The sequence below is a fragment of the Gopherus flavomarginatus genome, assembly GCF_025201925.1.
Source record: "Gopherus flavomarginatus isolate rGopFla2 chromosome 13 unlocalized genomic scaffold, rGopFla2.mat.asm SUPER_13_unloc_1, whole genome shotgun sequence".
NCBI lineage: Eukaryota > Metazoa > Chordata > Testudines > Testudinidae > Gopherus > Gopherus flavomarginatus.
Genome location: NW_026114609.1, coordinates 5377389 through 5447989, shown reverse-complemented (window position 1 = coordinate 5447989; position 70601 = coordinate 5377389). Strand labels below are relative to the sequence as shown.

At 51.2% G+C, this 70601-nt stretch overlaps 5 non-coding genes across 5 annotated transcripts; 4 read left to right on the top strand and 1 right to left on the bottom strand.

The window, feature by feature from the left end:
- Positions 1-23957: 23957 nt before the first annotated feature.
- On the bottom strand, positions 23958-24051 carry TRNAI-UAU (transfer RNA isoleucine (anticodon UAU)). The gene is made up of 2 exons: positions 24014-24051; positions 23958-23993 (listed from the first exon to the last, which is right to left on the bottom strand). It is a non-coding gene; the product is annotated as a tRNA-Ile (tRNA).
- Positions 24052-37362: 13311 nt separating this feature from the next.
- On the top strand, positions 37363-37550 carry LOC127041025 (U2 spliceosomal RNA). Its single transcript, XR_007771608.1, has one exon. It is a non-coding gene; the product is annotated as a U2 spliceosomal RNA (small nuclear RNA).
- Positions 37551-46006: 8456 nt separating this feature from the next.
- TRNAF-GAA (transfer RNA phenylalanine (anticodon GAA)) lies at positions 46007-46079 on the top strand. Its single transcript has one exon. It is a non-coding gene; the product is annotated as a tRNA-Phe (tRNA).
- Positions 46080-51864: 5785 nt separating this feature from the next.
- On the top strand, positions 51865-51949 carry TRNAS-AGA (transfer RNA serine (anticodon AGA)). Its single transcript has one exon. It is a non-coding gene; the product is annotated as a tRNA-Ser (tRNA).
- Positions 51950-55793: 3844 nt separating this feature from the next.
- TRNAE-UUC (transfer RNA glutamic acid (anticodon UUC)) lies at positions 55794-55865 on the top strand. The gene has a single exon. It is a non-coding gene; the product is annotated as a tRNA-Glu (tRNA).
- The last annotated feature ends 14736 nt before the right edge of the window (positions 55866-70601 follow it).

Sequence of the window (70601 nt, the reverse complement as noted above, 5' to 3'; positions counted from 1 at the left end):
GGGGGGAACACAGATTGGTAATATTCGAGGTCACATGTATATCAATAACTGCATGAGTTACATAGACTTCTCCCCACCCAGCCTACGTTCCATGTATCTTGACTGAGCCTGCTGCCCACCATCCCAGAGCAGAAGCCTGAAGCCCAAGCCCCACTGCACGTGGGAAGGTGGGGAACTCCCACTGATTGCCTGCTTCTACAGTGTTTGTGACTCGGGAAGCAGGTAGGGACCAGCCCCTGCAGGCAGCCTGGGCGGCTGCTTTGCTGCTCCGAACTCCCCGTCAATTATAGTCCAGGAGGCTGTAGCCACAATAAAAGCCCCTGGTGGCAACATTTGAGAAATGCTGGAGCCTCACAGTAAACAAATCCCAGCAGGTTTGTCACACCCTGTCCCCCACCCTTTCCCCACCCTGGGGATTTCCTGCCCTCTCCCACACAGACCAACTTTCCTGGAAGTTCCCACCCCCTATGTACTTACTGCCCTTTCTCCTCGCAAAGGGAAACTGCCAGCAACTCCCTGATAATTCCTACCTCAACCGGCTCCACTGCAGCCATTTCCCTTCCCTGAACCCTGGAAGGGCGGAATGATGTGGAGCAAAACATTGATGTTGCGCTGCAGCGTGTTAGGGCAAAAAGGGCAATTGGGGACATGTCAGAACAGGAAATAATTTCACAGCACAACTCCCCCCAGGATCTTTCCCTGCACACGGATGTTCTAGATGGTCCTGCATGTGACACTAAAATTCAAATCTAGGGCTGTCAGTTGATCGCAGTTAATTTACGCAGTTAACTTAAAACAAATCATGATTAATCTCAGTTTTAATCGCACTGTTAAACAATAGTCCAACTGAAATTTATTTTTGATGTTTTTCTACATTTTCAAATATATTGATTTCAATTACAACATAGATACGAAGTGTACAGTGCTCACTATAAATAGTTTTATTACAAATATTTACACTATAAAATATAAAGTACTGTAGTGCAATCTCTTTATCATTAAAGTGCAAGTTGCATATGTAGATTTTTTTTTGTTGCGTAAGTGCACTCAAAAAGAAAACAATGTAAAACTTTAGAGTCCAGTCAGTCCTACTTCTTGTTCAGCCAATTGCTAAGACAAACAAGTTTGTTTACATTTACTGGAGATAATGCTGCTCATGTCTTAGATACGTCACCTAAAAGTGAGAACAGGCTTTCTCACGGCACTTTTGTAGCCAGCGTTGCAAGGTATTAACGTGCCAGATATGCTAATATCCATATGCCTTCATACTTCAACCACCATTCCAGAGGACATGCTTCCATGCTGATAACGCTCGTGAAAAAAATAATGCGTTAATTTGTGACTGAAGACCTTGATGAAGAACTGTATGTCTCCTGCTCTATGGTTTTATCCGCATTCTGTCATATATTTTGTTTTATAGCAGTCTTAGATGATGACCCAGCACATGTTGTTCACTTTAAGAACACTTTCACTGCAAATTTGACAAAACGCAAAGAAGGTATAACATGAGATTTCTAGAGACAGCTACAGCACTCGACCCAAGGTTTAAGAATCTGAAGAGCCTTCCAAAATCAAAGAGGGACGAGGTGTAAAACATGTTGCCAGAAATCCTCAAAGAGCAACACTCTGATGCAGACACTACAGAACCTGAACCACTAGACAGGAAAATCAATCTTCGGTTGGTGGCATCTGACTCAGATAAGGACTATGAATGTACTTTGGATCGTTGTCGAGCAGTACCTGTCATCAGCATGGAAGCATGTCCCTGGCCTCTGATTGCTAGAAGCTGGGAGGTGAGAACAGGGGCTGGATCTCTCCATGGCCGCCTGGTCTGGTCACTCCCTCTGAAGCCCATAGCCAGGGCCAGCCTTAGGGGTGGGTGCCACCAGGGAATTACCTAGGAGTACCATGGTCAAGGGCGGTGCTGTACGGTAGCAGTGAGGTGTGTGTTGCTGGTGTAAAGTCAGAAACTGCTCCCGGCTGGCAGGGGAGTGCTGCTTGGGGTGGTGTCCAGATTTCTCCCTGCTCCCTGCCAGAATAGGGACATGGAGGGAGGGAGGGGAAGAGAAGGGGGAGAGAGCGGTGATGAGCGGATACTGCTCCCCCCAGTGTTCTTCCGTGCCCCCCTAGTGGGTTTTGAGTGGGGAGCAAGGAGCGACATCGGGGCTTCCTGCATCCAGGTCACCTTCCCCACCTGGGCTGCATAACAGGAGGACAGAGAGCAGAAGCCCAGATGGGGAAGGTGACCTGGAAGCAGGGAGCCCCGATGTCGCTCCTTGGTCCCCTCTCACAGCCCCCTCGTGGTGGGCGGAGGAGCAGTGTTCAGGGGCGGCGAGGAGAGCAAGCAGCAATGCCAGCTACTCCGTGCATCCAGGTCAGTTTCCCCAAGTGGGCACAAGAGGGGGTGCAGGGGTTAGGGAAAAAGGGGGCACAGTGCAGAGATTATGGGTGTAAGAGGATGCAGAGGTTAGGGGTGAAGGGGTTAGGGGCACCGGAGGGGGGCACAGGGCTGGCGGTGCAGAGGTTGGGGCACCAGAGGGGGGGCACAGGGTTAGGGGTTCAGGGGTTGGGTGCCGGGTGGGGCAGGAGTTGGGGGGCAGGAGGGGGCGCAGGGGTTAGGGGTTCAGAGGTTAGGGGGGCAGGGTAAGGGGTGCAGGAGGGGTGTGCAGAGTTGGGGTATAGGGGTGCCAGAGGTCACAGGTTTAGGGTGCAGGAAGGGACACAGGGTTAGGGGTGAGGGACGTAGGGGTGCTGGAGGGGGTGCAGGGTTAGGGATGCCAGAGGTTGGGTATGTAGGGGTTAGGGGTGCTAGAGGGAGTGCAGGGAGGAGCACAGGGTTAGGGGTGCCAGAGGGGGGCACAAGGTTAGGGACATGGGGGAGGACGCAGGGTGAACAGTGCAGGGTTAGAAGCACAGGAAGGGTCACGGGGCTCTCCTGTGACCCAACCCCACAGGAGATTGACCCCATGTTTAAAGAACAAACCTCTATACTAAGGGCTGCAATATCCACTGGGGTGAACACAACGGCATCAGCTCCTTGCTGCCCAGCCTGTGAGAGTTCTGACTGTGCTTCTATAAAGGGAACAGGTAGCGGAAGTTAAGTTGCCTCCTGTTCTATAACTGATGGGGGGGGGGGCAGCAGGGATTAGGGGCATGGAGAACGGGGGTGCCTGACAGGTGTTGGGCTGCAGGGTTCCCTGCTGCAGCTCCGCAGACTGGAGCCTGCTCCTCTTCTGCAGGGCCAGCTCCAGCTTTTCTGCCGCCTCAAGCAGGAGGAGGAAAAAAAAAAAAGCTGTGGCTCTTCGCCGGCAGCTCAACCAACTGCTTCTTCTGCGGCAGTTCGGCGGTGAGTCCTCCCTCCCTCCCTTCCTCTTTGGTAGACATTTGGCGGCAGCTCAAAGACTAACACAGGGAATGGGGGACCCACCGCCGAATTTCCGCTAAAGACCCAGACGTGCTGCCCCAATACCGGATGGGCCGTCCCTTTGAATTGGCTGCTCCAAGCACCTGCTTGCTACGCTGGTGCCTGGAGCCAGCCCTGCTCCCGTGACAAGCAGGGGCTGGTGCAGAGTGTGGCAGGGCAGGGAGATGACATCTCCTCTAATAGCGGGGCCCTTTCACAGCAAGGGCAGCACCTCCCCGCAGTAGCACAGACCCACCTACTCCTCCTGCTTTCTCTTGACACCAGCACCACCCTTCCCGGCAGCGCCTCACGGCAGCATCTGCTTCCAGACTCGCACCAGAAATGGGAAGTCTGGGTCAGGCCTGGCAGCAGCTGTCAGGAAATGGAAGCAGGAGACACGACCACTCCCATGGTGCTGTGGGGCCCATCCTGGCTGGTGGAAGATGGAGGCAGTGGACACTACCACCCCCATGGTGCCGTAGGGTTTTCAGGTGGGGTGCCCCCCCCCGGTTGGGCTCCAGGGGAAGTTTGGCATCTTAACGGATTGGTGGGGGGTTGCTTGGAGGAGGTTTGAAGACCAACAGTGAAGGGGAAGTTGGGCAGTTTCCAGAATACCAGGGAGACAAGGCAGGTGAGGTGATACCTGTTATTGGACCAGCTTTGGAGTCACACAGGGTTTTCTTCAGGCAGGGGAAAGGCGCTCAGAGCATCACAGTTCAATAGAAGGTGGAACGCTCTGCCCCGAACACCAGATTTTCCCCTACTTCCTGGAATGGGGGGGCTGTCCTCACTGTCCTGTAAACAGCCCCACCATGTAACCCAGAGGTGGCTGCATCTTAGCACCAAGACACCAGTGGTCACCGCTCCAGAGGAGATGGTACATACAGGCCACTGCCCTACGTGGCCACCAGACGTCACAGACTGTGCACTGTCTTAGCTGGCCCCACACGTTACTGCCCCAAGAGGTGAGGTACACACAGGCTACTCCTCAAACTGGGCACCTGGGGTCACTGCAGCAATGGTTGGGGGGGATACAGGCAGGGCACTGCCGCACATGGCCACCAGGGGGCACTGCTGCAATGGTGCTGGTGGCAGGGAGATAATAAGCAGGCCACTGCCTGAAGTGGCCACTACCACAATGGCGTGGGGAGAGGGGGAGGGAGATACCAACAGGGCACTGCCACACTAGGGCACCACGGGGAGGTCACTGCTCCAATTAGTAGAGATACACATTGGGTAGTGCCCCAGCTGGGGGCCCTACCCCAGAGAGAGCGGGGGCTGGGGAGAGAAGAGGAAATCAAAGGCCACTGCCTCACTTAGCCATCGGGGTCACTACCTAAATAGGGGACACACACACACAGGGCACTGCCCCACCTGACCAGCAGTGGTCACTGCCCCAATTGGGGGATACACAGAGGGTACTACCCCATGGGAATGCCAGGGATCAGTGCCTGCCATACCTGGCACAGGGGTAGAGGGGATAGGGTGACCAGATGTCCCGATTTTATAGGGACAGTCCCGATATTCGGGGCTTTTTCTTATGTAGGTGCCTATTATCCTCCACCCCCTCCCAATTCTTCACACTTTCTATCTGGTCACCCTGGGGCAGGGGGGGAGGGAAGGGGCTACACACAGGGCACTGCCATACTTGGCCACCAGTGCACATCCCTAGTAGGGGAGTGATACACACCAGAAGCAGGACTCACTGCCACAAAGGGGTTGGAAGATACCCAGGGCACTGCCTGACACAGCCACCCAGGCACCCTGCCACCTTGGGGGAGGTGAGGAATACACCTTGGGCACTGACTCCTCTGGCTATTAGTGGTCACAGGCCCAATGCAGGGGTTGGGGGGAGTAAATACACACAGGGGACTGCCCCACCTGGGCAACACGAGTCACTGAGATGAGAGTGGGATACGCAGAGGGCCCTGCCCCAATGGCTGATATACATACAGAGCCCTGCCTCACCTACCCACCAGCGCTAACAGGCACAATGGCAGTAGTGGGGTCACATAAACAACTGACCTCAGTTGCCACCAGGGGTCGCTGCAGCAATGCTAGGGGGGATACATGCCAGACATTGCTGCCCCTCGCCACCAGGAGTCACTGCTCCTACAAGAAGGCACCTACAGGACACTCCCGTGCCTGGCCAGCAGAGGTCACTATCACTGGGGAGGGGCTATGGGGAAGCTGAGAAAGAGCAACTAACTGCAGTGGGGAAAATCATAATCTACCGGGGAGAAAGAACGGACTCCACTAGGACATCACACCGACTCCAGCCAGGCTGGATACCAGCAATTCGGGGCTGGAGCAGCTCCAGCTAGAGGCTGGGCGGAGACAGGTGACCTCGGTTTCTGCGCTGAGCAGGCTGCTTTGGCAGCGAGGAGGGACAGGGAACCCCCTGCCCAGGGTCTTGCTGCCCAAGGAGGGGGAGATCTGCTGCACTCTTTGGAGTAGCTGGTTCAGCAGCCATGAGCCACACGCTTCTCCCTGCCTGAGCTCTCCAGGAGCACATTACACACAGGTGTGCGCTGGATGTAGGCACCAGTATAACAACAGGGCCAGACTCTGTTGAGTGCTGCCTGTGAGAGACAGGGGCAGAGTCAGACAGGCAGACGGGGGCAGGAGATGACAGAGCCAGCGGCCATGAGCTGAACCCATCACAAGTCCAGCCTATGACATCACCATCCGTCCCTGCAGCTCTCCATCTGTCCCGCTGTCCATCCAACCCTCAACCCCTCATCCGTCCCCAATGTATGCCACACACACCCCTTCACCCATCTGCCTCACACTCATCTATTTCCTCATGCATCCTGCTGTCCCTTTGATTGTCCCTGCAGTGCCCAGCACAAGGAGGCATAATGGACCCTGAGCAAGACTTTTGGGTGATGCAGTAATGGAGCTAGCTGGTGATAAGGGGCATCTCTAATCCCAGCCCCACTTCTCCTCTGCCCAAAGCCATGACCACGAGCCCACCCCTCTCACTCTCAGACCTCACAGCCCGAAAGACTTGAATGGCCACTCACGCTGTGACCCAGTTACAGCAATGAGGTCTTCCTGAAGATAGGGGGTGGGAGGAGCAACCCCCTTATCCTGGCAGGCAGGACACATCCTTCCCAGTATGGCAGAGACCCTGCCCGTGGGCAGATAGACCAGCTGAGTTCATAGGAGACTGAGGGAGGGGGAGCAGAGAAAGAGAATGCAGGCAACTGAACATGACAGGTGTCCATGAAAGGAGAGACAGAGAGAGTTTGAGTGAAAGTTGGCCAACACAGAGAGAGAAACCTAGGAGGATGAAAGAAATTCACAACAGGGAGTCACCCTCATGGATCCAACTTTCTGCTAGGGAGCACACACCACTCCTCGCCAGAGAGATGATCAGCTCTCGCAAATGGAAACATCATCTCCCCTGAAGCCACAGCTAGTCCGGAAACCCACACCCAGGTAACGGGAAGTCCCTGCCTGGAGCCAGGACGGCTGTGACCAGAGCTCTTCCCAAACCAGATACACATCTCACCGACAGAGACAGTTACTCTTGTCCTAGTTGGGCAGCTCTTACCTGGCATCAACAGGATTCACGCTGTCACTGCTCTCGATCACTTTCCATCTCACCTCAGGGCTGGACTCCGTCCCTGCGACTTCTCTTCCCTTACTATGAAACACAACACAAAAGAAAAAGAAAAAGCAATGATGGTGAGGCTCCTCTTCTCGCTACTCCTGCACCCCAGGGCTTCGGCTTCAACCCTCCTCCCATTCTGCCATCAGAGCTACAATTAGAAATCTGAGCCCGGGGCTCACACCTGATTGTCTCCCCAATCCTAGGCCCTGTCCAGCATATCTCCCTCCACAGAAGTTATCTGGCCTCATCTTACACTCCATCTTCATATTGCTCTTCTCCTTCCCAGAGCTCCTGCTCTGCTCCTCAGACCTGTCTGTCCTCAGCTCTGCAGGCAGAGGGGAAGGGGCATGATGGGAACACACACGCCCCATTCCAGACACCACACAGCATCCACAGGGCTACCAAAACACCTCATCTTCGGCCAAAACCACACCCCACCCCGAGGGAGCAAAAAGCCTTTGTGAGCACAGCACACACAAGACAGGAAAAGATTAACACCCACACCCAGCCCAGCCAAAGTGGGAGCTTCCTCACCTTCCCGGCCACAGGTCCATGGGGCTCATGGATGGAGAAGTTTGCTGGGCTGTGGGGGTCCCTGAAGAACTAGCTCAGCATGTGAATGACTGGGATGTATGTGGAGGCCTGACTGTGGGTTGGGGTGTCCAGGAGGACCTAAGGGAAGGGAATAGGGGGATTAGGGACAGAGGAGGGTGGGGTTACCAATGTGCACTGTGGGAATGTGGGATTTAGAGAGCCCAGAGTGGATGGGTGTCGGCGGTTTGGACGACCCCACAGTGGTTGAAAAGGGGAACCTGGCAGGTTTGGGTGTAGCAGAGATTGAAGATGAGGAACCTCACACCCTGGGGATGGACTGGGGGAGTGGGAGGATGGGAAAGAGACAGCTCAGCCCCCCCCGTTCACCCCCCAGGCCCAGCGGGGGGGTGTGTGTGAAGCTCTTTCACTCCACGCTGCCTCTGCCCTGTGTCCTCCCCGCCCGCCTTGCATCAGCCTCAAATCAGCTTCACTGGGTCACCAGTTCCACCATGGCCAGACATCAGAGAGAGGAAGTTTCCTCTCAGCTGTAAAAGCAGCAAGGGCTCCATGAGGGGTCGGTGCTGGTGGAGCAATTATTGACACTTTCTCTAGTCTCCTTTTCAGATTTTGCCCCATTTTCTCCAGTGTTAATTTAACAATCTCAGATTTGGGATATTTTCACACCCGTTTGACCTGCAGCAAATTTTCTTCCCTTCTTTGGGAAATTGTCCTGAATCATTCCCCAAATGAGAAAGGGCTTAATGGATGCACTTTGCAGAGCCCTGAGACACAGCTGCGGCTGGGGTGGGCTGGGGTGGCCATTATCTGCTGGCGAGGAAGGGGACAGAAGGAAAAAGTCTGCAGTGGAGACTGTCCAGCACAAGGTTACGCAGTCCTGGCTACTGCTACCCTTGTTGGGTCTAAACTTTTGGTGAACTTTGGGGAGCCAAAACACACCCAGACTGGCTGTCTCTGCATAATCCTTCCTGAACCCTTTTGAACAAAGCACTGACCTGCAAACTACTCATGACACCCCTTTTCTCAAATAGCCATTAGCCTTTATCTCTATGCATTTACTTGTTAACTTGCTTTTCCTGTAAAATCTTGATTGATTATGCATGACCATTATCTTTTGTTAATCACTTTGTTTACTTCTGTGTATAAATATTGATGCTCACCCCTAATAAAGGGGCCACACTTAATCTAAAGCTTTTAGAGCTAAGGATAGTGTGAGCCCGTTGATCAACGCATTGGTGTCTGGTCTCTGACAGAACTGTGTGCCCCATACCAACTCCGCACGAACTCGGGTGCTGGAGAGGTGAGTGAGGACTTGCTTTATTTACCTAACACCCTCAACTGCCAGTCACCTGCCTGCCCCTGCTTCTGCCTCCTTCCCACTGCCAGGAAGTTTTCCTGCTCCACACTCCCCTCACATACCCTCTTAAAGCACCTCCTCAAAGGGCTCCCTGCTGCCATGTGAATGGTGTGGGGGTGTGCGTGTGGGGGGGGGAATTATTGCTGTCTGTTAATTGAACTTCCACTGTCCAATTACTCTCACTTAATATAAAATATCTTCATATTCAGGTGGTTTTCTCTCATTAGCAAATGTTTCTTTTTAGACCCATTTCTTCCCCAGTTCTCAAAGATACATATAAAATATCCTGTGTGCAGCGCTGTAGTAGGCAGGGTGGTCCCAGGGTATTGGAGGCTTCCCCCTTGGTTTGTATATGTAACCCTTCTGCCCCTCTGAGTTGGCAGCAACAAGGGCTGGGTTCAGTATCCAGGGGTTCTGTTTCAATAACCCAATGCTAAACCAGCTTGAGCCCCCACCCAGTGACCTGGGAAAATCTTACACACACCCCTAGGCGCCCCAAAGAGGTAATGCTTCCCCTCTCGCAAGCACAGAGTCTCGGTGTAGCAGAAAAGGTTTAATACATGAGATAAACAACAAACACTAAATTGGGAAAAAACCTCAACTAGAGTTCATAGACCAAACCGTGAGCAAAGACCCACCCCAGGAAATTGGGCTGTGTCCTCTTTCCTGGGCCCTTGAGTCCAGCAACCCCGAAATCACCCACAGTCCGAAAAGTCCCACAATCCAAAAGTCACTGTCCTGGGTCAGTGCAGCCCCAAAGTTCGAGAGTCTATCTGCAGAGGTCCCTCCCCCCAGCCTGGGTAGAAAGGGGCACCTTACGTGGTCCAGGGACAACTGCCCTGCCTCTCCATGGGTTCTGCTCCCGCCTTCTCCACAAACTGCTCCGCTCCACCAGCTGCTCTGCTCCATGAGCTGCTCCAGTTCTCCCTGCAAACTGCTCGGCTCCGCTCACTCTGTGGGCCACTCCACCCGTCCCACAGCTATGCCACCCTGCTCCACCAGCTGTCCTGTGATCTGCTCCAGCCATCCCCACAAACTACTCCACTCCACCAGCTGCTCTGTTCCACAGTATAGCTTCAGGCTCCCCCCTCTAATTAGCACAGTATTCAGCACTCTCTGCTCAGTAATTTCAGCTCTTTAGTGATTCCAGCTCATAGTAGGGGAGCCCCAGTGCTAATGCACTATTAGCCAAAATTGAGTTCAGCACAGTAACTTGTATCCAGATTCTTAAGGGAATAAAACATCAACTCTGACATTCCACAGTGGAAAAAGGAAAATGTGCAAATTGGTGTTCCAGACCCTCACAAGAGACCAGCACCATCAAGTACACACACCAGTCCCCACCCTTTATCTTTTATGGGGACTTGGAACCCATGTCCCATGTTTAGCAAGTACCACCCAACTGAGGTTGAGTCATCTCTGTCACAAAGCAGTCCCACAGCTCCCCATTCACACAATCAGGGTGACAAACTTTTTTTTTCCTGCCCCAATAACAAAGAAATTGGGGATCCCAGAGCTGTTAAAATAACCATCCCAGTCTGCTGTGGGCTTATGCTAAGTGGAGGGTGGATGCCAATGCAAATCTTTCCCCATTCTTTGAAATTCTTGGAATTCTTTCCACATTCCCTACAATTCACCACCACTCATCCTGACTCTGCTTACATCAATGCTTGGTGTTATTCTCCAGCCCATTCCTTATGAATACTAACTGGATGTTAACTTTTTTGCTGGCAGCTGTGAATTGAGTGGAGCTTTTCACTGATCTGTCTACAGCAACATGCAGATCCCGTTCTTGGGTTCTGTAGCCGATAATCTGTTCTGCTGCCGTCGCTAGGTGTAATGCATGTTCAGTAGGGGTTTCTCCCCTCTTCCCTTTTTGTATTTCCTCTCCCTACTAGTGTTGGAGTGTCCTTCTCCTCAGGTTAGTGTATTAATGATCTCATCTTGAGGTCATATGTGTCAATTCGTTGCTGCGTCTTCAGAGAACTATCCATGATGACTCCAAGGTCTCTTTCCTGATTAGTTGTAGCTAAATTAGCCCCCATCATATTGTATGTATAGTTGGGGTTATGTTTTCCCAACGTGACATTTATCCACATTAAATTTCATTTGCCATTTTGTTGCCCAATCACTTAGTTTTGTGAGATCTTTTTGAAGTTCTTCTCAGTCTGCTTTGGTCTTAACTATCTTGAGCAGTTTAGTATCGTCTGTGAACTTTGCCACCTCACTCTTTACCCCTTTCTCCAAATCATTTATTAATAAGTTGAATAGGATTGGTCCTAGGGCTGACCTAGGAAAATGACAGCAGCAAGATGGAGTCTGGAGTCGCATGGGCAGGTCACATGTCCATGCATGATTCAATTTGCAGGCCTACGCCATTGTTTACATGTTAGTTTGAATGTTCCCAGGAAAGCTCAGATGTGGATTGGCATTTTCCAAAGTCCATTGTCAGTGAAGCGTTTCTTGATTAGGCACTTACTGAGAATAGTCCTTTCTCAAGAAGCTGACCAAATGCATCACTGAGGCTACTTGAAATCAAATACATTTGAGATACAAGTACATAGCCCATATTCATAATTTCAAATACAAAAATGGTACACACATACAGCTAGTATAATTATAACCAGCAAATCATAACCTTGTCACAGACACCTCACATGACAACTTTTGCAAAATATTTGTTGAAAATATATAATAGTGGTGGCAGCAATGATCTATATGGTCCCAGTTGATATTAATACTGTCACAGCCTACAGAGAAGTGGGAGAGAGGCGTCTTCTAGCAGGCGTTTCTCCTACATTTCTCCATTGCCGCTTGGGTGGAGGCAAGAATGGAGCAAAACACGCCTGGCTGAAGGTTTTGCATTCAACTTTGAGGATTAAGCCTGAGCCTCCGGCATGGGTGCTGGGAGATGGATTTCTGAGTTGCATCCAGCACAGTCTTCGGGCCTGAGCTGAAACCACTGAGGCCAAGAGAGATGGGTTTAAGGTGGCCTTTGAGGATCCCAGCAGGTCTTGAGGAGCAAGGGGTTACCGCCATCCCTGGGGGAGCTCAAACCACCATCCTTTCGATTAACAGCAAAACACAAAGACCCATTGCGCCACAGAGACACATGTCTGCTGTTACCAAGGCTGCTGCCTAGCAGCGTGCGCATCTGCCTGCCAGCGCTAGAGCTCGCAAGGCAAGTGTGGGTGCTGGAGGTAAAGAGCCAGTAGAGTGACACAGCAGCTCTAAAGGGGGGTGAAGGCCAGGAGTGAGGGGTTCAGGGCATGGGAAGGGGCTCTGGGCTGGGGCAGGGGGGGTAAGGATGCAGGACGGGCTGAGGGCTGTAACAGGGGATGAAGGGCAGAAATGAGGGGTTCAGGGTACAGGAAGGGGCTCCAGGCTGGGCAGGGGGTTGGGGTGCAGGAAGGTGAGGGCTCCGGCTGGGGATGTGTGTAACCTTCCCCTTTCCATAGCCATGTGTCTGAGCCACCAGGGCCAGCACGTACAAGGCCTCGCTGCTGAAGCACTGACAGTGTCCAGTGACGCTACACCTGGCCCTCTACTGACAGCTCAGGGGTTTGGCTTCCTCTGGCACTGAGACGCCACAATAATTACAGGGTTATTTCTAATGGGTTAAAGCAGAACTTGTGCTGAGATTAACACGTCTCTCGCGGGTCTAGGGGTTTTACAGCATGAACTGGCTCTGCGTGTGGGTACTGTGCATGTGTTTGAGTGATACTAACACGGCTGAAACACACAACTCCCCATCCTGGGGGTTTCCATCCCCCCGATTCCTTCCACGGGGGGCACTGACCCGGCTTCTCTACGGCCAGATGCCCTGATGGGCAGCAGTCGGGATGTTGGGAGAGGTTTTCTTTTCTGTGGCTAGTGACAGCCCCAAAGTGACTCCCACCAGCCCCCATTGCCTTGCCCTGCAGCTGCCAGTCTCTGAATCCTGGCCTGGAATTCGATTGGAATGAGGCCCCTGGGAGCTGGAGAGACCACGGGTCAGACACTGCAACATTGTAGCCAGAACATCCATGTCTAGATTTTAAGGCCAGTCAAGACAACTAAATAATCCTGTCTAACCCCCATGCATGTGACAGGCCACAAAGTCACCCCTGCACTGAGCCCAACCACCGGGATTAAACCAAAATATTCCAGCCCTTAGGAGAATATCCCGTTGTGTGCCATAGACGGAGCATAGGAGAGGCAGAGGGGTACCAATACTGGAGGCCCCTGCACTGGAATGGATTTGGTGAGATGTACCCAGCTGATCTGGGCAAGTGACTTGTGCCCCATGCCACAGAGGATGACAAAAACTCCAACATCCCTGCCAGTGTGAGCTGGGGGAAATTTCTTCCTGACCCCAGCAATGGAGATCAGGGAGACCCTGAGCATGAGAGCAAGGCCACCAGCCAAGCACCGGAGACAAATGGTGTTCTATCTCACCCGAGAGCACTTTCTTCAGCCCCCCCGGTCCCCTCTTGCCACCCCCATGTGGGGTGAAGAATCCATCATTGCCCTGGGTACTTTGTTCCAATGTTTAATCACCAGATTGCAAATGTGTCCCTTATTTCTCATTTTAGTTTCTCTGCCATTAACTTCCAGCCACTGGTTCTTGTTCTGCCTTTTGCTGCTAGGTTAAAGAGCCCTTCCGTACCCAGGATTTTCTCTTTGGGAGGGGATTTACACACTGTCATCAAGTGACCTCTTGGTCTTCTCTGTGATAAACTGAGCAGACTGAGCTCTTATCTTGCACTGGAAGGCAACTTTTCAGCACTTTTTTTTCTCTTCTCTGCCCCCCATCCAATTTTTCATTCTTCATCTTAAAATGTGGCCAAGATGACTGTGTGCAAGAGTCCAGTGTTGGTCTGAACAATGTTGTACACAGAGATAACACTAGTGCCTGATATCTAGTCACTGTTCTCCTGTCTGTACATCCAAGGACGACCACAGCATCGCACGGGGATTTCATGCTGAGTTGTTTGTCCATTATGACACCTAAACCCTTCTCCAAGTCACAGCAGTCTGGCATTGCTCATTAGTAAAGCTCAGTGTGTTTGAATGGCCACAGCTTCCCAAGTGCTCCGTAACATGCACAAGGGATTCCCCTCCTCAGTCACCTTCACCTGCTGCTGGTCTCTTGTCTCTTTCTTCTTCTCCAGGATCTGCATGTGTCATTGTGGGGGGAGTTCTCCTCCTCTCTTTGCCTGGGAGCGATGTGACCCCCCCGGGTGGACTGACCAAACCCAGGATTCCTTCAGCCTGAAAGCAGAGGGGAGCCTTCACCCGCTCCCTCTTTAAGGCTCCAGTCCCAGGTCCTAAATTCCCTGCCAAAGCACAAAAATCCACCCTGAGCCCAACTCCTCTCTCGGTGGTGATTTCCTTTCTCCCACAAATCTGTCTTGAGGACACAGCCCTGGGAACAGGTGAACACAACCCCTGAGATTTCCCTTCGCAGCCTGCAAGGGGCAAACGCCCTATTAAACAGCTCGGGAATGTCGTCTTTTTCTTTTCTCCTTTCAAAAGTAACTTCTTGTATTTCTAGTCTCTTTATATGACCCCCCTGATTTGCCGCTTCCAATTCTCTGCTGTACACGCCAGCACTGGAGCGGGTGAGGTGCCTGGACCCATCCTGTACTAGGTACATGGGGGACTTGCAGGATCAGATCCTGAGATCACTTTGGAGGGAAATTCTAACCCCATTCAACCCCGACCTGTTCCTGGGAGGTGTCAGTACGGACCCAGGCCGCCGAGCACCGTGGAGTGAAGAGACCAATTTTATCAGTAAGTCAGACCCCCCGGCTGCCCACTGCTTGGATCACCTCCCCCCAGGTGACGCGAGTCGCCCTCCAGAGCCATTGCTGGGCCCTGGGGGGCAGCCACACAAGCCATGGGGATGGGCAGCTCCCAGGAGTCTCGGCAACGAATCTCCAGGCCGGAGGGTTTCCCCTAGTGCCGGATACACCCTCAGAGTCCAGCCAGCCAGCAGCTTCCACCCAAGGCTAGAGAGCTAACAGCAGCAGCGTGGCTGGGGGGCTCGGCCGGTGACTGGGGCCAGTCGCCTGAGCATGAACCCAGCCAACCCCAGGAGATGGACCCGGGTCACCAGCCCAACCCACCACGCAGCTGCTGCCGCTACCCCATTAGTGCGTGAGCTCCCATGGCCACGCTGGGGAGATCCCCCAGCTGCAGGGTAGATGCCCCTGAGCGCCTGGCAGGGCACAGCTCCTGGCTGACCTGCCCTGCTGAGTTCTCTACTAGGCTGGGTGGATCTGGGGCCAAGGGTGCTGGGTGACAGGGAGGCGCTGGCTCTGGGCTGGGACTGTCACTTCCCCCCCACCCATCCAACAGGATCACAGCAAATGAAACCAGCTCAGCCTGCAGGGGAAGAGTTCAGTCCAGGGCCTGGTGCATTCTGGGAGCAGGGACGGTGCAGAGAAAGGGCAGATACAGGGCACCTCTGAACACTCTGCGCAGAACTGCCTGTCCTGACCCACAGCCTCTGTTATCCCAGCCCTGGGCTCCCCTCTCACTGCTCTGCCAGTGCCCCTCACTCCCGATCCACAGACCTCCCTGCTCTGTATCTGTGACTTCTGCTACTGAACCACTAGTGTGCTGACTCCTATTGTGAGACATTTCTCTGCACAATACTGCTGCTATTCCAGTTATTGACTCCAGGAAACATTTTCCTTAGCCTGGTTCCACATGTCACTGGTTTCTATAGCAAAGGCCAGTCCCTGGCCCCTTGGTCCAGACATCCTCATTCACATTAAGCTTCAAGTTGAGAATCATTTCCCATTCCCGCTCTGTGGGGGGGGAGACTTTTAAACATGTTCTTTGTGCGACTGCACATGGCTAAGCAAAGAGAACAAAACCAAAATCCCCCCTGTGCTTTGGGAGCCAGGTTTGCGGTGGGAATTCTGTAGTTCAGATGACTTCACGCCTGAGCATTGTGATTCTTGACCAGTTTCTCTGGCAGTGGGGCAGTTTTGCATTCACAGCTATGATGGCTGAGTGGTTAAGGTGGTGGAGTTGAAATCTAATAAAGTTAACCTGTGCCGGTTCAAATCCTGCTCACAGCAAGGCCAGTATTTTAGCCAGTCTCTAACCCGGGCAATACTTCTCTACAACCTCCTGAGACACTCTCTATTCTCTCCCCAACCAAGTGAGTCCTGTTCTGCTCCTTTCATAGAGATCCCTGGGATACCACCTTGCACTGTGTACCTGAGGTGTCAGGCAAACTCTCAGCACCTGAAGCCTCTGCTGCTCACCTGGTGCCCCATAGATCAGCCATAGCCCTGGTTTTGCTCCTCTTTCTAACGTGCGAAAGGAGCCAAGTCAGCGACTCCATGGGTGCTACAGGGCTGCAGAACCAACAGAGGAAAAAAAAAAAGGTGCCCAGCAAACACCGCTGCCCCTGCACCTCCCACCTGTTACCAGGCCTGGCTGACAAGCTCCTCCTCTTCTCCTTCAGCGCCTCCCGCCGGCCATTGATGGGGTGTGCTGGAGGAGTGAGGAGAGAAAGAAGTGGGGCAGGGTGGGTGGGAAGAGATTTGATGGTTTGCGGGCAGGGCCTGAGGTGGAGCAGGCATTGAGCTCTGCCCGGGAACTCTCAAAGTCAGCGGCTCTGAGTGCAGAAGCCTTCCCTGAGTCTGAGCTGCCAGGATCCCTGCCACAGGGCAGGTGCCACAAGTCTCAGCCTCTCTGGCCCACTCATGGCTCTGGGAACCATCAGGAATCATTTGGCTCCTGGCACACAAGGGAACTTAAAAGCTGATTCCCTGGACAGCAGCTCAAACCCTGGCCTTTCCCATTAAGAGCCAGGCGCTCTACTGACTGAACTAGCCAGGCTTGCTAAAAGCCTCCACCCCTCCTCTTCTTCTACACAGCCACTGCCAATTCCTCCTCCTCTTCCTACCTCCTGCACCTGAGGATCACTAAATCTCCTCACCTAGACAGCCAGCCTGTTCACTGCACCCCACTCCCCCATGCCTGAGCCTCCCTGCCAAACTCCTGCACCTGGCTCCATAGAATTAATTCTCACGTGTCATTGGGAACTCTACATCTTGTGCCCAGAGAGTCTCGGCCTCGCTCAGTAGAAGACCCGAGAAACACAGTGTCTGCCTTTTCTAAAGAAGTACTTGGAGGAGGCTTTTCTCCCCTGACCATGTGGCCTAATTCTTAAGGTGTCTGACTTAAGATCAGGAGATTGAGGGGTCAAGTCTCTTCATGGTTGTGTTGCTACAGTTTTACCTTTGTGCTGAAAGTCCTGCTTCCTTCAGAGCTGGAACCTCTTCTTGGCTGCTCAGGCCAATGCTCTGGCTTCAGCTAGAGCCCCGGGAAGGAGTTGGGGTTGGATGTCACAAAGGCTGGGGCAGGAGCCCCAAGTCCTTCCAGTCTAGCCTTTGCCATTCCTGACTTGCCAAAGAAAATGGGCGGCTGCCTGGGCTAGTGTGTAGAGCAGTTTCCCTCTTCAAAGTGTGTGCCTGTCTCTGTGCTTGAGGGGGCTTGGTAAATAGCACCTTGGGAGCCTGGGTGTTTCTCTGCATCTCGCCAGCTGGGGAAAAGCCTCTTGGGGTAAAATCTCCTGCCCCACTGCAAAAGTGAGCACTGTGAGTAGGAACAGACAGAGGCCACACCAGGGGATTGGCCCTGCTTTCCTACCTTCTTCTTATGTTGGCCACAGAGCATCAGCAGCTGCCCTGCATGCTGGTCTGTGGGTCGCTTTCAGTGGGTGTTTAGCATGGCAGGAAGCAGCCTGGCTGGGGGTCTTTGTGGCTGTCTGCTGGCCATGCATAGGCATGGTCCTCCCCTCCTCTTGCCCCGCCTTCAGTTGCTCTGTGGCTTATAAACCATTCCTTGGAGTTGTCAGCACCAGCCGCCTCTGCTCTAGGTGTGCGGAGGAGGGAAGGTGTGAGGGGCTTCAGGCTGGGCTCCACCTCCCTCCTGCCAAGCCCTGACTATTAATCTCGGCCCTGGCACTCCTTACTTCAAGCGCCATGTGGGTCAGAGGAAAGGTGTGGCAGTAAGTATAAGGGCCAAACTTGTGGGAATCAGGTGAAGCAGTAAGAATCCCAACCAGGTCAAACCACAGGACTACAGGCAGCCATAGCCACCTCTACACCCCAATCCATTGCAGCCATCCCAACCAAAGACCTGGCTCCAGTGAGTGTGAGTCACTCAGCAGGAGGGAAAAGACTCACTCTTAAACAACTGGAGACAGGGAAATTGAGCACTTTGAGCTCCAGGGCTTTACCACAAACCAGCACAAGGTCCCACTGACATTTGAACTCAGACTGCAGGATTTAGAGTGCTGAGTGCTGCCTATTACACCATGGGACCAGCTTGTGCTGCCTTCTCTGGCCATCGGTGACCCTCACGGGGCTGGCTCGTGTAAGGGACTGTGGGCTCTTTATTAAAACTTAGTGGGGTTTTTGGTTGGCTCGTTCCCAGTCCCAATAGAAGGGGGAAGGGTCAATGGGAAATCAGGCCCCTGAGACTGACGTGCCCCTGGGGCAATGGTCACCAACTGGTAGAGAACACGTTAGAATTTGTTAATGGAGAAAAATTCCTGGTGAAAGTTGGCAAAGCTGTGGAGATTTTGAAAAGTTCCAGTGAATTTACACATGAAGATACAAACAGAGAGACAAACACACAGAGAAAATGAGAAAATCACACACTGCACAGACCAACACAGACATGACAAAAACCAAACCCACACAGCACACAGAGGCATATACACAAAAGGGAAAGCCACACAAAATATAGAAAGAACAAATCCACACCAAAAAACACAGCAAAAGCCCACAACAAGAAAGCACAAAACCCACATACCAAAAGAATACTAAGCAAAAAAACAATCTGTATGCAAAAATCATACACACACACACACCCAAAACTATGCCAGGCATCCACCAAAATCACACAGGACCCACATGCACATCAACACGACAGACGAAAACCACATCAACATACAGAAAGCCAGGCAGGGTTTGAGTCTCACAGCGAAGAGGGTGAGCACACAGCTGGTTTGGGGAGCAAAGATTGAGGGTGAGTCAGCGGCAGTGCTCTGGGCTCTGTTTGACCCCTGCTGACACAGGCGGCTGGTAGAGAGCAGAGTCTGGTAGATCTGTGGAATCTGCCCTGCTCTCTGTAAAGCAAGGGGACTTCGGTGTCTTCTGAGCTGCAACTGTATTTTCTGCAGGGCAAACTGATTGGCAGAACCCATTTGCTTAAAGAAAACTAGTGCTCCAGGGGAGGTTTGAACTCACAGCTTCAGCATCACTCCACTCAGCACTGCTACTATTAGTTCTGGCGCACTAACCCATTGCACCTCTGCTGTCTGACTGAGAGTCTTGTCTCCTTGATTCATGGCTGGATTAGGGGTTGAGGGGGTTGCATTAACTAAAACAAATCCATATTAATGGCTGCAGAATGGCAGCAGCAGAGGTGGGGAGTCTCCTTCTGTGTGATAGAGCTGGTTCCCCCTTCCATTGCTGAGAGGAAGGTTGGTGCTTTGAACCCACCTGGTGCTGGAATGTCCCATGGATGAGATTAACAAGACGCTTGAGAAGAGAAGAGAAGGGAAGGGAAGTCTTTTCTAGTCCTACCTAGCTCCATTGTTCTCCTGGGGCCCTTTTGGCTCTCTGCTCCCCTGTTGGGGAGATGCAGAGACAAGCCCCCATCTGGGTGAGTCACCGAGAGGCTGTGTCCCATGGAGTGTGTGTGGGAGAAGGGGAGGGTTGGATTGGGCTCAAGGGGAGAAGGTTGTGTGTGACAGTGTGTGGGGGAGGGGGAGGGTGTGTTCCTTAGGATATAAATGATGGAAAACACAGGGGCAGTGACAGCGAAGCCCCGTGTCTCAGTGTTATGACCCTGTGTGTTGCTGCCGTTCACCTTCCCCTCCTATGGTCTCATCATTCATTAAATCCAGCATTTTTTCACCTGTCATCACCACAGAGGTGTCCCACATGCCTCAGATACAGAGTGTCCCTCTTAGAGACGCCGAGGACTGGAACTGATTTGAGCTGCTGGACAGCTCTGCTAGGTCTTCATTCATTTGCATAGGAAAATGCTGAGTGTTTAAATTCATTTCAAGTCCCGCCCCCCACATTCAGCGAACTCCTGAACATACTGGAGATGGGTCTGGAAATCCATTTTCATTCGAAAAAGTTTTTCAAGGGAATCACTTGGATTGTGACTAGGAACCTATTATCCTGCAGGGAAACATTCACCCACTGATCTATACTCGCAACAAAAAGTGTCATGTATAGCTCAGAGCAGGAACAGTTTTTAACCTAGGGGTTACTAAACTTTCTCTCTATACAAACACCACAACTTACAAACTCCCCACCCCCGCTCTGTGTCACCAGAGCACAACAACAACTCTCCTTGGAGCACACACAGCTCCCCAGCTCCGTGCCCGTCAGTCTCTCCAGCATTGCTCCAATCCCTTAGGGCCAGTGCTAGTCCTCCAATCCTCCCAGTGGGCCAATAATGTCACTCATACCACTCAGAACCTGCCCCCCAAAACTCTGCCTCTCATCTGCCTAAGGCTCTGGGAGGGAGTTTGGGTGGGGGGAGGAGGTCTAGGATTCAGACCCTGGGTTGGGGCTGGGGATTGGGGTGCAGGAGGGGTGCAGGCTCTGGGGGGAGTTTGGGTGCAGAAGGGGTAAGAGGCTGGTCTCTGGGAGGGAGTTTGGGTGGGGGAAGGGTTCTAGGGTGCAGGCTCGGGGATGGAGTTTGAGTGCTGGGTGCAGGCTCTGGGCTGGGACAGGGGTAGGGGGAATAGGAGGAGGGATGGGGGTGCAGGCTCTGGGAGGGAGATTGGAGCGAGTGGGAGGGGGTGTGTGGAGGGGGGGTGCAGGCTCTGGGAGGGAGTCAGTGGCGCAGCGCTTACCTGGGGGTCCAAGGTAGGGCAGGCTGGGGGGCCTCCGCATGCTGCTGCCCCCAAGAATCACCCCCACAGCGTCCCATTGGCTGCAGAGGCTTGGAGTGGGGGCAGAACGTAGAGGCACAGCTCTGCCCCGCCTTGCCATGAGGAGGGGCCAGCAGCCACTGGAGCGAGCAGGCAGATACTGCACTGCCAGGGCCCCTGGAGGGGAGTGCCTGGGGGCGGCAGGTGGGGCCAAGGGAGTGAACTGGTCCCAAAACTGCTGAAGCCCCATGGGCAAGACCTGGGAGCCAGGACTGTCAGCCAGACAAACACCTTTAAGAGGAGGCGTCCCTCTCCCTGTCAAAAAATGATCTTCCTCCTTCAGTTCAGTGACAGCCTGAATTGTTCCTTATCCCGGCAGAGCCAGAGGACTGAAAGCAGCAACATCAAACCCCTGTGTAGCTCGCAGGGATGGACATAAACACTCCCTGGTATCTGAAAAGATGTTCAGCTTTGCCCTTGGTCAACTACAAGGCGAAAGGGAAAGGAGGTGGCACCAGATATAAAAAGTGAAACATGACACATCATAGTTACGCCCATGGTGGCTGCAAAATCTTTTTATGTACTTCTTCTTATCATCAGTGTATTGTTTTCTCTGTGTTCTAGGCCATCACAAGAAATTTGTACCTTGATAAAAAATCAACTGCTCTTGGTGAAGGCAATGGACTTAACACCCTCTGGGGTGTCCCTACACAGGTACAAGTACTAACAACAGTAGCTGCCTTTTAGCCATGGTTTTTAATCAGGGCAACTAATTGAAACAAACCCTGTTAAATCATTTCTCAGACCGAATCCTGCACCCACATTCCCTAGAGCATTGGGCCACCATGTGGACATTTCATTTCCCACCTCAATTTCATACAGAGACACAATTTCCTTTGCACAAATCCATGAACAGCAAAACCTCCCTGTGTCTCTGGTCTGAGCCAGGGTATTCGATTCCAGTGAACCCTTCTCTCCTGCGATGGCGATGGGCAGACAGAGGGGACATGGCACCTGCATCCCTGCCAGTGAGATATTGGCTCGGCTCTTTCTTTCTGCTGCTGTTGTTCATCCATGAAACATCGAGGGTGAAATGCAAGGCTGAGTTCATGCACCAGCCCCCGGAAATATTTCAGTGCCCCAGAGAAATCCTGCCCCCTGCTATTGAAACGATGTGCTGGAGATTTGACTAGGAAAGAGACTGTCTGAATTGTCAGAGTGGGGAATGAACAACACTCTACAGCAATGTCGTTAACATAAACACACTCTCATCCTGCTCCAGCCGGAAGGGAAATGGGCAGGAATTCTCACTGTTCAGCCAAGGACACACGTACACTGATGCGCAGCCATGAGTGTGCTGGGGAAGCTGGTCTGAGCAAACAATGGGAATGACAATTCAGTGAGAACAGAATCATCATGTAGTGAAACAAATGTATGTTAAGTAGTTGTGGCTGAGTGGTTAAGGTGATAGACCACAAATCCATTGTGGTTTCCTGTCACAGGTTCAAATCCTGACAACTGCAGTGTTGTTATTATTATTGCGCCCTTAGTGCCTGAGCATCCACGGTGTGAACTGGCACCAGATCTAGTTTCATTCTATCTACACTTCAAACACTGCTGTGGCACTGCTATAGCTCTCTGGAGCAGACAGTGACTGGAGGGGTTTTCCCATCCCTGTAATAGCTACGTTGACAGAACAGTTCTTTCTTTTCTTTAGCACTATCTAACCAGGGCTTAGGTCACCTTAACTCTATGGGTTGTGGGGGAGATCACACCCTGAGAGACGTCGCTCTGCCAGTGAAGTGCCCAGTGTACACCAGCCCTTAGATTCCTCTTGGTATTTCAATGCAGGCACTGACCTCTGAGAGGAAAACATCAGATCACAAACACAGAGACTGAATTCCCCACATTTAATCTTGCTGCACTTTCCAGAAAGTCACAAAATTCAATTCATTCTTGCTAGGACAGAGAAAAAATAAGTGACACTAAGTTTTTGGCTTGGTTACATAAAATTAAGTGTTTAATTAATATAGTAAAACTCTGTACTGATTCCTCTAACACCACAGCGTGAAATAGGAACAGAGACAAATCTTGTCAATGATGACTAATTTTGCAAATGATCTTCCCATTATTAATTGCCATGCTGCCCCCATTGGAGGTCTGGGCATCTCCAGTGTCATAGCTCTGCATTCACCTTCCCCTTAGAATTGTTCTCAGACATTCGCCTTCCTCTGTAGCATGGGGCACGGGGTCACTTGCTGGAGGATGAATCTATGAATCTATTCCCAAATTTGGAAAATTGTGCAGTTCAGAATGTGAATAGTGACCCCGTCTCCTTCCTGCACCTGCTCTACATTGCTCCCCAGCAGCTTCTCCCCCTGCAGAGTAACCCCAGCACGGCAGTGCAGCTGCCCAGGGTTCAGCAAGGGCCCCTGGCAAGGACAGTGGGTGCAGCTAACAGCCCGGTGTGCCTGGCAGTGAGGCAGTTTAAAAAAGCAACACTCCCCCAGAAGTACAGAGACTGAATTCCCCAACTTTAACTTCATGACCCCCTGTAGAAAGCCACACGTGCCAGTTGTATTTTCACAGGGAGATGCAAAAATCAAGTGACACCCATTTTTAAGTTGAGTAAATAAAGTTGAGGAGATAGTTATTTACCTCACAAAAGAAAAAGGCTCATTTCCCAAACAATCCTCAAAATGTTACCAATTCCCACCCTTCCTCCATAGCAGCTCTGTGCAGTGTAACTGTTCTGCAGGCAGCTTCCCATTAAATGCTGTTGTGGGATATTCCCTGGCCTGGAAATGTACGAACAACAGAATTTGAAGCGCAAACCTGGCTCCCTGCACTAGTTGGGATTTGAGTGTTTTGTCCCTGTCACTTAGTGTTTGTCAATAGTACAGACGCCATGGGCAGGACTCCAGGCTCCGCTGGAGGGATCCTGGCACAGGGGCTGGTAGGGGAGAAAGGATTGTAGATTCTGACCTGTGCTCTGGAGAGGTAGTAATAAGTGAAGGGGGCATTTTTGTCTCCTCCCCTGCCTCAATGTCCCAGGGCTGGAATTCTACATTCCCCAGGGCCAAATGAGGGGGTGATGCCATGTGGTTAATGAAAAGAGTGCTCCAGGAGAGGTTTGAACTCACAACCTCAGCATAGCTCCTCTCAGCACTGCTCTATAAGTACTGCGCGCTAACCAATTGTGCCACTGGAGCACCTGTTAGTTGCTATTCTCCGTAGGTTGACAAAGGCAAGGAGTGACCCCAAAACATTCTCAGTGGAGTTGAGAGCAGGTAGCGACAAGCGTTGTACTTGGTGGGGTGGATTCCTCTTAAGGCTTCCATGTACCATTTGACCCTTTTGTTCGTCCCTGTGTAATAACAGAGCTGACTGAGACTCACTGTAGAGTCTTGCTGCAGACCAACAGATCTGAAATCACTGATCACCAGGTCTAAGCATTAGTCCTGCTTTGGGACAGTGTCTCTCATCCAACAAACTACTCAGTCTGCGCTAGCAGTGAGGCTCCCTCACTAACAGCTGAAATCAGGGAGAGCTGTGTGAAGTGCAGGGCCCCACGTGTGCTTGAACAGGGGGGAACAATACCCCAGGACTTTTAAAAACGGGAAGGCTCTGCCATGCCACTTTGTAATGACCGTAAGGGGGAGAGAGGCAGAAGGGGGCGGATAGCAGTAAGCGGGAGGTAGGGTCTTGGGGGGAAGAGGCAGCATGGGAGCAGGGCCTTGGGGAGAAGGGCTCGGTGCAGGGGCGTGGCCTCGAGTGGACGGGATGGGGCTATTGTTCGGGCTCTGGTGGTCACTACTTTTAGGGAGTCTGTTCCACTCCTGGTGGGACCACAAGATGTCCCAGAGCAGAGAGGGGCCAGCAGAACGGTGACAGAGGGGAAGGGCAAGTGACCGACAATGTGGCCAGACAGCGGATGGTGGAGGAAGAAAGGGGCTTTCCCCCCGGGACGTGAGAGGTGAACTGTGGGTTTTCACTGACCCAGGACAGCAGCTGTGGGTGAGGTGCAGTGAAGGGAGGGGCACATCCACAGAGCTTTTGGTGTCTGGATTTAAGAGCCCGAGGCAAAGGCCACTGCCCAGCGCACTGTGGGTGGGTGTTTTGCTCATAGTGTTGTGTTATGAATCCTGATTGTGGTGTTATTACAAGGTGAGTTTCCTCCTTTTTCTTAAAGTTTCTTTTCTACACTCAGTGGTTGTGAGTGGGGAAAATATCGCCTTTTAGAGGCACCCAGTGGCCAGGGCTAGTTTAGCCAGGTTACTGGGTGGGGGCTTAGGCAGATTGTGTGTTGTATTGTTGAAGAGGAGCCCCAAGCACCCAGACAGGAAATTGTAACTTCAGCCTTCAGAGTAAGAGCCAGAGGTGCTGCCAGCTGAGCTAGCCAGGCCGCATAAATGTATTAACCCCTTTCACCGCAAGAGCAAACACCGGGTACTTCTGCGCTTCTCAGCAGCTGGGAAAGAGCCTCTTGGGGGAAATCTTCCCCTCCTTTTGCCCCACCCTCAATCGCTCTGTGGCTTTTAAGCCTTCCCTTGGAGCTGTCAGCACCAGCTGCCTCTGCTCCAGATGCCCAGAGGAGGAGAGGTGTGCTGGGGTCCAGCCTGGGACTCTTCCTCCTTCCTGCCTATCCATGACTATTAAACCTGGGCAAGAGGAAGAGGGTGGCAACTGGGCTGTCGACGTGCTCTCTTTCATGTAAATCAGTGTGACTCCTGGCGTATCCCTGCAGAAAGGTGTACCGCATCTGTGTCTGGTGTGAGCTCAGATCAGAGGAATTGGAGGCTACCTCCTGCCCTCCACTGGTTCCACTATGGAGAGACATGTCCTCTAAACCGACCTCACTAGAAACCTGCACCAGGGAGTGGTCATCATAGAAGAGTTTCCTCTGACTGTTGGGAAACTGGGACCAGCGGTTCTCAGGCCATCTGACACAATTAAAATCCACCCCCTACACCAAACACTGTGTAGTCCAGAGGAAGGGAGCCAGTTCCTTTCACACCTTAACTGGGGACCATAAACACTAATCTAGCAGTAACAAGTGCCATGGAGCACTGCAAATGTGAAGAACAAGACTCCAACCTCATCATTCTTCCCTGGCCAGGAGGGCCAGAAAGACAGGCCCTTCCTCCAACCACCCTCTACCCATCAAGCCACCCTAAAGCTGTTAATGTGCATTTCCTGAATGCACACCATGTCCAAGTCCAGCTTCTCCAAGTCACTGAACATCCTACACTCTCCTGGGCCCTCCAATCCCTGCCACGTTCCACGTGGACACTTTTACAGACGCCCCTTCCCCAGTACTGCCCTCGCTCAGCTGTGGAGAGGAGCTTTTGTCCCCGGTCCCTGCCCCCTCTGGCACCCTCTCCGAGGGCCACCCTGCCTCACTCTCTTCCCACCATATTGGGTCAACCAATAAGTCGCATGGGAAATACAGCTCCCATCTCTGATTTTAAAAGGTCAGGTGGGCCAACTGGGGCAGAAGTCCATGCTCCATTGTCTTTGCTGGGGATCTCAAAATCAGGGATTCACCTCAGGTAAAGGTGCTGCTGCGCTCCCAGAAAACAAGCCACCTCCACACAAAGAAAGATAAAAGGGCTGTTAAAGCCAGGGACCTTTAGATTTTCACACCAATGCTTGCCCAACTGAACTACTTTGGTACCTGCATACTGCTATTTTGGCCTGCTGCGTCTGTGTCTGGGATGTTTTTATCGGCCATGGCCATGGCACACAAAAAGGACGTCATTGTGAATGGCCCACGAAGACAAGACTTGCTTTTGCCTGCCATGCTCACCTTGACTTGCTTCCTCACACCATTCCTGCCTTAGTTCCCGGGTTGACCTGGTGGCAGAAGGGGACTGGGGGCCAGTGATGCGGGGAGGAAGTTGAGCTGGACCATGAGCTAGACTAGACCCTGACAGTAAGAGTCTGGCCACCACTTGCTGCCCCACCTTGTTATCCTGGCTTCCCCCACCGGGCGTCATTTAGGAAGGGAAGTGGGGCTTCTAACTCCCCTCCCCGATTTTCACATCACAGAGGAGCACAAACAGGAAAACAAATGGCTGCTCCATACTTCTCCCATGAGAGGAACCAGACGCCCTTAGCTGTGGTGAGTAAGAAGTATCTGTTGGCTGACAGGGCCTGTCCTGGAGGAGCTGGAACAGCAGCTGACACCTCCCCCTTGGCTCCACGCTGTGGTAAATGCCCATTGCCTGGCTGTGTGGGTGAATGCTGCTCTGGGCTCTGGAGAAAGTCTGTATTGGTCTGTCGACCCCCCATCTTCACTGAGCCAGTCTGGTAAGGTCCCAAGTGCCCCCTCCGGCCTGGCAGCTGAGAGTCTGTGCAGACATCAACCCCCCTGCCAGCCCCACAGGCAGCAGCAGCACCAGCCCCCCCAGCACCACAGGGGCACTCAATGCACTTCCTGTGGGGAAATGGCTCCTTGGCGTCCAGCTGCTAGAGTGAGAGCCAGGAGAGAGCAGTGTCTGGCTCACCGTGGGGGAGAGAAGAGACCTGATGAGAGCTGATCTTCAGTCTCCCCCGCAATGCTGGTCAGTTTTATTGCCACTGTAATAGTCAGTGCTTCCCTTCAGGGCTGGCCCTAGAGGGGTGCAGGACCTGGGACAAATCCCCCCTTTCTGCCCTTCCCCACTCCACCCCTTCCCCCAAGGCCCACCCCTTCCTGCCCTGCATCTTCCTGCTCCATTCCTCTCCCTCCTCTTCCTGCACCCCACTGAACAGCTGATCACTGGCAGGGGGAGGTGTTGAAAGGGAAGAGCAGGAGCTTGTCCACAAGGCCCGAAGCAGGGGCAGAGCTGGCTGCCAGTGGGTGCTGAGCACCATTTTTCCCCCCCTGTTGGTTCTGCAGCCCCATAGCACCCCTGCATTCACTGACTCGGCTCCTTTCATGCTCTAAAGAGAGGAGCAGAACCAGGTGAGTGGCAGAGACTTCAGGTGCTGAGAGTTTGCCTGACACCTCAGGGACACAGTGTGTGGTGGTGTCCCAGGCATCTCTATGAAAGGAGCAGAACAGGATTTACTTGGGGTGGGGAGAGAATTGAGAGCATCAGTTTGTATAAAGGTATTGCGTGGGTGAAAGGCTGTGAGCAGGATTCAATCCTACGGAGAGGAATACTATTGGATTTATCAATTCTAACACCTTAACCACTCAGCCATCGGTATAATAAGGTTTCAGTACCACAGAATAAATAATCACAATGAACTGGTCAATAATGACAATGCCCAGGCCTGAAGATTTCCCACAGCAAACCTGGCTCCCAAAGCACAGGGGGGATTTGTGGTTTGTTCTCTTTGCTTAGCCATGTGCAGTCGCACAGAGAGCGCATTTAAAAGTCTCCCCTCCCACAGAGCGGGAATGGGAAATGATTCTCAACTTGAAGCCTGATGTGAATGCGAATGTCTGGACCAAGGGGACAGGGACTGGCCTTTGCTAGAGAAACCACTGTCAAGTTTTAGCCAATTAGGACAAGTCAGCAAATAAAAACAACCTCAGGTATCAGTAACTGCTACAGGTTGCAAATTCCTACATGTAGCAGTTTCTGGCACTACACCTGCACAGCTCTGCTCCCTGATCTTCTTGGGCTCCTGCTCTCTCCTTAGCTCCGCCCCACTCTGGCCCAGACAGTTGCAGCTCACACAGAGGATGGGACTCCCTCATTTGATTGCTTGGCCTGTCAGTCCGGCTAACTTCGAGCTTTGGCCTCTCCCCATTGCCCCTGGGGTCTGTCAGTCTCAGGGTCCTGATTTCCCATTGGCCCTTCCCCCTTCTATGGGGACTGGGAACTAGCCAACCAACCCGCCCCCCACCAAGTTTTAATAAAGGGCCAAGAGCAGGCCCATTACACAAACCAGCCCTGTGAGGGTCACTGATGGGCAGAGAAGGCCACACAAGCTGGTCCCATGATGTAACACTCAGCAACCAGGATTCTGAATCCGGCAATCTGAGTTCAAATCTCAGTCAGACCTTGTGTTGGTTTGCAGTAAAGCCCTGGAGCTCAAAGTGCTCCTCTTTCCTGTCTCCAGTTGTACAAGAGTGAGTCTTTTCCCTGCTGCTGGGTGACTCACACCCGCTGGAGCCAGGTCTCTGGTCAGGATGGCTGCAGTGGGTTGGGGCTCCAGAACTTGCTACCCTGGCTACTGCTGTCTGCAGTCCTGCAGTTTGACTTAATGGTTGTGATTCTTGCTGCTTCACCTAATGCCCACAAGTTTGGCCATTGTGCTTCCCATCACACTTTTCCTCTGGCCCACATGGCGCTTGAAGAAAGGAGTGCCAGGGCTGGGATTAATAGTCAGGCCTTGGCAGGAGGGAGGAAGAGTCCCAGGCTGGAGCCCCACACACCTTCCCTCCTCCAGGCACCTAGAGCAGAGGCAGCACAGCTCTGTTCGCTGCATACCTCAGCAGAATAGGTGAGTTCATGTAAATACAGTCTGGTCCCAAAGCCTCGCCCTAACCCTGGCTCATCACTAGCTGTCAGGGGAGAGCTCATTCATACCTTGCTTGCAAATCATAATGCACCAACATTGTTAGCAAACAGAACAGCTGGGTGATGAAACCAGTCTTTGTCCAGACTTTTAAAAAAACCTGTTATACTTTCTCAGGTACAAGTATTTTTCATACGTTGTATCTGCTTTTAAAGTGTGTGTTAACGTTTCAATTTCCATTCAAATTTGCAACCAATGACAACATTGGCAGCGCTGTATGTAACTACCTTAACACCTGGGAGTGGGGAAGTGTTAGGGATATTCGGGGAAGGGGGTGCACAGCCCCCTGGCTGGGGGGCGTATAGGGAATGCCCAGTTTCACTGAATTGAGTTTCCTACCGCAGCACCTCAGTAGGTTATTCAGAGAGGAGCGCAGTGTCTAGGCAGTGGGATGCCTGTGCCTTTAAGAGCCCAGCCCTGGGAAGCCCATGCTGAGACGTGCTGCCTGTGGGAGGGGAAATAAAAAAGCCCCTCTGCTCCCCCATCCTATTTTTGCAAACACTGTAGTTGCAGCCCCCCAGGGTTACTGTTACCCTCTTCCCCTGCCTGTGCTGGGGTTTAACCCTCAGGCAGCGCCTCATCCCTGGGCTTAACTCTGGCTCCTTTCCCCCCTTTCTGATTTTGCTCTTCAGTCCCTCTCCTAACTCTGCCTCCAACTGCTTGACACTCCTGACCAGTCAATTCCCCCCTGCCCCGTTCAGAGCCTGGCCACCCCTTCTCCTCTGATTTGCCATCCTTTGCCCCTTTTTAATCCCTGTAAAAAGTAGGGGGTGCTGGGTCCCATTCTGGGGGGGGGGAGGGCTTGGTGCCTGGCCCCTGCCTGCCCAATGCTCAAAGTGCCCCACAATCTTGCGGATGTTTGCTGAGTGCTGCAGGGTCACCTGCAGGACGGAGAGGGACATGGTTAGGAAGTGATGCAGCCAAGGATGCCTCACCCAACACTGAGATGCAGCCACCTCTGAGGTGGGTTGCATAAGTCAGCAAATTAATTTGGAACAGGAAACGCACTGAAAGGACTGAGGCAACTGCAGGAGAAAAGCAGAAAACGCAGGAGCCCTGGATCCCAGCCCTGCCCTTTCCCCATATTTCCATATGACTCCATCCAACAGCTGCCTCCCCCACAATTGCAGGGCAGTGCCATGGAGCACACCGAGGCCTGCCTGTTTGCACAGGACAGCTGATATCAGTGCCCCGGGTGGAGAGAGATGATGCTAAGGGAGAAGCAGGCAGCAGACAGTCCCCGCAACAGAGGAAGAAATGCTAGGTGGTGCTATGCTGCAAGGAGTGAGGGGGGTTGGCAGGGAATGGGTGGTGTGTCTGTCTCTTCCCCCCACAATTCCTCCCCAGCCCTACCCTGGCCCAGGCTAATCCCAGCCTAGCTACCAGGGTTACATTTGGCCTGTATTTCCCAGTTGCTGGTGGCATGGGAGCTGAGGAGCATGAACCTCTACTCCTCCTTCCCCAGACACAGTTGCATGGGAACTGACCAAAGGAGCCTGCAGCACTGCTGCCTAGAGGAAACTGAGTCACCAGCCAGTGACAGACACATCATGGCTCTCCTCATCCTCATCCTCTTTTCCATATACAACCTGGCCAGGGGAAGGGGGGTAAACTCAGGGCAGTTGCATAGTCAACCAGAGCATGTTGTGAAGGCCAAGACTATAACAGGGTTCAAAAAAGAACTAGATAAGTTTATGGTGGATAGATCCATCAAGGGCTATTAGCCAGGGTGGGCAGGGATGGTGCCTGTAGCCTGTTTGCCAGAAGCTGGGAATGAGCAATAGGGGACGGATCACTTGATGAGTCCCTGCTCTGTTCATTCCCTCTGGGGCACCTGGCACTGGCCACTGTCAGCAGACAGGAGGATACTGGGCTAGATGGACTTTGCGTCTTAACCAGTCTGGCCGTTCTTATGTCTCCCTTGGAGCAGCAGTGACACCTCGTGGTCATTCAGAGTAATGCACAGAAGGTGTTTTCCTTGGCGCAGCAGTGACACCCTGTGGCCAGGTGGTGTAATGCACAGCGTGTGTCTGCGCTCTACGAGCAGTGACACCCACGGACCAGTCACGGTAATGCACAGAATGTGTTTCCCACAAATCTGGGTAATGCACAGAGCATGTTTCCCATGGAGCAGCAGTGACACCCAGTGACCAGCAGGGGTGGCATCAGCCTCTTCCCATTTGATGGGGGACTGAGGTGGGCTACACAAAAAAATTGGGGGGCTGGGCCCCTCATCACCTGGCCCCACTCTTCATGGGGGCTATACCTCTGCTCCTTCTCAGTTAAAGACCAGGCTCATCTCCTCGCCAGGGTTGACAGCAATACAACCTTTATTAAAATCAAATAGCAAACAGAGCTTACTCTAAAAAAAAAATCTAAATCTGTCCAAGTTTTAGTATTAAATTCAAAATCCTCTTAAAGATCCCATCAGAAACCAAAACCTAAATGAAAAATTGAAACCAAAAACAATGCTTAATTTAAAACCCAAACATTAAGAAAAACTTTGTTTGTAAAAATAAAAACTAACAAATGCCATAAATTAATTATTTCAAAAATTTTATCAAAAAAGTGTGCTACAGCAGGATGATAAAATAATATAAAATAAAAAGCCCGACCACTAAAACCTCCTATAAAGGAATTGAATCCTTGAATACTAGCCAAATCTGTAAAATATGTAGAACTATGTCAAAACTGGTATTGCAGGTCAGCCATTCCATCCAGCAAATGGCAATGAAAAGCTCCACTCCAACTAAAAAAAAAAATTCCTAAACCAATAAATCAAAACAGTCACAGCCTAAAAAAAACCTACACAGAAGCAAAATTAAACCTGTACCAACATTGGAACAAACGATGTAAATTTCTAATTCTAACTTCTTGTTTCTCCCAGGAGGAAAGTGTTTTGCACCCCAGTAACCAGGCTGTTACTACAGATTTTTTCCAATGCCACCTACTGGTGCGCAGAGGGAATTGACCGAGTGATCTCCCTGCTAATTTAACTACCACCTTGTTCTCTGGCAGCAGCTCCATTGATGAGCTGGGGAGTGACCTGACCATGGCAGCACCCTATTTGCATATTAAAAGCCGGTGAGTACGTTTGGGGTGGGGACCCACATGCGAAGGGATGTGAACAAATTGGGGAGTCCAGCGGCAGGCAACAAAAATGGTTAGGGGGCTGGGGCACATGATTTATGAGGAGAGGCTGAGGGAACTGGGGTTATTTAGTCTGCAGAAGAGAAGAGCGAGGGGGGATTTGAGAGCAGCCTTCCTGAAGGGGGGTTCTGAAGAGGATGGAGCTCGGCTGTTCTCAGTGGTGGCAGATGACAGAACAAGGAGCAATGGTCTCAAGTTGCAATGGGGGACATCTAGGTTGGTTGGATATTAGGAAACACTATTTCACTAGGAGAGTGATGAAGCACTGGAATGGGTTACCTAGGGAGGTGATGGAATAGCCATCCTTAGAGGTTTTTTAAGGTCAGGCTTGAGAAAGCTTTGGCTGGGATGATTTAGTTGGTGTTGGTCCTGCTTTGAGCAGGGAGTTGGACTAGATGACCTCCTGAGATCTCTTCCAACCCTGATATTCTATGATTTACAAATGGGCCCTGAGCAGTGTTCTCTTTAATTTGTTACGTCCATGTGTGGAATTAAATGTTTTAGGTGTGCCAATATGGAGGTGATGTGTGGTGGGATGTGGCTCAGGGGTTTGGACTGTGGGAGGGGGCTCAGGACTGGGGCAGAGGGTTGGTTTGTGGGAGGGTGAGGGCTCTGGCTGGGGGTGTGGGCACAGGGGGCTTGGGATGAGGGGTTCAGGATACAGGAGGGGACTAAGGGCTGGGTGTAGCCTATAGGACTAACCTGCTTGCTTGCATATATATATCTTTTCTTAGAGTTTAAGTATTTGGCTTATTGTAAGAGGTTTATAGATTTATATGAAAGTAAGTTTGGCTGTAATGCACGGGATCTACTACAGGCCATATCCTGTATGTTAAGCTAAGGCAAAGTTAGCATATCTATATTATGACCTTTTACTCAGAAAGCAAAGTTGACCTTTATCTTGTTACTTAAATAGATAAGTACCCACGCCTGCCTAAGACCTTTACCTAGACCAATCGACAATGGAGAATGGCATGGGGGGGGGTTCAGTCTTGTACCCACAGACTTAATAGGTACACCACAAGGGAACTTCTGTGTGTATGCACATATCATCAATATGCACAAACATACTAGCCTGTGAAGTAAGCGTACCCTAATGTTTTGCGGGTGAGGAATGAAATGTGGGCATAGGAGGAAGGATTTCTGGCACTTGTGCCCTATAAAAGAGGTGACCCACCTCACTAGAGCACTTCACTCTATCATTCTGACTTCCCTCCTCCACTTTCTTTCTCTGTAATATCTATCTACTATCAGTAGGCTCTACTTGGTCTTCTTAACCTTTAAGTTTCAAGGGAACTAGGCTAAGTTCGGTTTCCCAAAGTTTTTAGTCTTTGTTTATTAGGTTTTGATTTTAAGTTTAACTTAGTCAAGTAAACCCTACGTAACATTCGCTTTTTCTAAGCACTACATCTTTCACTCAAGAATTGAGAAACCTGAACTGCAAGGCTGGTCCTGTGTCTCTTACCGCCAGATTATCAGGGAAGGGTGTGAGTATATTAACCAAAACTTTGTTGCATAGAATGCCATATGTATCTTCTGAATAGCAGTAATGCAACTGTAACTTTGTACCTCTGGTTATTTTACCATTTACTTACTATTTCACTGATTTTAATAAAAAGGTCTGTAAGGCTATAATCTGTCTCAGTGTGAGTTTCCTGTCATATCCCCAAGGGTCCTTTGTAAATTCTGTGGAGCCTGATTCGGGATAAGAACTTTCATCTTCTGGTCAAACAGACTGGCAAGCCTAAACCCCATATTAATAATATTGATAATTAATTAGTATTCATATTACTAATTAAATTAAATACAATTAAAATTAAACTAATACATTAAATTTCCACCATATTATCCTAATTAATATTATTAGTATACCCTAAATCAAGCGACATGGGGCAGAGAGTTGGGGTGCAGGGGGATAAGGGCACTGGCTCTGGGGGTGCAGCTCCAGGGTGGGGTTGGAATGAGAGGTTCGGGATGCAGGAGAGGGCTCAGGGTTAGGGCAGAGGGTTGGGCTGAGGGGGATGAGGGCTCAGGTTGGGGGAGCAGGTTCTGGGGTGAGGCCAGGGAAGAGGGGATTGAGGTACGAGAGGGGAGTCAGGCTAGGGCAGAGGGTTGTGGTGGGGGAGTGAGGGGTTGGGGTGCCGGCTGCCCCAGGGCTGCAGTGGGGAGAGAGGACTTCTCCCATCCCCCTCTCACCAGAGCAGCTAGGGGCCAGGTGAGAGGCACCTCTCCCCCCGTGCAGAAGCTCCGGTGGGCCTGGATGGAGGGAGGGGCTCCTCTGGAGGGCCTCAGCTGGGCCAGGCTGGGCCATGGACTCCTCTCTCCCACAGCTCTGGTGTGCCTGGGCTGGGACAGGGGAGGGGCTCCTCTCCCAGCCTGCACTGCCCTTGAGAGCCTGCTGCATGGCTGCGCAGCTTACAGGGAACTGAGGTCTTAAACCCAGAAAGTTTGATATCCACTGGTCTCATCTGGAGATGGCTCCTTTCTGAGCTCCCTGCAGTGCCCAGCTCAGAGAGGAGCAGCTAGCTGGAAGGCTGGTGGAGAGGAGTGGCTAGCTGGAAGGCTGGCGGAGAGGAGCAGCTAGCAGGAAGGCTGGTGGAGAGGAGCGGCTAGCTGGATGGCTGGCGGAGAGGAGCAGCTAGCTGGATGGCTGGCGGAGAAGAGCAGCCGGTGGTGGAGACTGCAGCAGAACCCCATGGAGAGGTGTGGCAATCAGCCATCAACACAAGCAGCAGAACATGTAAGATGCCTCCCCATGCCTCCCCCCGGTTCCACTCAGGCTGGGAAGTAAAGTCTGCAGATAAACTTCTGAACTCTGGGGCTGCACTGACCAAGGACAGAAACTGTGGGTGGGGTGACTGTTGGGTTGCTGGACTTAAGACCCTGAGGGGAAAAAGACACGACAAACTTAATTGGGGTGGATCTTTTGCTCATGATTTTTGTTATGGAGCCTGTTTGTGGCATTTCCCCACATAACGCCACATTGGTTCCCTCCTTTATTAAAAGGCTTTTGCTACACTCAGACTCTGCGCTTGCGAGAGGGGAAGTATTACATCTTAGAGGCACCCAGGGAGTGGTGTATAATTGTCCGGAGTCAGCGGGTGGAGGCTCAAGCCAGTTTTGCATTGTGTTATTGAAACAGAACCCCTAGATACTGACCCCGGCACTTGTTGCTGCCAACTCTGACGGGCAGAAGGGTTCCATTTTGGGGGGCTCGTCCGTGATCCCTGGGTCAGTATCCCTGTCAAGCACCTCTTGAGTGATCCACTACATTGGGAAACTATCGTGTTTATATTTTGAGGAAATGACTGTTTGTATAATGGCTAATATGTCAGGTTTGTTGGATCCTGGCTCAACAGCCTCTAGCTCAGGAGCCGCAGCCTCAGCCAACGATTGGGCAAAAGCACTGGGGAAAACATTGGAAAAGGTTGTGCTGTCCCATGCTACATCAGACTCTTGTTGTATGTTCAGGTTATTTGCTGGTGAAGAGGAGTTTGAATCCTGGTTAGAGCACACCACTGAAATGGTGCAGGAATGGGCCATACCCGATGCAGATGCCCAATGCAGAAAAGCACAGATGTGTACTAGAGAGTCTTATGGGCCCAGCATTAGATGCGATTTGCCCCCTGAAGCTCATTGACCCTGGGGTCAGTGTGAAAGACTGCCTAGAGGCTCTTGATCACATGTTTGGGAGCATAGAGGGCTCTGAAGACAGCTACTGTAAGTTCCTTAATTCCCAACAGCTAAGGGGCGAGAAGGCTTCCGCCTATATACAGAGGCTGGAGAGATCGCTTCCGAGAGCTGTCATGAGGTGAGCAGTGACTGCTGAGCAGATGGATCAGACAAGACTGGCTCAGATTGTAAGAGGAACTCAGTATCAGAACCAGATTTTACTTCATCTCCGGCTAAGAGAACAACAGTAACATTCCCCAAGAAATGAGCCATCACTGAGAAATTTCGAGACTACTTATATGGTGCTCAGTTTCAAGTATGGACAGACAACCGATAACAATCCACTGACTTACGTGTTAACAAGGGCTAAGCTGGATGCTACAGGGCAGAGATGGGTGGCTACTTTTGCTAGCTGTGACTTCAGCATTCAATATCAATGAGGTGGTATACAGAGTGTGATTTGTGGGAACCACAAATCCTTGGCTGGGGAGAGGATGTAAGCAGGGTCAGTTTGAACTCTACTCTGACATCTGTTGGTGATCTGTTGTAAAGGACTTTTGGGGCTGATGTAATTTGCATGGTCACATCCACCCTGCATTGCATGATTGCTTGTCCAAATCATGACTTCAGCTGCTGTGGGATCCCTAGTCTCTTTGTTATTAGGGCAGGAGCAATAAAGTGTAGTTATAGTGGTTATATGAATGAAGGACAGCAGAAAGGTACTTGGCATTTCATGATTGATGGACTAACCGTAGCCTAAATCATTCTTGCTAGACAAGGCTCATGAGTTCTAAAGCATAGTGAATTGAAAGGCTGGCCAATCTATCTCTCTCATTTTCTACTTTAGAAACCTGCTATTTACCCCTTTCAGTTGTAAAAATAGACTATTGATTCCTAGTTTTTCTTTCCTATCTGCTAAAAGGTTACTGATCCAGGAGAAGGAGGGGTTTGAGCTCTCTGGAATAGCTCTTGACTGTGAGTCGCAATTTTAGACCAGACTGTTGAGAAGCAGGGCACAGCCCCAGAATCAGTGGTAGGTTCCAGACTTAGATTTTACCAAGTGTCAGATTCTGGAGGATGTGCCTTTTATGATTTTTTAAACCAAAACTTGCTATTTGGGGATAATTTAAATGTTCTGTGCAAAGGACTAGGAGTCTTTTTATTAACCTGTATTTTAGATCTAATTAACATTCTCTGGAATCCAAGTTTTACATCGGTTCTTATCACTTTAAGAACTGATACTTCCTCTATCTCAGGACTAGCTATGAAACTGATTTTTTGAAAGCGGGAGATGGAACAGCAGCTTCCCGCACCCACTGCACTCAGCGCCCTGTTATTGTGGCACTGAACCTCCAGGAACGGTGGCCCTCCCTTTGGGGAGAATATCGTGGTTGAAGAGCAGCGAAGAAAAGTGGTGGTGTCTGTCTTAACATTTGCTTTATACTAGGAGTATGGTTCGAGTCATTTGTAACTCTTTCATCAGTTACGTCTCATACATACCTTCATACATACCCAGCCCTCTGCTTGACTCCTTCATCCCCCCACCACCACCCGCAACCCTAGCCCTGACTCTTGCACCCCCACCCATACCCAGCACCCCCTCTGCCCTGACACCTACACCCCCTCACATACCCAGCCCTGATTCCAGCCCTCTGCGTCCTGGCCGCCAGCCCCGCACAGCCCACTGCTGGTCTGGGGTTCTGGCTGAGAGCCCTTGCCAGCCGGGGTCCAGGCCGCAGGCCCCGCTCAGCCCGCTGCCGGCCTAGGTGAACAGAACCCCAGACCAGCAGCAGGCTGAGCGGGCCAGCAGCATGAGATCAACATTTTAATTTCATTTTAAATGAAGCTTCTTAAACATTTGAAAACCCTGTTTATTTTACAATACAACACTATTTTAGTTATATAATATATAGACTTATAGAGAGAGACCTTCTAAAAAACGTTAACATGTATTATCGGCACACAAAACCTTACATTAGAGTGAATAACTGAAGACTCGGCACACCGCTTCTGAAAGGTTGCCGACCCCTGAGCTAATGTTACTTAGGGTTCATTTGACTATGTTCAACCTAAAATCAAAACCTAATAAACAAAGAATAAAAACTTAGGGAAACCGAACTTAGGCTAGTTCCCTTGAAACTTAAAGTTTAAGAACAAGTAGAGCCTACTGATAGTAGATAGAGAGAGAGTGGAGGAAGTAAGTCAGAATGCTAGAGCAAAGTGCTCTAGCGAAGTGGGTTACCTCTTTCATAGGGTACAAGCGCTGGAAATCCTTCCTCCTATGGCCAAATTTCATTCTTCACCAACAAAACATTAGGGTACGTTTACTTCATAGGCTAGTATGTTTGTGCTTGTTGATGACATGTACATATACACATAAGTTCCCTTGTGGTGTACCTGTTAAGTCTGTGGGTACAACACTGAAAAAAACCCTATGCCATTCTCCATTGTCGATTGGTCTAGGTAAAGTTCTTAGACAGGAATGGGTACTTATCTATTTAAGTAACAAGATAAAGGTCAATTTTCTTTTCTTAGTAAAAGGTCACAACATAGCTATGCTAACTTTGCCTTAGCTTAACATACAGGATATGGCCTGTAGTTCCTTGTAAGTCATGTGCCCCAGTTCCCTAATCATTTTTATTGCCCTCTGCTGGACTCTCTCCAGTTTGTCCACATCCCTTCTCACGTGGGTCCCAACCCCAAAAGTACTCACATTTCACCCCATTGGCTCCAAAATGCCAGCTTTTAATATGTAAATAGGGTGTTGCCATGGTCAAGTCACTCCCGAGTTGTCCAGTGGAGCCTGCTGGCCCAGAACAAGGTGAAAATTAGCCAGGACGTCACTCAGTCAATTCCCTGCGCTCCCAGCACGTGGTATCAGAAAGCTCCAAGATCGCTCACTTCCCTTTCTCTCATCAGCTTCAGGCCCCAGGGTTACAAATGTACAAACCAGCTGGGATTCTCCCCTGGCCTCAGGGTGTAGGGCTGTTCTGAGGGGATGGACTTGCACACTTGGGCTATTAGTGCAAAGATACAATTTCAATTTCTCTTAGAGAAATTGGAGGGCAATTTATATTTGGTAAAAATCTTATTTAGTGAAAGGAAAGCTGCAGTGACAGCCTGGTTACTGGGGTGCAAAACACCTTCCTCCTGGGAGAAACAAGAAGTTAGAATTAGAAATTTACATCGTTTGTTCCTGTGTTGGTACAGGTTTAATTTTGCTTCTGTGTAGGTTTGTTTCAGGCTGTGGTCATTTTGGTTTATTGGGTTGTTTTGGTTTTTTTAGTTGGACTGGATCTTTTAATTGACATTTGCTGGATCAAATGGCTGTCCTGCAACACCAGTTTTGACATAGTTCTGTATATTTTATACAGATTTGACCAGTATTCAAGGATTCAATTCCTTTATAGGAGGTTTTAGTGGTCATGCTTATTTATTTGATGTTATTTTATCATTCTGCTGTAACACACTTTTTTGATAAAATGTTGAAATTATTAATTTACAGCATTTGTTAGTTTTTATTTTTACAAACAAAGTTTTTCTTAATGTTTGGGTTTTAAATTAAGCCTTGTTTTTGGTTTCCACTTAGGTTTTGGTTACTGATGGGATCTTTAAGAGAACTTTCGATTCAGTACTAAAATTGGGACAGATTTAGAATATTTAAAGTAAACCCTGTTTACTATTTTATTGTAATAAAGTTTGTATTGCTGTAAACCCTAGCCCGGGGGAGAGGAGATGAGCCTGGCCTTTAACTGAGAAGGAGCAGAGTCATGGCCCCTGTGAAGGGTGGGGCCAGGTGATGGGAGGCACAGCCCCTCAATTTTTTTTGTCTAGCCCATCTCAGTCCCCCGCTAAAGGAGAAGAGTCTGATGCCACCCCTGCTGGTCACTGGGTGTCACTGCTGCTCCATGGGAAACATGCTCTGTGCCTTACCCAGATTAGTGGGGAACACACTATGTGCCCTACTGTAACTTAGCGCAGACAGACGCTGTGCATTACGCCACCTGACCAGTGGGTGTCACTGCTGTATCAAGGGAAACACCTTCTGTGCATTACCCTGAATGACCACGAGGTGTCACTGCTGCTCCAAGGGAGACATACTCTGTGTGTTACCCTGATTGGCCACTTGATGTCACTGCTGAGCCAAGGAAAACACCTTCTGTGCATTACTCTGACTGCCCACTGGGTGTCACTGCTGCGCCAAGGGAGACATAAGAACGGCCAGACTGGTTCAGACGCAAAGTCCATCTAGCCCAGTATCCTCCTGTCTTCTGACAGTGGCCAGTGCCCAGTTCCCCAGAGGGAATGAACAGAGCAGGGAATCATCAAGTGATCCATCCCCTATTGCCCATTCCCAGCTTCTGGCAGACAGAGGCTATCTAGTTCTTTTTTGAACCCTGTTATAGTCTTGGCCTTCACAACATCCTCTTGCAAGGAGTTCCACAGGTTGACTATGCAACTGCCCTGAGTTTACCCCCCGCACCCCTGACCAGGTTGTATATGGAAAAGAGGATGAGGAGAGCCATGATGTGTCTGTCAGTGGCTGGTGCCTCAGTTTCCTCTAGGCAGCAGTGCTGCAGGCTCCTTTGGTCTGTGCCCATGCAACTGTGTCTGGGGAAGGGGGAGTAGAGGCTCATTCTTCCCAGCCCCAGCCCCACCCCCAGCAACTGGGGAATCCAGGCCAAATTTAACCCTGGTAGCTGGGCCGGGATTAGCCTGGGCTGGGGTAGGGCTGGGGAGGAATTGGGAGGGAGACAGACACACCTGGTGTGAGGGAAGATCCTCCCATTCCCTGCCAACCCCCTTCACTCCTTGCAGCATAGCACCCCCTAGCGTTTCTTTCTCTGTCATGGGAGCTGTCTGCTGCCTGCTTCTCCATTAGCATCGTCTCTCCTCACCCTGGGGCACTGGCATTGCTCATCCTGTGCAAACAGGCAGGCCCTGGTGTGCCCCATGGTACTGCTCTGCAATTGAGGGGGCAGCTGTTGGATGGAGCCATATCAAAATATGGGAGTGGGCAAGGCTGGGGACCAGGACTCTTGGGTTCTCCCCTCACATGTGGGAGGGGAGTGGAGGTTAGGGGGTAGATTAGGGGAGGGGCAGGGCTGGGATCCAGGGATACTGCTTTATCTGGTTTTCTCCACCTCCTGCAGCTGCCTCGGTCCTTTCAGTGCGTTTCTTGTTCCAAATTCATTTGCTGACTTGTGTAACTCACCCCAGAGGTGGCTGCATCTCAGTCTTGGGTGAGGCACCCTTGGCTACATCGCCTCCTAACTGCGTCTCTCTCCCGCTTCGGGTGACCCTGCAGCACTCGGCAAACATCCACAAGATCATAGGGCACTTTGAGCACTGGGCAGGCAGGGGCCAGGCGCCCAGCCCTCCCTCCAGAGAATGGGACCCAGCACCCACTACATTTTACAGGGATTAAAAAGGGGCAAAGGGGGGCAAATCAGAGGAGGGGGTGGCCAGGGTCTAGGCAGGGGGTGGAAATTGACTGGTCGGGGGGCCAAGCAGCTGGAGGCAGAGTTAGGAGAGGGACTGAAGGGCAAAGTCAGGGAGGGGGGAAGGAGCCGGAGTTAAGCCCAGGGGGAGGCGCTGCCAGAGAGTTAAATCCTGGCACAGGCAGGGGCAGAGGGGTAACAGTTATCACGGTGGGCTGAGACTCCAGTGTTTGCAAACATGGGTCGGGGGAGCAGAGGGCTTTTTTATTTCCCCTCTCACAGGCAGCACCTCTCAGCATGGGCTTCCCAGGGCTGGGCTCTTAAAGGCACAGGCATCCCACTGCCTAGACACTGCAGCTCCTCTCTGATGTAACCTACTGAGGTGCTGCAGTAGGAGACTCAATTCAGTGAAACTGGGCATTCCCTATATGCCCCCCAGCCAGGCGGCTGTGCACTCCCTTCCCCAAATTTCCCGAACACCCCCTCCCACAGTGGTCAGGTAGTTACATGCAGTGCTGCCAATGTTGTCATTGGTTGCAAATTTGAACGGAAATTGAAACGTTAACACACACTTTAAAAGCAGATACAACGTATGAAAACTACTTGTACCTGAGAAAGTAAAATAGGTTTGGAAAGTCTGGACAAAGCCGGGTTTCCTCACCCAGCTGTTGTGTTTGCTGACAATGTGGGTGCATTGGCTTCGGCAGTGTTGGCCAACCTTAGAATTTCAAAGGATGATTTGTAAGCGAGGTGTGAATGAGCTCTCCCCTGGCAGCTACTGATGACCAGAGTTGGGAGGAGGCTTTGGGACCAGACTGTATTTACATGAACTCACCTACTCTGCCGAGGTATCCAGCGGACAGAGCTGGGCTGCCTCTGTTCTAGGTGCCTGGAGGAGGGAAGGTGTGTGGGGCTCCAGCCTGGGACTCTTCCTCCCTCCTGCCAAGCCCTGACTATTAATCCCAGCCCTGTCACTCCTTTCTTCAAGCGCCATGTGGGCCAGAGGAAACGTGTGGTAGGAAGCACAAGGGCCAAGCTTGTGAACATCAGGTGCAGCAGCAAGAATCCCAACTATCAGGGTAGCAAGTTCTAGAGCCCTAACCCATTGTGGCCACCCCAGCCAAAGACCTGGCTCTAGGAGGTGTGAGTCACCCAGCAGGAGGGGAAAGATTCACTCTTACACAGCTGGAGACAGGGAAGTTGAGCTCTGGAGCTTTACCATAAGCATGGGTGGCAAGTTTGTAGAAATTTTGGTGGTGTCCAGAACCTGCACCCAACTCCACCCCCCAAACTCCACCCCCACCTACCTAAGGCTTACTGGTGGGTGGGCACTAGAACCCCAGGGGAAGCAGACAGCAGTTCTGCCCAATATCCCTCTACTCCCGCAGCAGGAGCAGGCAGGGGACAGGCACACACTGCTTTTTGTCAAGCAGGGACCCAGTGTGGCAGGCAGGGGCAAAGACCCATTTCCAATATTGCTGGGGCAGGGCCCCCAACCCTGAATATTCCTGGAGCCCGAGCTGCAAAAATGTATATAACCTGCCGCCTATGACCACAAGCCAACACAAGGTCCCACTCAGATTACAGGATTCAGAGTCCTGAGTGCTGCCCATTACACCATGGGACCAGCTTGTGCTGCCTTCTCTGCACATCGGTGACCCTCATGGGGCTGGCTTGTGTAAGGGGGCTCTTGGCCCTTTACTAAAACTTAGTGTGTGTGTGTGGGGGGTGGGGTTGGTTGGCTAGTTCCCAGCACCAATAGAAGGGGGAAGGATCAATGGGAAATCAGGACCCTGAGACTGACAGTCCCCAGGGACAATGGGGAGAGGCCAAAGCTCCAAGTTAGCTGCACTGACAGGCCAGACAGTGTAATGAGGGAGTCACCAGGCCAGGGGGTCCCATCCTCCATGTGAGCTGGAACTGCCTGGGCGAGAGTGGGGCAGAGCTAAGGAGAGAGCAGGAGCCCGAGAAGAGCCGGGGAGCAGAGCTGTGCAGGTGTAGTGCCAGAAACTGCTGCACGTAGGAATTTGCAACCTGTAGCAGTTACTGATACCTGAAGTTGTTCCTATTTGCTGACTTGTCCTAATTGGCTAAAACTTGACAGTGGTTTCTCTAGCAAAGGCCAGTTCCTGGCCCCTTGGTCCAGACATCCCCCTTCATATCAGGCTAGGGTGACCAGATGTCAAAGATGAAATATTGGGACGCGGGGGGCGGAGCAAAAATAAAAGCTGGAGGGCCCCCCCGTCACCAAGCGGCAGTGGCACAGCCCCATCTCCAACCAACTCTAGGCTCCAACCACCACTACACCCCCAGCTCCCCCATCCCCTCGCTCCTGGGCCCAGCCTGGGCTCCGAGCTCTGCAGCCGAGCCATGATCCGGGCCCCTTCTGCAGCTCCCGGGCAAGGGGTGAATCAGGCAGCTCCTGGCAGGAGCGTGTCAGCCCCACGTGTATCTCTGCCCCCCGCCCACCTGGGCCCTGCCTGCTCCGTGCTGCCCCCAGCCCCACTGCGCTGCCCCGCAGGTTGCAGGGCTAAAGAAGCTTCCGCACTGCGCTCCCGGCCATGGGCATGGTCCGTGTGCAAACCTGGGAGGGAGGAAGAATGCTGCGTGCTTGGGGAAGAGGCAGGGCCAGGGCGAGGATTTGGGGAGGGATCCAATGGGGGAATGAGGGGGCGGAGTTGGTGGGGGCAAGTATCCCTCCAGACTATGCCTGTGTGCTGGAGAAGAGGACAAAGTTATCTATTTGTCCAGGGTCCCAATCGGTCGGGACGTGGGACAAACAAGCAAATATAGGGACAGTCCCGATAAAATCGGGACGTCTGGTCACCCTACATCAGGCTTCAAGTTGAGAATCATTTCCCATTCCCGCTCTGTGGGAGGGGAGACTTTTAAACTCGCTCTCTGTGCGACTGCACATGGCTAAGTAAAGAGAACAAACCCCAAATCCCCCCCGTGCTTTGGGAGCCAGGTTTGCTGTGGGAATTCTGTAGTTCAGATGACTTCACACCTGGTCATTGTGATTCTTTACCAGTTTCTCTGGCATTGGGGCATTTTTTTTCACTCCCAGCTGTGATGGTCGAGTGGTTAAGATGTGGGAGTTGAAATCCAATAGGGTTCTCCTGTGCAGGTGCAAATCCTGCTCACAGCATGGCCTGTGTTTTAGCCAGTCTCTCACCTGGGCAACACCTCTGTACAACCCCCTGAGACACTCTCAATTCTCTCCCCACCCCAAGTAAATCCTGTTCTGCTCCTTTCATAGAGATGCCTGGGACACCACCTGACACTGTGTCCTTGAGGGGTCAGGCAAACTCTCAGCACCTGAAGCCTCTGCCACTCACCTGGTGCCCCATAGATCAGCCGTAGCCCTGGTTCTGCTCCTCTCTCTAGAGTGCGAAAGAAGCCAAGTCAGCGACTCCATGGGAGCTATGGGGCTGCAGAACCAACAGAGAAAAAATAGGTGCTCAGCGCCCACTGACAGCCAGCTCCTCCTCCACACTGCAGGCCTTGCTGACAAGCTCCTCCTCTTCCCTTTCAGTGCCTCCCACTTGTCAGTGATCAGCTGTTCAGTGGGGTGCAGGAGGCACTGGATGGGGAGGGGAAGGAGAAGGGATGGGAAGAGGTGGGGGTAGGAGAGGAATGGGGCAGGAAAGTGCAGGAAGGGAAGAGATGGGACGGGACGGGGTGGGGACTTGTGGGAAGGGGTGGAGTGGGGACAGGGCCTGAGGAGTAAAGGGGGGGATTTGTCCCAGTCCCTTCTAGGGCCGGCCCTGAAGGGAAGCACTGACTATTACAGGGACAGTAAAACTGACCAGCATTGCAGGGGAGACTGAGGGAGATCCGCACTCATCAGGTCTCTTCTCTCCCCCACGGTGAGCCAGACACTGCTCTCTCCTGGCTCTCACTCTAGCAGCAGGATGCCAAGGAAACATTTCCCCACAGGAAGTTCATTGAGTGCCCTTGTGGTGCTGGGGGGTCTGATGCTTCTGCTGGCTCTGGGGCTGGCAGGGGGGTTGATGTCTGCACAGACTCTCAGCTGCCAGGACGGAGGGGGCACTTGGGACCTTACCAGACTGGCTCAGTGAAGATGGGGGGTTGACAGACCAATACAGATGCTGTCCAGAGCACGGAGCAGCATCCACCTATGCAGCCAGGCAATGAGCATTTCCCACAGCCTGGAGCCGAGGGGGAGGTGGCAGCTGCTGTTCCAGCTCCTGGGGAACAGGCCCTGTCAGCAAACAGACACTTCTTACTCACCACAGCTAACGGTGCCAGATTCCTCCAGTGTGGGTGTGGAGCAGCCTTTTGTTTTCCTGTCCTTTTTGTCTGCAACTGCTGACAAAAACATCCCAGACAGAGAAGCAACAGGCCAAAATGTTCTTTTGCAATTGCCAAAGTAGCTCAGTTGGGAGAGCGTTAGACTGAAGATCTAAAGGTCCCTGGTTCAATACCAGGCTTTGGCAGGCCCTGTCATCCCTCTTTGTGCAGGGGTGGCTTGTTTTCTGGGAGCACAACAGTGCCTGCACCCAAGGTGAGTTCCTGAGCTTGGGCTCTCCAATAGGAAAACATAGAACAGGCTTCTGCCCCTAGTTGGCCCACCTAACCTTTCATAATGAGAACTGTCTTTCTCAACATGGTAGGAAGAAAGTGAGGCAGGGTAGTCCTCAGGAATGGTGCCAGAGGGCTGCTGGGCAGTGACAGGCAGGGATTGGGGATGGATGCTCCTCTGTGCAGCTCAGCAAGGGCAGTACCAGGGAAGGGGCATCTGTAAAAGTGACCCAGCACACCTCTCCTCCCCTGGGCATCAGAGCAGAGGCAGCTGGTGCTTACGGCTCCAAGTGAAGGCTTAAAAGCCACAGAGCAACTGAGGTCAGGGCTAGAGGAGGGCAGGACCATGCCTATGTGTGGCCTTCAGACAGGCACAAAAACACCCAGCCAGGCTGCTCCCTGACATGCCAAACACCCACTGAAGGTCACCAGCATGCAGGGCAGCTGCTGATGCTCTGTGGATAACATCACAAGTGGGTAGGAAAGCAGGGCCAGCCCCCATGGTGGGGCCTCTGACTGCTCCCAAGCAGGGTGCTCACTTTTGCAGTGGGGCAGGAGATTTTACCCCAAGAGGCTTTTCCTGAACTGGCAAGAAGTAGAGAAACACCCAGGCTCTGAAGACCGTATGTAGCAAGCATCCTCCAGCACAGTGACAGGTGCACACGCTAGCCCGAGCATCCGCCCATTTTCTTTGGCAAACCAGGAAGGGCAAAGGCTAGACTGGAAGCACCTGGGTCTCATGTCCCAGCCTTTGTGATGCCCACCTCCCAACTCCTTCCCAGGGCTGTAGCTGAAGCCAGAGGATTGGCCTGAGCAGCCAAGAAGAGGTTCCAGCCCTGAAGGGAGCAGAACTTTCAGCACAATGGTAGAACTGCAGAAACACAACCACGAAGGGACTCAAGCCCTCAATCTTCTGATCCACACTCAGACACCTTATCCATTGGGCCACATGGTAACACCAAAAGAAACCCCTCCAAGCCCTTCTTTGGAAAAGTCGGACATTGTGTTTCTCAGGTCATCTACTGAGGGGGGCTGAGACTCTCTCGGCACAAGAAGTCGAGTTCGCAGCAACACGTGAGAATTCTATGGAGCCAGGTGCAGGGCTTTGGCAGGGAGGCTCAGGCATGGGGGGATTGGGGTGCAGCGGATGGACCAGCTGTCTAGGTGTGGAGATTTAGTCACACTGAGGCACAGGAGGGAGGAGGAGAAGGAATCCTTCTGACAGGCAGTGGATGTGCAAAAAAAGAGGAGAGGTTCCTGGGACTTTTTTTGCCTCTCTTTTGCCTACCTGCTAGCTCTTGGGGTGAACGGTGAAAATGGTCTCAACTAACTCAGTTGGTAGAACATCAGGCTCTTAATCTGAAGATCCAGTGTTTAAGCCTCTGTCTAGGCACTCAGCTTTTAAGTGGCCTTGTGTGCCAGAAGCCAAATGATTCCTGGTGCTGTCCACCAGCCACATGCAGATTCCCAGAATCCATGGCCATTTCCTGGAAAGGTTCCTTTCCTCAGGAATCAGGAGAGAGGCCACATCCACAGGAACAGGCCTAGAACAAGCAGTCTCTGGCTGGCAGGAAGTGCTGTGGGGCCAGGTGCTGAGAAAGCTCAGAGGGAGACCAGCAGAGATGAAGGGAAGAGAGACAGAGAAGCAATGAGTACAGAGGGCAAGTGTACAGGGGGCTCAGGTCCGGCTATTGTGGGGAACTTCCCTGGTTTATACATGACCCTGGTGTAATTGGCCAGAGAAAGGATCTGAGTCCCCACCCCCTTACCCAGAGGCCTATCTGACCCCAAGGATGCTCTTTCTACTCTCACGTGTGGCAGAGTCCTCGTAACCCCAACAAGGCTGGGCCCAGGAATCCTGGGGGGCTTGACCCCCAGTCTTGTCGTGCTCACTTGAAAAGGGCTACAGTGTCCCCACTCTGGGGTACTCTCTCTACTCTGGGCACTTCCCTGACCCACTCATCATTGCATTGCATTGCTTCAAGCAAACACCATTTATTACCCAGCAATCAATGTAAAACATAAGGAAAGATTAAAGGAAAACGTGTTACCCTGTTCTGTGGTGCAGGGAGAGCACAACCAGCATCTCTGGAGTGTCAGGGCAGGTCACAGTCTTTCCCTCACCTGTCCCAGGCCTCCTTCCCAGGTCCTGGCTGTGTGCAGGGACACCATGGGCCAGACACTTGCTCTGGCAGTGGCCACATGCTCTAGGTGACAGGACCCTTGTTCCCAGTGTCAGCCCCCATGTAGGGGATATGATCCCCCCACCCCCGAAGGTCTGGCCTGCAAGGCCTCTTGATTCATGGCATCTCCTTGTGCTGGGCCTTCTGCCCAGGGTCCCTCTCACTCTCCCAAGCTGCTCACTGCACCCACATCCAGCCCCAGTGCTCCTGTGGCTCTGCCTCCATCTCCCTGGGCTGCTCCTCTGGCCTCTCTGGCTCCGCTTGCTGCAGCTCTTCTCCCAGCACAGATCTGCTCCCTGGGCAGCTTCTGTGGCTCACGCTGCTCCAGCTCAGTTCCTAGAATGGATCTGCTCTGGTTCTCCCTGGCTGGCGCAGCTCTTCTCCCCGCCTCTTCTCGGACTCCTGCTTTCTCCTTAGCTGGGTCCCACTCTGGCCCAGGTAGTTCCAGCTCACACAGATGATGGGATCCCCTGCCCTGGTGACTCCCTCATTACACTGCCTGGCCTGTCAGTCGGGCTAACTTTGGAGCTTTGGCCTCTCCCCATTGCTCCTGGGGACTGTCAGTCTTAGGGTCCTGATTTCCTATTGATCCTTCCCCCTTCTATTGGTACTAGGAACTAGCCAACCAAAAACTCACTGAGCTTTAGTAAGGGGCCAACAGTCCCTTACACGAGCCAGCCCCATGAGGGTCACCAATGTGCAGAGACAACAGCACAAGCTGTTCCCATGGTGTAATAGGCAGCACTCAGGACTCTAAATCCTGCAATCTGAGTTCAAATCTCAGTGGGACCTTGTGGCAAACCTCTAGAGCTCACAGTGCTCAAGTTCCCTGTCTCCAGCTGTACAAAAACAAATCTTTCTCTTCCTGCTGGGTGACTTGCCCAGTAGGGCCTGGTTGTGATGGCCACAATGGGTTGGGGCTCTAGAACTTACTACCCTGGTGGCTGATACCTGTTGTTTGACCAGATGCTTGGGATTCCCACAGCTTCACCTGATGCCCACAAGTTTGGCCATTTTGCTTGCAGCCACATGTTGCCTCTTGTCCACATGGCACTTGAAGGAAGGAGTGTCAGGGCCAGGCTTGATAGTCAGGGCTAGGCAGGAGGGAGGAAGAGTCCCAGGCTGGAGCCCAACGCACCTTTCCTGCTCTGGGCATCTAGAGCAGAGGCGGCTGGTGCTGACAGCTCCAAGGGAAGGCTTAAAAGCTAGAGAGCAACTGAGGGAGGGGCAAGAGAAGAGGAGGACCATGCCTATGCGTGGCCAGCAGACAGCCACAAAGACACCCAGCCAGGCTGCTCCCTGACATGCCAAACCCCCCTGAAGACATGTTTAATACACTCAGTGATCAGCAGGAAAACCTGTCAAAATGTGTGTGCGAGGAGAACCTGCTTGGCTTGGAAGGGAGCAAGGAAAAAGAGCAAGTGAAAAAAATAACCAGCGAGAGAGCGAGAGCAAAAAGAACGTGAAAGGCAGAGAAAGAAATAAAGGGAGAGAGAAAAATAGAAAAAGAAGGAAAGAAAGGAAGAGCATGAAAGATAGAGGGGAAAAAGAAAGCAAGAACATACAAGCTAGAGAAGGAAAGGAATGAAAAAGAATGAATGAAACACAAGCGCTAGTTGAAGCTGGAATGGGACAGTCAGAGAAAGGACAGACTGACCCGTGAAGCAAGGTTGCACCCCAGATTCTCCATGTTCGGGGGCACAGGCCCCCTATTTCCATCCTGGCCCTGCTTGAGGGCACCATGCATAGGTGCCTATTGACACTCCCATGCTCTGTGAAGGGGGGCAAGTTCCCCCATACCCTCAGGGCCGCTGAAAGCGGGTTCAGGCCCCAATGAAAAAAATTTTTCAGGCTCCCCAGCAAGAGTGGACCAGCTAAACGGGCCATGAAGCCAGGGAAGCCAGGCCCTGGTAACTCTTCTGGAGCACCGGGCCCCAGTAATCTGTACTGGCTTTCCCCTTGCATGGTAATGGTGGTGCACTCACGCACTGGCACGCCTTTTAGTATCATGACTATTTATCTGTACAATAGCAGAACCTACAGAGAGCAGGGCAGACTCAAACCCCTGTTGTGCCAGGGGCTGCACAGACACAGAGACAGTCCCTGCCCCAGCTGAGATCAGGGCCCCGTTGGGCCGGGCGCTGCCCAGACACAGCGAGAGATAGGCCATGCCCCAGAGAGTTTACAGGCTCCATATCCAAAAAGTGGGAGGAGAAACAGAGGTCCAGGGTCACACAGCAGCTCTGAGAGTAGATCCCAGGAGTCTTGGCTTCTCCTGCTCTAACCACTAGACCCCCCTCGGCTCCCAGAGATGGGGCTAGAACCCAGGAGTCCTGGCTCCACAAAAGCGGGGGGAGTGGGGTCTAGTGGTTAGAGGAAGGGAGGCTGGGAGCCAGGACTCCTAGGTTCCATTTCCAGTGCTGGGATCAGGCACCAGTGCTCCAAGCATGTGCTTAGTGGCAGCACTCCAGCCCCTGCCCCCCCTTTTTTTGGAGGGGGGGGCGCACAAAAAGCCAGGAGCCAGCCCTGAACCAAGATGTTCCCTGTCAGCTGAGGCTTTCAGGCTGCGCTGGAACTGACCCTGCAGTTCTGGCTTCAGTAGCAGGATGGCGCTCACGGCAGCCTGACGTGCACAGGCTGGACTGCAGTTCAGGCTGCCCTGCCGCTGGGGAGCCGGAGCGTCACCCCCTAGGGCGGCTCTAGGCACCAGCAAAGCACCTGCTTGGGGCAGCCCATTTGCAGGGGCAGCAGGGGAGCTGAGAACCAATAGGGGGCTCTGGGAGCTGTAGTTCCTTGGTTAGCTCCCTGCCTACAGAGCCAGCCCTGGAGCAGGGAAAGAACTACATTTCCCAGCATTCCCTTGGCCACTACCAACTGGAAAGGAAGGAGGGGGACCTCATGCGGCAGCGTGCTGTGAATGGAGAGTTGCACTGTGAATGGAGGAAGACCATATTTTAACATTCAAAAAACAGGGACACCCCAGGGGGAGGGAAGCCCCACCCTGCCCCCATCCACTCCCTCCGGCTGCCCCTTACAGAAACCCCAACCCATCCAATCCCCCTGCTCCCTGTCCCCTGATCACCCCCTCCTGAGACCCCTTGCCCCTAACTGCCCCCCAGGACCCCACCCCCTATCTAAGCACCACTGGTCCTTGTCCCCTGATTGCCCCCCTCCCAGGACCCCTGTCCCTAACTGCCCCTTGGAACCCCACCCCCTTTCTAAGCCTCCCTTCTCCTTGTCCCCAACTGCCCCCTCCTGAGACCCCCCTAACTTCCCCCCAGGACCCCACCCCCTACCTGTCCCCTGACAAACCCCTGGGACTCACATGACTATCCAACCGCTGCCTGTCCGCTGACTGCCCCCACACCTCTGACCCATCCAGCCCCCGCTGCTCCCTGTCACCATGGACACACACTAATGCACAGCCGTGAGTGTGCTGGGGGAGCTGGTCTGAGCCATTTGAAGTGACAATTCTGTGAGAACAGAAATATTGTGTAGTGAAGCAGCTGCACATCAAGTAGTTGTGGCTCAGTGATTAAGGTGATGGACTAGAAATCCATAGGGGGGGTTTCCCCATGCAGGTTCAAATCCTGTCAACTACGGAAGCATTAGTGTGGTGGTGTTGTTGTTGTTGTCGTCTTAGTGCCTGAGCATCCATGGAGCCAAATTTGGTCTCACTCTGAGGTTGTCTACACTTAAAATACTGCTGTAGCACTTTGGAGTAGACAGTTGCTACAGTGAGGGGAGAGGTTTTCCATCCCTGTAGTAGCTGCATTGACAGAACAATCTTTCCTTTCATTTAGCACTATCTAACCATGGCTTAGGTCAGCTTAATTATACTGGTCCTAGGGTTTTTCACACCCTGAAAGACGTACTTGTTAGAGGGTTTATCCCATCACCCTCCCATTCCCTGGTCCTTCTCACGTGACCAGAGAGCAGCAATGCATGAAGCTCAAAGGTGCAAACAATTCAATGTTTATTGGGGTAAACTTCCAGCAAGCAATGATTCCAATTTCCTTCCTCAGTGTCCCTCTTCCCAGCTCTGACACCACAGAGGCTTGCCTGTGACCCTGTTCCCATTCCCTGTTCCTATTCCCCCTGTTGGCAAAACATAATTCCAATTCCCCACCCCTATTCCCATTCGCATTCCCTCCCTTACGTCCTGATTGACTGCAGACTATATAGTAAAACTTGAGTTCTGCTTAGCTGTGCCTTAACCGATCATTTTACTGAAATGTAACTAACCAATCCTAACATATTGTAACATGATTATTTAACCAATTATACCCCACTGCCTTAATTGGTTTACACCCAACAAATTAATTATACAGCAGGCTGAGACAATCACAGCACCAGATAGAGATTATACAGACAAGCAATAGCAAAGTGGGGACTACAGTGACAGCACAACAAAGAAATGAGAATTTCACACCCCAGCTATTGACCAGTGACTTGTTCCCAGATAGGATGCTATCCTGGTAGAGGCTGGTTGCTTATCTCTCTGGCCCCCAGGGCAGGATTTTGAGGTTCACCATTACTGTCTCAGAATGCCAGCACCCATCTTTTGTTCACTTAAAATGTGAGCAGGGAGATTCCAACACCTCAGAACTCATGGCTCTCCAGGAAACATGTAACTTTAGGGCCAGGTGAGTGTGTCTAAAAATCAGCTGCGCTGTAGAAGGTCTCTAGGAGTTGAAAGAGATGTGCCATCTCGACCTCCCTAAAGAGTTCATCAACTATTAATGAAAACTAGGATTGATAAGTCATATTCTTTGTAGTATCAGGATGGTGGACTGGTCTAAAGTGCTAGTTATAAGACTTTTTCTTCCAGTCCCATGGGTGTTCTGGTCTCTGCATAGAGACGTGGTTTCACATCCCACTCCTGACATTATGATTTAATTCTATCTGGAGAAAATGGCCTCACTTCAATCTCCCTTGGAACAATAGAACACCATTTGCTTAGCTTTTCTATTCCAGTAGTTGTGAGAGAAGCTCCAAACCAGGGGGAAACAGGGCTTGTTCTCTCGACCCATCATTTTTTGTCTTCCTTCATTCCAAGCCATTTTCTCAAATACATCCGTATTTCCCACACTTTTATGAAACATTAGGCTCATCATTTAATTGCCACACAACTGTACTTCTGAAGTGAAGTGAAACACAACATTTTTTGGATATTCTTGCAGAAGAGTTTTGTTTTCTGACCTGGAATTGAACAGGGGCTACCCGAGGGGGACAATGCTGCTCCCTTTTCTTGACTCATCCAAAAAACATAAGTGTGTGGTGCCCTTTGTTTCCCTGTTCTTCAAACACCTGTCGGGGTGGCCAAGGGGGACTTGGTCCTGACTCTCGGGGTCCCTCCCTGCCCTACCTTTCTATATGATTCTGTTGTGTGGGTTTGCGCTGTGTCGTTGTTCCACGCTGAGCTGTTTTGCACAGTGTCACTTTGCACTCTGACACATTGTTTCGTGTTGTATGGTTTTTGCATCGCCTTGTGTTGTGTTGGTTTGAGCTGAGCTCTTTTACAGTGCGTCATTTTGCCCCATGGGGCGTTCATTTGCATGGTGCTGAATTGTCGGACTTTGCACTCCTACGTGTTGTCACTTTGTGCTGTGGAATGTCAGTTCACGCTGAATTGTTAGATGTTAGATTGGGGTGTTTCCACTTTTGTTGTTGTTTATATTGTATTGCGATGGAATCAAATTATAGAGCTGTACGGCTGCAAGGGCCCTGGAGAGGTCATGAAATCCAGCCCTCTCTGCTGAAGCAGGGTCAAGCAGAGGCGATGCATCGAGGGCATGTGGGATCAAGTGCCCACAGCAGTCAGCCCAGGCAGGGAGCAGAAGGAGGGAACCAGAGCCAGAGCAGGTTGTCTATGGGACCAAGTATATGTAGAGTATTCTTGACAGAGGTTTGTTCAACCTGTTCTTAAAAACCTCCGAGGACAGAGACTCCACAGACATCCTTGGGAGCCTATTCCAGAGCTTAACTACCCTCAGAGTTAGAAAGCTGTTCCCAATATCTAACGTGAATCTCTCTGGCTGCAGATTAAGCCCATTACTTCTTGTCCTACCATCAATGGACATGGAGACCAACTGATCATTGTCCTATTTATAAAGACCAAACTTTTCCCTCTGCAATCATCCATTAAATGGTTATTATCCCCTCTTCTTGCCTGGGGTACAATGGAAGAGGAGAAAATACTCTCTTAACAGAGGATGCAAATGTCAGTTTGTTCTCTCTTCATGTTTTAGTGAAACTCAGAGAGAAGAAGAAACTTGACCTGCCAAAGAGCATAGATAGTTTGTTTCATTTTGATCTGTGACTATTAGCAGAAGAGTGACACCTAAGGGCTGTCGCTACCACCCACCATGGGGCTTGGATTTATGATGGTGGGATTAAGAGCATCATGCTCTACCAACAGAGCTAGCTAGATTTAAAGTCAGTCAACCGCCCAGACGCAGTGTAGAAGGTGCCCTGAAGGTTTTTATTCGTGAGCTGAGGTTCCCTGTCTTACATTTGCCTTCTTTCCTGGTTTGTTATGTCTCCAGCGAGCAAACCAGAGCTGTCACAAGGCTGGTTAGATGCTGCTTTCTAGACCAGAGAGCTGGGGTTGATTTAGCATGCTGCCGCCACCAGCTGGTCAGAGCAACCAGGGCGGGAGGTTGGAATTTAGGATTCTCCCACCAAGGGGAGGTGCTGTTGGACTCATCTAGTGGGGGAGAGTCTGAAAAAGATTCTCGGTTCCCAGAGAGGGGCAGACAAGCTGGTACCACACACATTTTCACAGGGAATCAGGCCCCCCCTTGGGAAAAACTCAAAAGAAGCCCAGACCCAGGAGTGTCAGAGAAGGGAATCACTCTTTGCTTTAAGAGATGGGTGAGGGAATCCTGCAGGTCCTTAGATCCCTCCAGCACCTGATAGAACCATTTGTGGGAAAAGTCTGGGGAAGCCAAGGAGAGGGAAAATGGCCTTGCGGCTGTTGTGCAATCACCATGCTCTCAGCAGAAGGGTCCGGGGAGCTCTGCTCTCAGAACACACAAGATGGCAAAGTTCAGAGCCCTGTTGCACGGAGTCAGACTGTGATCAGCTCACATTGAGAGGAAGCAACACCCCTCCCTTGGTCTCTATGCCACAGCTCCTATCATCTGAGTGTCCTTCCTGCAAGAGTCGACTGCTGAGAGGGTTGTGTTGGGGTAAATGAAGACAGAGGAGGATTGTTCCTCCTGGGGTTTTTTTGCGTGGCTCTGTGATCCTGCTGGAGGAAGCATCCTTAGAGTTTATTTCAGTGGCTTGTGTAGGGCTGAGGTTGTGACCCTGAGTACAGGGGTTCCTGTACTCTCTGTTCTTAACCCCTCAGGGAGTGGACAATGGAGTACTGTCAGAAAGTGGATAGAAAGTAGCCTAAGAAAGTGTAGCATAAGTGAGGAAAAAAACAACTCTATTAGCTCCCTGGTGGTCTAGTGGTTAGGATTTGGCGCTTTCACTGCGAAGGCCTGGGTTCAATTCCCAGTCAGGGAAAAGTGACTTCAATTAAAAAAAGCTTCAGTTATTCTTCACTTGCAATGTAAATAAATCTGTGGCTGTTTCCAGATTCCACCATCTTTCCATGGTAGGGATGGCCAATGGAATGGGGAGGCTTCTGTGGCTATTGGGTCCTCTCAGTCCCTCTTGGAGGGAAAGACTCACTGCCAAAAGCGGCAGAGGTAGAGCTGCCGCTGATTGCAGCTTTTTTATTTTTTTTTTTCCGCTTGGGGTGGCAAAAACACTGGATCTGATCCTGCTCCATGGAAGACAATTTGTTAAATCCCAGATGAGTGGAGTTAAATCAGTTCTCAGCCTGAGTCCTTAGGGCTTAATCCTGAGGATATTGTCCCATCATGGGGCCATTTCCCTCCTCTCTTTCATACAGAAACACAATTTTCCTTGCACAGACAAAGGAACAGCAAGATCTTTCTCTGTCCCTTGTGCAAAGCAGGGGGCCAAATTCCATGGAAACAATGGATGAGTTGGGGCCCTGGGCACATCCAGCCCTGGCACTGAGATGTTCCCTCCCCTCTTTCTTTATGCTCCTGTTGTTATTTCATGGATTGTCTGGGATGGGGGAAAAGCTGAGTTCACTCCAGGTGAAGGGTAAAAAGGATCCTCAAAGTCTCAGGACCCAACCCCTGCTACCAGGATCACTGAGGTGTTGGGGATTTGATTAGGAAAGGGACTATGTGAATTGTCTAGGTGGGGAATGAATAACAATCTACAGCCAGATCCACCTCATTAACCCCTGACACAGGCTAATCCTGCTGCGGATAGAAGGGAAACTGGGAGTGATTCTTTGCTGTTCAGCCATGGAAACAGTGACCCAATTGCACCGCAGTGAATGTGCTGGGGAAAGTTGGACTTCACAGGCAGGTGGAAACACCTAGAACTCCGCCCCCCACTTCTGCCACCAGGGTGAGGTGTTGAGCTGCTCACAGCATACCCCACAATAACCTTACAGCAGGGGATTGCAGCACTCCCACCACCCAATGCAGGGGAGAGGGCTGAGTGTATCTCTGCACCCTGAGTCCAGGGCACAAACTCTCTCTGCCCCACACATAGAATCTTGCCCTGCTGCAAAGTGAGTCCTATGAACAAGTAACCTCCAGGAGAGCAGGCCAGGTCCTCAGAGAGGGGAATGGGCTTCTCGTGAAGCTTATAGGTCACTGGATGCAGTGAGAACAGGAAGGCTCTGAGTATAACCCACAGCAAACACAACCCATCTGGGGATGTAGCTCAGAGGTAGAGCACATGCTTTGCATGTATGAGGTCCTGGGTTGTATCTCCAGGTTCATTTTTTCACCTTGCTGCTTTGCTCATGCCCAGAGGGGATGTGGCCCACCAGTATCCCTGCACCAGTTTCAGTCCTGCTCAGTGAGGGGCAAGTGCCAATTGCATGGAAGGTCTGAGGGGTTTCTGCTCCAAAGTCACCTTGGTACATTTAAGATTCCCTCTCGCTGTGCTGCTTGGGACAAGGGTAGATGAGAAGGGTGAATCCTCCAGCACTGGAGGGAAAGGTCCCATCTGCTCAGACTGAGAGGCAAGGAAACAGAGGGGCAGTCAGTGCTCAGAGAGGAGAGAGGTCAGTGATGTACACCCAACAGGGGACACTGTCATTTTGAGTATCACAGGGGTAGCTGCGTTAACCAGGATTTGTAAAAAGCGAGAGTCCTGTGGCACCTTATAGACTAACAGACGTACAGGAGCATAAGCTTTGAGGGGTGAATCCCCACTTCATCGGATGAATGTAGTGGGAATTCTGTGCCTGGCTAGCCAACTACAAAAGCAATTTCTCCTCCCTTGGCATTCACACCTCAGCTGCTAGAGGAGGGCCTTATCCTCCCTGATTGAACTAACCTCCTTATCTCTAGACTGATTCTTACCTGCATATTTATACCTGCCCCTGCAAATTTCCGCCACATGCATCCGACGAAGCAGGTATTCACCTGCGAAAGCTTATGCTCCAATACGTCTGTTAGTCTATAAGGTGCCACAGGACTTTATGTCTTTTTGAGGTGAGTGCAGCTTGCTTGGGAGGTGCCGAGGATGGATAGAAAAAAGGCTGGAGTCAATGACAGATGAGACCAGAGAAGGGGAAGGGGAATGGCAGCCCCACAGAAGGTCCTGGGTGCTCTGATGCCCCAGTTATTGCACCCTCGCCTGTCGTAGAGAGAGAAAAGACACCGAGGGACCCAGCCCCCATAACAGTGATCCCATGGACAAGAACCTGGTTGGGAGTGGGGTGAAGTTTCCCTCTGGGCAAAGTGGAGCTGGAATCCCTCAGTGTCCTGGAATTTAAGCAATGGAAGCTTCAAACCCTGCACGGGTGTGGGCTGAGGTGCATCAGCAGAAGGTTGGGCTGGACAGAGGCGGCAGGTTTGTATAATTTTTGGTGGTGCCCATAATGGGACCAAGTCCTGCCCCCCCCACCCCACACCTGCCTAAGGCTCTGGGAGGGAGTTTGGGTGTGGGAGGGAGAGGGGCTGGGCTCTGGGAGAGAGTTTGGGTGCAGGGTCTGGGCTTAGTCAGGTGGTTGAGGTGCAGAAGAATGTGCCAGGAGCAGGGTCCTGGAAGGAGTTTGGGTGCAGGTGTGGGGTCTGGGTTGGGGGTACAGGAGAGGATGAAGGGTGCAGCATTTACCTCAGGCATCTCTCAAAAGCAACCCGCACCCTCCTCTGGCAGCAGCCCCTAAGCAGGAGGGCTGGGGGCATCTCTGAGCACTGCTGCCCACAGACTCCAGCCCTGCAGCTCCCATTGCCACAGTTGGCTCTTGGGGCGGGAACAGCATGTGGAGACCCCCCACACACAGTTGTTCTTCCCGCAGATGGGGGGCAGCAGGGGATCTCCCCTGTTTGGAGGAATCTCTCTGGGCCCCACTGTTAGGTCTCCATCCTTTCTCCCCCTAACCACGCACACCCCTCCTCTCCCCGTTATCAATGTTTTAGAGTGACCCCTTCCTCCGTTTGTAGGATACAGACTCTCTGTGACAGAGACTGACTGCGGCTCCTCTCTGCATGGCCCCAGTGGGGAAGGAAAGAGACTGGGGGGGCAGAGAAGATGGGCAGAAGGAGTCAAATGGGGCTAAACCAGAATAGAGGAGATTTTCTTCCTGTTAAAACGTACTGGAGTCTCATCACTTAAAAGCCGCATCTTGAATTAGGTTTGAACCAGCTGCTTTTCAATTACCAGGCAAAGGTGTGAACCACAGAGACTGGGAACTGCCTGCTTCCCAAATCCATCTAAAAAGCGTCTGCAGTGGTGCAATTGGTTAGTGCAGAAGGGCAAGCTGCTGGGAATATAAATTCAAGCCTTATCTGGAGCCCTGGATTCTGTTCCCCATGTACCTTCCCCAGCTTGTTCCTCGTACCTGTGTAGTTTGCTTTGCTGAATTCCCATGGAAAGTGCCCTGCTAGGAAAAGGAGAGTAAGTTCTAAAATGTGGCAGTAGGTGCACAGCTTGCAAACATCCCCCCTGTGCTGCCATTAGTTCCAGGAGATTATTCACTGGCAGGGCAAATTGATTTCTTTGCTGCTGAGAAAGCTGCCAGGACAGGTCTGTGGGCACCAGAGCTCCCTGCTTCTTCCAGCACACCCCTGGCTCCTTCCCTGCCCCAGTAACCGATGTAGGAGGGTCCTATATGCACGGAGCTTAAAGCTTTACCAAGTCTTAGTGCAGTTGACAGCGTGTCAGTCTCATAGTCTGAAAGTCATGAGTTCAAGCCTCAGAGGTAGCAATGGCTTCTGCTCCCTGCATCAGATTCTCCAAAGGAAATCAGAGAAAAGAAACTAGAGAAGAGTGGTTTCTAGACACCCTCCAGCCATCTAACACACACACAGAGACTTTTCTACGGCATTATCTTTTCCTCCTCTGTGCCATTTGTATTCTCCATAGAGCAAAATAAAACAAAAACGTGCAAGTCCAAGCCTAATACAGCATGAAACTCAATACAGATCAAGTCTCACCCTCAGAGATCTTCCAATACTCTTCTTTTGCAGACTAGACTTATTTCTTGTCTGGGCCCAATCTTTTCACCAGGTATAGTCCTTGTTCCAGCTCAAGGTAGCTAGGGGATTTCTCATGACTGCACCCACCTTTCTTCTGTTCCATCCCTTATACAGCTTTGCTACAAGGCAGGAATCTTTTGTCTCTCTCCTGGGGAAAAGCCCCAGGTTTAAGATGGATTCCTGTACCAGGTGACATGGTCACATGTCCTGGGAGACCCCAAGCCTTCATTCTTCCTGGCCTAACTCACAGATGGTGCAGGACAGAGCCATCTCCAGTCAATTGTTCTGGTTAATGGGAGCCATCAAGAGTCCAAACCACTATTAATGGCCCACACTTTGCCTCATTACAATAGGACCTCAGAGTTATATTTCATATTTCTAGTTTCAGATACAGGAATGATCGGTTCATACAAATAGGATGAACACACACAGTAGATTATAAGCTTTGTAATGATACCTTACAAGAGACTTTTTGCATGAAGCATATTTCAGTTACTTTATATTCACACTCATTAGCATATTTTCATAAAATCCTATGGAGTTCAAAGTCACAGCAGGAAAAGGGTTTTACTGCGGCACCTGGAAGCAGTTGAGTGTCATGTTCAGGCTGTGGTATGAGTTCCTCCAGATTTCTCATAAGCACACAGGGACCTTAGCAGGTCCTCTCGATACAGGAATGGCCTAGATACGCTAAAGTGATGGGAATTGCATTTTCCTTTTTAATTTTTGTATTTCCAATGACATTTCTGTATAACTGTGTTTTCTCCTGGATTTGATATTTAACTAAAGAAAGAATAAAGCCTCAGGGCGCCAGATGGAGGAGCAGGCTGGGGCTAGGACTGCTAAGAAAGCAAGAGTAGCAAGTTTTCTGTATTGTTTCCTGCCCTCATTTTCATGACTAATTTCTCTTCTGCATGAAATTTGCCATTTGTCCATGTGAGCCTGGCTAGTTCAGTTGGTAGAGCATCAGGCTTTTAATCTAGGGTCTAGGCTTCAAGTCACTGGTAAATGAAAAAGACAGTTTTCCCTGTAATATCCTCCAAGATCTTCAGAAGGTATCTCTTGTGGACTCTCCTTGACTTCAGCTTCTCCTTTCCTAGTAAGGGCCATGTATTGCCTAGGACTGAAGGGGCAACTTCCTCACATGCCTACTGGTCTCTCAGTCTGGTTTAAGAAAGGCCTCTGGGAGCTGCAGCAAACTGCTGCAGAACAACTTGGTGAGCAAATGCAGGGTTGCCTACACAGGGTCATCCTTACCAGAACTCAGCAGAGGTCTGGGTGTTCCTTATTGGTCCCATGGTGTAAGGGCCAGCAGTCAGGACTTTGAATCCTGCAATATGAGTTGAAGTCTCAGTGGGATCTGAGAGCAATTCCTGTGGCACTTAACCCTACTGGATCTTCCAAGGCTCTGTCTTGCTTTCTCAAAGGCCATGAAAGTCTGTCTTTTGCCCGCCAGCTGTTGTGACTTGAGCACAAGAGGGGATGTTTGATCCAGAAGTCTGGCTGTGCCTGGAGTCCTGTAGGTAGGGATGCGAGCTGCATTTCCTCTGAGTCCTGAAGCTGGGCTGCAGCCTGGCCTAGGAGGCAGCCCTATTGGTTGACCTACTGGCCCAAAGTCACTTGTGCAGTGTTGGTGTCCACAGGAATGCTGAAGGGCCTAAGGGAGGGAGGCTCAATACTCCTCCCTATCAGTCAGGGCAGAAGAGGAGGGCTGCAAGAGTGGGCAGGCTGATGAGCTGGGCCTTCTAGCGTTTGGTTGGGGACGAGGTGAGGTACGCGAACTGGGAGAAGCGGTTGCTGGCCTGTGAGGAAAGGCTCAGCCAATGGCATAAGTGGACCTTGTCATTAGCCTACAAAGTTGTGATGCTCAAGACCTATCTTTTGGCTGTGGGGAATTTCCTCAGCCATGTGTTTCCCCCTGCTCCATGAGTGCTGCTGAGACCGAACACGAGGGCCTTCCACTTCCTGTTGGGCAATAGGACATCCCTGCCTAGTCAGGAGACATGTGGCTTTTCTGCCGTATTAGAAGGGGGGTTGGGTTTGGTGGGCTTTGAAGTCTTGTACGGCTCTCTCAGTGGTGTCTGAGCTGGAAGGCAGGTCAGGCCCAAGGGAAATGGTGGGGCAACCACAAAGAATGCAACTGACTCTTCCGATATGGTTGTATTATTTTTACCCCACTGGGTGCAGCACCGGGTATGGGATGGCCAATGATGAGGGAAGGGGGAGGCCCCCCCCTCTAGTGTTCTACTCTCACCTTACACCCTACACGATTTTCAGTGGGTGGCTAGGTGGAAGGTTCTTGCAGGATGGCTTCATCCGCAACAGTGGCTGCCCTCTCAGCAGCTGCGGCCACAGCAGCTAGCCCCCCCGCCCTCTTTGGCTCAATCTGAACAGAGGTCAATGTACTACTGGGTGAGACAGGCCAATTTTAGGGAGCTTCCTCTGAAGGTGAGCAACTGTCCCCAGAACTTACTGACAGGCACTTTAAAGTATTTGCAAATGTGCATGGTCGGCATGTGCAGAGCAAAGGCTGCCCAGGAGCACTGTGTCAGGCTCTGGCACCGCTTGAGACAATGGACCATCTTCAGCCACAAGGTGAGCCAGGATCTAAGGCAGGAATGGGGTGAGGAAGCAAGTCAAGCTGAGCAAGGCAGCCAAAATTCATCTTGCCTTCGTGGGCGCTCACAATGATGCCATTTTTGTCTGCCAGGGCTGACAAAAACATCCCAGACAGAGAAGCAGCAGGCTAAAAAAGCAGCATGGTTATTCTGTCTGCTATCCAAGATCCATAAACCTGGAAATCCTGGATGCCCCATCATTTCAGGCAACGGCACCCTGACAGCAGGATAGTCTGGCTGTGTAGACTTCCTCCTCAGGCCCTATGCTACCAGCACTCCCAGCTATCTTCGAGATGCCACTGACTTCCTGAGGAAACTACAATCCATTGGTGATCTTCCAGAAAACACCATCCTGGCCAGTATGGAGGTAGAAGCCCTCTACACCAACATTCCACACAAAGATGGACTACAAGCTGTCAGGAACAGTATCCCCGATAATGTCATGGCAAACCTGGTGGCTGAACTTTGTGACTTTGTCCTCACCCACAACTATTTCACATTTGGGGACAATGTATACCTTTAAGTCAGCAGCACTGCTATGGGTACTCGCATTGCCACATAGCATGCCAACATTTTTATGGCTGACTTAGAACAACACTTCCTCAGCTCTCATCCCCTAATGCCCCCACTCTACTTGCCCTACACTGATGACATCTTCATCTTCTGGACTCATGGAAAAGAAAACCCTTGAGGAATTCCACCATGATTTCAACAATTTCCATCCCACCTACAATGTCAGCCTGGACCAGTCCACACAAGAGATCCAGTTCCTGGACACAACTGTGCTAATAAGCAATGGTCACATAAATACCATCCTATACTGGAAACATACTGACCGCTATACTTACCTATGTGCCTCCAGCTTTCACCCAGACCACATCACACAATCCATTGTCTACAGCCAAGCTCTAAGATACAACCACATTTGCTCCAACTCCTCAGACAGAGACAAACACCTACAAGATCTCTATCAAGCGTTCTTACAAGTACACTACCCACCTGCTGAAGTGAAGAAACAGATAGACAGAGCCAGAAGAGTACCCAGAAGTCACCTACTACAGGACAAGTCCAGTGAAGAAAGTAATACAACCTCACTAGCTGTCACCTTCACCCCCCAACTAAAACCTCTCCAGTGCATCATCAAGGATCAACAATCTATCGTGAAGGATGATCCCTCACTGTCACAGATCTTGGGAGAAAGGCCAGTCCTTGCTTACAGACAGCTCCCTAACCTCAAGCAAATACTTACCAGCAACCAAACAACATAAACACTAACCCAGGAACCTAACCTTGCAACAAAGCCCGTTGCCAACTCTGTCCACATATCTATTCAGGGGACACCATCATAGGACCTAATCACATCAGCCACACTATCAGAGGTTCATTCACCTGCATATCTACCAATGGGATATATGCCATCATGTGCCAGCAATGCCTCTCTGCCATGTACATTGGCCAAACCAGACAGTCCCTACATAAAAGCATAAAAGGACACAAATCAGACATCAAGAATTATAACATTTAAAAATCAATCTGAGAACACTTCAATCTTCCGGGTCACTTGATTACAGACCTAAAAGTCGCAATATTACAACAAAAACCCTTCAACAACAGACTCCCATGAGAAACTGCTGAATTGGAATTAATTTGCAAACTGGACACCATTAAATTAGGCTTGAATAAAGCCTGGGAGTGGATGGGTTATTACACAAAGTAAAACTATTTCCCCATGTTTATTTGTCCCCCTACTGTTACTCACATCTTCCTGTCAACTGTTGGAAATAGGCCATCCTGATTATCACTGCAGAAGGTTTTTTTCTCCTGCTGATAATAGCTCACCTTAACTGTTCACTCTTGTTATAGTGTGTATGGCAACACTCATTTTTTCATGTTCTCTGTGTGTGTGTGTGTATCTATAGCTATATCTTCCTGCTGTATTTTCCACTGCATGCATCCGATGAAGTGGGTTTTAGCCCATGAAATCTTATGCTCAAATACATTTGTTAGTCTCTAAGGTGCCACAATTACTCCTTGTTCTTTTTGCAGATAAATTAATGGAGGTTAAGTCCATGAATGGCTATTAGCTAGGATGGGTAAGGAATGGTATCCCTAGCCTCTGTTTGTCAGAAGGTGGAGATGGATGGTAGGAGAGAGGTCACTTGATCATTACCTGTTAGGTTCAGTCCCTCTGGGGCACCTGGCATTGGCCACTGTTGGCAGATAGGATATAGGGTTGGATGGACCTTTGGTCTGACCCAGTATGGCCATTCTTATGAAGGGAGGGGCAGAGCACTGCAACAGAGTGTAGTGGTTATCATGTTTGCTTGACATGCAAAAGGTCCGTGGTTTAAAACCAGGCAGAAACATAATGGCTTCCTTTTCCCAGCTCCTACTGGCTTGTCCCTGCTGTTGTAGGAGCAGCAGTGATTTCTATGCAATGTATAACCTGTATGCTCAATAGGTGTGTTATACTTCCCTCCCTCCTGCTTTTGTCTCCTCTCCCTCTCTGAATACCTGTGAAGTGGTTTTCCCTGTCCCCCTCCTGGAATGCTTGTGGTATGAATGGGCTGGTTGAACAGCTAGAAGAGCAGAAGAGCTTCCAGGTAGACAAGGTGCCTGGGACTCTAATTAGGCACCACTCACACACCCAGAGCATGGACACTGCCCAAAGTGGAGCGTGACCAACCAGATGCAGCCAAGTCATCTCTTGTCGCAGGCCATTAGGTGCATGTCCTTAAAAGGAGAAGGGGCCACGTGCTCAGGAGTCACTCACAAGCTTGTATCTCCAGTGACTGCCCTTTACCCGGACCGCATGGCCAGTGGTTCTCTGCATTGTATTTCATTGTGCCTCAGGAAGACTTACCTACATCGCACCGTCCATAGCTGCACTGTTGGACACTTAGCTTGCAGAATCCTGACATCTCCAGTGCTGTGCCTGTCCTGGGAGCATGAGTATGCAAGTGTGAGTGTGACACCCCCGCTTCTTCTTTTGAACTTAGCTGTCAGTATAATAAACCCGCTGCTTTCTGCCAAACTCTGGTGGGTCATTCGTCCTCCCTACGCTTAGTAGCTGGCCCAATTTTGGGTAACAGCTGCAATAAGCTCAACCCTTGCAGGACAGAGGGTGGTGAAATGAGCTGGGAAAAAGCCTTAGCATCAGCAGGTGAAAGCTAGAGGACCTTGGCCAGTCACCTTTTGAAGCCTTGTGGCTTGGTCTCCTCTGCCCTTGGAGGTTGGTCTATGGCGGCCGGCTCTTCCTGCTAGCTTCCTTTGTGTGACTTGCCAAAGGAGGGAGTGAGGCAGGAATGGGACAAAAGAGGAAAGTCTAGCTGAGGAAGGCAGGGCAGAAGCTAAGCCCATTTGTTCTGCAAAGCCTGAAAAGCCTGGGGAGGTGCGGTTGGCTGCTGGGAGGTAGAATCCTGTGCCTACCTCTTGGCTTCCCAGGGATGGCTACTTGCATCCCAGGAGAAGGATGGTTCTGGGTGAAAGGAAAACAAGCAAAGCTCTGGGAGGAAATTTGGGTGTGGGATGCAGGCTCTGTGCTGGGGGAGCGGGCTGGGATGCAGGTGGGGTCGCGCTTACCCTGGGCACTGCAGCTCCCAAAGTGACTGGTACACACAACCCTGGGGAGCAGGTCCTAGGTGGGCCGTGCCAGGGGGTCTCTGTGTGCCGCTGCCTGCAAGCGCTGCCCCCAGAGCTCCCATTGGCTGCAGTTCCTGGCCAATGGGAGCTGTGGAGTTGGTACTCGAGGCAGGGGTAGTGAATGGAGACATTCCCCCGAACCCAGAGGATGCTGGGACATGCCGGCCATTTCTGGGAGTGACACAGAGGGATGGAGGCAGAGTGGGCAGGGAGCCACCTTAGTGCTGCTGGCACATCTCTGCACACCCATTAGGGGAGGGGGGCAGAGGTCGTCCATGTGCTGCCTGGGGTAGGGGCAGTGCACAGAGCTGCCTCCCCTACTGGGTCTATTACAGGAGGGGAGGGGGGGTCTTTTGGCCTGTAAGGTGCAGCAGGTCGGACTAGATGATCACATTGGTCCTTTCTGACCTTAAAGGCTCTGAGTCTAAAAGGGAGAGGGAAGTAAAGGAAGTTTTTTTTTAAAAAATAAACCAAACATTGTAATAGCAGGATAACTCCACCTGCTCATTGTCTAGTCCCACCCCTTTCTTCCTCCACTGTGCGTTGAATGACCTGCAGGACATTGATTCTCTCATTCCATTGGTAAACTGATACAATAGGTCTGAAATTAAACTAATTCCCAGCAGAGAAAACACCACATCACTGCACTGGCTGGCAATCAAACCCCAGTCAACTGTTTGGAAGGCAGCTATGCTCACCACTATACCACCAATGCATCTGGTGAAAGTATCACTTATGGTTGCCCAATGAGGCTAGACAAGCATTGAGGAGATGTTCTGCCCATTAAAATGAACTGGATTCTCATCACTAAAAAAAAACCACCTCCATCTTCACTTGGGTTTGAACCATCAGCCGTTCAATTAGCCACCAAAGATGTTAATCACAAGGTATGTCTACACTAGGGGATTATTCTGATTTTACAGAAACCAGTTTTTGGAAACAGATTGTATAAAGTCGAGTGCACGTGGCCCCACTAAGCACATTAGTTTGGCAGTGTGCGTCCATATACCGAGGCTAGTGCCAATTTCTGGAGCGTTGCACTGTGGGTAGCTATCCCATAGCTATCCCATAGTTTCTGCAGTCTCTCCCACCCATTGGAAATCTGGGTTGAGGTCCCAATGCCTGATGGGGCAAAAACAGTGTAGTGGGTGATTCTGGGTACATGTCGTCACTCAGTCCTTCCTCCGTGAAAGCAATGGCAGACCATCATTTCGCGCCCTTTTCCCTGGATTGCCTGGGCAGACGCCATAGCACGACAACCATGGAGCCCGTTCAGCCTTTTTTCACCGTCACCGTATGACTACTGGATGGTGCTGACAGACGCGGTACTGCAGCACTACACAGCAGCATCCCCTTGCCTTTTCAAGTTAGCAAAGATGGTGTCATAAACAGATAAGTAAGAGTTAATAGCACAGAAGTGCTTCATATCTCTTTTGCCTGGAAAGGGTTAACAAGAACAGTGAGCCTGGCTGTCACCTGACCAGAGGACCAATCAGAGGACAGGATACGTTCAAATCTTGAAGGAGGGAAGTTTTTGTGCTGTGCTGTTAGTGTTTGGTTGTTGTTCACTCTGGGGGCTCAGAGGGACCCGACGTGCAACCAGGTTTCTCTCCAATCTCCCTGATACCGGTTCTTATAGATTCCAAGTAGTGAGTACTAGATAGATAAAGCGAGTTAGGCTTATATTTGTTTTCTTTATTTGCAAATGTGTATTTGGCTGGAAGGAGTTCAAATTGGTATTTTTCTGAAAAGGTTTTAATTTGTACTTGTATACTTAGGCTGGGAGGGTGTTCCCAGTGTCTATAGCTGAGAGACCCTGCACCTATTTCATTTTTTTAAATTTACAAAGATAATTTTTACTGTTTTTTCTTTCTTTAATTAAAAGCTTTTCTTGTTTAAGAACCTGATTGTTTTTTATTCTGTTGAGACCCCAGGGGACTGGGTCTGGATTCACCAGGGAATTGGTGGGGAGAAAGGAGGTAAGAGGGAGAGAGAGGCTGATTTCTCTCTGTGCCAGGATTACTTTCTCTCAGGAAGAGTCTGGGAGGGGGAAAGAGAAGGAGGGAGGAAGGTGAATTGTCCTCTCTGTTTTGTGATTCAAGGAGTTGAATCACAGTGATCTTCCAGGGTAACCCAGGGAGGGGAAGTCTGGGAGAGGCAACGGTGAGGGAAAGGGTTTACTTTCCTTGTGTTAAGATCCAGAGAGTCTGGGTCTTGGGGGTCCCCGGGCAAGGTTTTGTAGGGACCAGAGTGTACCAGGCACTGGAATTCCGGGTTGGTGGCAGCGCTACAGGTTCTAAGCTGGTAATTAAGCTTAGAGGAATTCCTGCTGGTGCCCCATCTTTTGGACGCTAAGGTTCAGAGTGGGGATTATACCATGACAGATGGTTACCAGCCATACCGTCCCGTCTGCTGCTTTGCAAGTTGACAGTGACAGTTACCAGTTATACTGAACCGTCTGCTGCTGTCATGGGTGCTCCTGGCCGGCCTCGGTGAGGCTGGCCAGGGGCACATGGACAAAAATGGGAATGACTCCCCAGGTCATTCCCTTCTTTGAGTTTTGTCTAAAGGGAGAGTCAGTCCTGTCTAGACTATCAGGCAAGCCTACTAAAGAACAAGAGAGTCAAACAGCCACTCTGGGTGAGAGCCCCAGGCATCCCACAGAAATGATGAGCTGCATGCCATTCCAGGGGGGTCCCCTGCAATAACCCCACCCATTGCTTCCCTCGTCCCCCACCCTTCCTGGGCTACTGTGGCAGTGATCCCCCTGTTTATGTGATGAAGTAATAAAGAATGCAGGAATTTGAAACAACACTGACTTTATTGCCTCTGCAAGCAGAGCTCAAAGGGGCCAAAGCCGCAGAATTGCGGCCACACTAACCCTAATCCGACATTGCAAATACCGATTTCAGCACTACTCCCCTCGTCGGTACAGATATCGGTATTAAGAGCCCTTTATATCGATATAAAGGGCTTCGTTGTGTGGACGGGTGCAGGGTTAATGCGATTTTATGCTGCTAAATTAGATATAAACTTGTAGTGTTGACCAGGCCAGAGAGAGCAGCAGGTTTTCCCTACTGTTTCCTGCTCTTGTTTTCTTGACTAGTTCTCCTCCACACCAAGTTGCTCTTTTACTTTGTGAGTCTGGCAAACTCAGTTGGCAGAGCATCAGACTTTTAATTGGATGGTCCACGGTTCAAGTCCCTGGTCAGGTGATAAACTACTCCCCAAGATCTTAAACTGTCTTTCTGGAGTCCTATTTGACATAACTTTCTCTCATCAGGATTTTCCCTTTCCTCAGAAGGGCCTTTTTCTGTGTGTGTTTGAAGGGGCAACTTCCTGACAGCCCCTTTGTCCTTGCAGCCTGGAGGAATAAAGGCCTCTGGGCATATAGCATGTTCCTTCCCTGCACGCACACACACACACATACAAACACATAGAATATCCCTAGGAATTAGAATCACCTGCTGCTTTCCCCTTTCCTACTGGATCCCCAAATGACGATGCTCTTCAGCCTAAACCCATATCCCCTCTTTTCCCAGTGCCCCTCAGTCCCAAACTTCAGTCCCTTCTATGCACACTGCTTCTCACTCCGAACCAGAGCCTACTCCTCTTCACCCTTCTCCTCTGTCCCTACCCACAGCCTCCTCAATCCCAACCCACAGGCCCCTCCTCCTCACGCTGCTCCTCAATCCCGACCCACAGCCCCCTCCTATTCCCAGTGCCTCTCAATCCCGACCCACAGCTCCCTCCTTCCCTCCAGCAGCAGGTGCTTCAGACTCCCTCAGGAAGATTTTCTTCCAAGGTTTCGTGTATGAGTCTGCATGTGGATTTTACAGTGCGTTGGAAATATGTTGCATTGCTTGCCAAAATGATCACTTTTGGCTCGTGTTGGATTCCCAGTCTCCTTGCTATTGGGGTAGGAGAAATAAAGCGTTGTTATCCTTGTTGTGTAAATTGAGGGCAGCACAACTGTGCTCGGCAGACCCCGACTGAGGGACTCACGCTCAGTTCAATAGCACTTGCTAGGCAGGGGACAGGGGTTTGAAAGCCAAATTGGCTGGCGCATGGGTCCTAACACTAAAATTTAGTGGTTAGATCAGTGTTAGGACAGGGCGGCTGTGGAGGGATGAGTGAGTCCGCAGACAAGTTAGTGAGAATAGTGCCTTCTTATTTTCCCCACTTTCCACCCAGGATGGCAGGTGAACTCTACAGAGGCACCTCTGGGCTTGCACTGACTAAGGACAACAGCTGTGAGTGGGGTGCAGAGAGGGGATGGCTCATGTTAAAGGACTTGTGGTTGCTGGACTTATGAACCGTAGGGGGAAGGACACTGTCCAGCTTTTTTGTGGGTGGGTCTTTTCCTCTTGGTTTATGTTTATGCGTTGGGGCTGCTGACATGACTTCTGCTAACCCTGGGCTTACATTGCAATGCAGACATACCCTGAGAGGGCATCTAT